Below are 72,089 nucleotides of genomic sequence, written 5' to 3'. Positions count from 1 at the left end.
TTTGTTCTATGTATTGTACTTTGTTTCAAGTCAGTAAAAAGTTTTAAAATATTGACAATAATCCTTCTTTTTCCTATTTGTTAATTGCAAACCACCTTGAAAGAGACCAAAGATAAAGACAATGTTTGTTATATAAATTCACAATTCCATTTTTATACCACTTCCAATAGATTTTTTTCAGTGATCACTTTTTTGTTGTTTAACGATGATATTTTATTTTTATTATGTGGCTGCCAACCATTTTCAAAGATTGCCATGAAACTCTGGATAATAAACTATGTATCCTCCTCTATGTTTGTACAAAGAGGAGGTTGATTTGTCTTTCTAAACTTCAGTTCAGTATTTGAATAAACAGATTTCATAAAATCCCTCCAGTGAGACTTCTTTGTTGTTGCTTGAGCTTAGCATTCTCTTTAGTCCTTCCCTTGCACTGCAGGTAAACCAGATTGTTTGTGTGCAAGCTTGGCTTTCAGGGATAAGCTTGTTGGAATTTTTTACTGCCAGGCTTCTGACTTTTGATCCCCCCTCATGGTTGTATCCAATAACGTTTGCTGTGTGTGTAATTCTTGTTGGCGCTTTAAACAAGATACTTCTCTCATTGTTCTTTATCATCAGTCTCACTGACTTCTCTCACATCAACACAGCTTATCTTAGCTGTATCTTAAAGTGTGACTCCAATGAGAGATGTAGTGACAAAACCAACAAAAGTTGTTTTTTTCAACTGCTACCTTCTGCAGGGAACACCGCAACACGTACAGCACGCACATCAACACTGACCACCAAGCTATCGCAGCTCCCACATAACCAGCAGAAATATCTCACAGTAAAAGTATTAGACCATTTTTTTGATCTTTCACTGATGGTTAATGTTTAGCATGTGTTTAATTGCACCTTGGTTCTACAAAGCATGTTACAATGTAATTTACGATCAGACACATAAATGCTCATACAGGAAGCATTGTATGTGTGTTTTCCCTTCTGTAATTACAAACAGTAAGCACACTGGGAGCAATGGTGAGGTAATATTTGCCAAAAACACATTGATAAATTGAAAATCAGGTGAATGAACCACCAATCAATCAATTTTAAGATAATCATATCTGTGAGCTGCAGCTGCACCGTTTTGAAGCAGAGGTATTTGTGAAACAGGAAGTTCATGTGGTACATTCATTTCTAATGCTCGTTTTCTCTTCATGTATAAACGCTCTGGTATAAATGCACATTTGTTTAGTTAGTTTTTGCTCTGCTGCAAACCAATAAATAATTAAAACTTAAAAAGGTACATATAGCGCAAGGGATAAAAAGCATTGTGTCTGAACATGGAAAATAGCAACATTTTATTTCCTAGAAACTGGGCTGCTTTGGAGCCTATAGAGCAGATAAATAATCACAGCTCAAATCAGTGCACTTTGTTCATGTAATGCCTATTCACCACAACAACAAAAAAACTGTCAGGATTCAGTACTAGGCAAAAAATAGCATGTATGATTGTGTGGAGTAGCATCGGAGAAAAGCATTAGAAAATAAAAGTGAGCTGGCTGGCTGGCTGGCTGGCTGGCTGGCTGGCTGGCTGGCTGGCTGGCTGGCTGGCTGGCTGGATGGATGGATGGACGGATGGATGGATGGATGGATGGATGGATGGATGGATGGATGGATGGATGGATGGATGGATGGATGGATGGATATTGCCTGCTGACTTGCATGCCAAAGTTTTAAACAAAGATTTTGTGTGATCTGTTATCACCCAGACTGCATGTCGGAGATGACGCTCGGCTACTACCACATAAAAATGTAGCATATTATCTGTAAGATTGTCTAAATGACAGTCAGGTTTGCTGTTCTTGAGGTCTTCTAGCTGTGGTGACCATCTTGAAAGAGGTCAGCTCCAAAACTTCCTCCATGGTAGATGTACAGTACATTCATCGATTGCTTAGCTGAAGTCAAATGTTTAACATAAATTAGGGCTGTCAATGTTAACACATTAACGCATGCGATTAATCTAAAAAGATTAGTGCGTTGATATTAATGCAGATTAATCGTATTACCTATTTTGACCTATAAAGGCCTCTATCCTGTGCAGGGTTACCTGTTTTTTTCTCGAGATCCCACTTCCAGTCTAGTGGGGGCAGTAATTCCTTAAATTAGTTTGCCAACCACCAATAAAATCAAAAGAAGAAGAAGGGTTACATGTTTTGATCGCATAAATGACACTTAATGAGACATTTGAGTTAACATTTATAAATTAATGTTTGAAACTAAATGACTTCTGTAAACATTGCCGAGTATGAAAACCTGGAAAACTGTTTGGTTTGAGACAATAAAAAACTTTTTTTTTCAACATTTTATGAAAACCTGCATATTTACATTTCAAGCTTACACACGTAAGCATAGTGATTAATCGTGATTAATCACATCCCCAGAGTGTGATTGATCTGATTATTTTTTTCATCTATTGACAGCACTAATATAAACTAAACTGACAGAATTGTTGAATCAATCTTGTACCAAAGCTACAATATTTACAAAATGAGGGCACAGAAAAAGTCCTAAAATCTTGTTTGTTAGTTCTTAATCTAACAATTATATCTTTCCATCCTCACATGTTGTACAGCTAACAAATCAAGATTTCCAGGGCTGGAAATTCTGCACAGAAAGCAGTGTGATGTATTTTACTACCTGTAGTGAATGCTTAGTAACATGAACAGTAAACTGCAGGGGTCCGGATGTAAAAAAAAAAAAAAAAGTGGAGCTAAGACAGGTGTGCCAAAGCAATTCAAGCATCTGTGAGAACAGAAGGTGAAGCAGACCAAGGCAGTGTTGTGACAGCAAACAGCACTGAACAAGCAAAGTCAATGTCTTATTGTATATGTAGTGGTACAAGCCGGTGAAGCATATGTTTCTTGAAAATTTGTCAGAACTCCCATTTTTAGATTTAGATCCTCTCATACCGTTTGTTAAATGATGTATCAGTGGCGATAAACTGTTATATTCAATAAGAAAACTCAGCAGCGAATACAATGAAAGTGACTGAAAACAGCCTGCATAGTCCATCTCATTCCAAAAACGTTTGAAAATTCTAATTTAAAATTGGTTGTTTTTTTTGTTGGTTGGTTGGTTGGTTGGTTGGTTGGTTGGTTGGTTGGTTGGTTCATTTGTTGGTTCATTGGTTTGTTGGTTGGTTTGTGTGTTTGTTTATGTGTTGGCTGGTTGGTTGGTAAGTTAAGTATAGTTAAGTTAGTTAGTTTAGTTAGTTTAGTTAGTTAAATTAGTTTAAGTTAGTTAAATTAGATAACATAGTTAAGATAAGTCAAATAAAATTAAGTTTAGTTAAGGTAAGTCAAATTAAGGTAAGTCAAATTAAGGTAAGTCAAATTAAGTTAAGTTTAGTTAAGTTTTGTTAAGTTAAGTTGAGTTAACTTATGCTTAGTTAATTAGTTAAATTATTTAAGTTAGTTAAGTTAGTTAGTTACGCTAGTTAAATTAGTTTAAGTTAGTTAAATTAGTTAACTTAAATATGGTAAGTCAAATAAAGTTCAGTTTAGTTGAGTTAAATTACATTTAGTTAGTTAGTTAAATTAGTTAAGTTAGTTAAGTTAGTTTGTGTAATGTTGCAAAGGTCGGTGGTTTCATTGCTGACAGTTATAAATATTTTATATTTTGTTTCTGTCAGTTTTTCCAAGTCCAAGACTTTATTACCAAGAACAAAATGTCTTCTAAAGCAGTACATGAACATTCTCAACATGTATCTAAGTTGTTTGTTATGGTAATAAACACAGTTTGCCACCATTGGTGTATGAGTCCAAACTAACAAAATTGTCTCAACATCAAAAGTTGTCAGAACAGAAGACACAATTTTAGAGAGTAGGAGCGATCTGTAGATTCTGATTGGGTAGACTGATCATATGTGCAGCTACAGCGTGCACTCTCAGGACATTATTACCTGCAGTGTTCCCTCACTGCGGACTGAACTAGGCAAAAGGACCTTCTACTACTCTGCTCCTGTTTCATGGGACACCTTGCAAAAAGATCTGAAGCTCTCGACCTTGACATCTCTCTGAAGTGCCTTCAGACATCTGTTAAGTTCCTGGCAAAAAACAACTCAGACATGTTCCAGTTTTTAGTATTTTATATTGCTTTATAATGTAGCTGTTTTTGCTTGTTTGTTTTTTTGCATAATTTTTTCCATTTATTTTTTCAATTTACATACTTTATTTTATGATTGTCTACTGTTATCATTCTTTGTTTAAAACAGGTCTCACTTGTAAAGGAGTTATCGAGGCTCAGTGAGACTAATCTGTATACATAAAGGTTGAATTGAAAAAAATAAATGCTTGAATAAAGCTTGGGGGGGGGGAATCCGGCACCCCCTACCCCCTGAATGAAGATTGTTTCCCAACAAATAAATCGTCTGAGGAAACTTTACCATTAAGGAATGTAAAGAAAGGGAAGCATATCCACCATTTATATAGGAAAAATTATGCATTTATGCTTTTGAAAATTTATGCAATTATTCAGTGACTACAGAATGAATCCAAGAAAAAAAAATGTCTTATAGATGGTTCTAAACAATCTTTAGGCTCAGGAAAACTACACCCATATTTGATGTACATTGACATTTTCTCACATAGATTTGCCCTGCAAAGTTACACATTGAAAATCTTTAATGGGACAGCAACTGAGTTTTTGTTCACGTTTCCATGACAACATTGAAACTCTACAAAAGCCCTGTTCTCAATGTGAACATGATTATTTTTTCCTTTTGAATTTCATTATTTTGTATGGATGCATGTCAGATGTTTGACATCACAATATGTCAGTCTGTTCTTGGAGTTGATATGGTTTTATATTTTTGTAAAAAGAATAATAAGCTCATGCTGTAAGTCACATGAAGTGAAGTGAGTCAAGCGATCCAGAAAGACTAAAAAATAGAGAGTGTCTTGGCCCCTGAAGAGGGAACGACTGAAAGACAACGGAGAATGGAAAAAGATGTTTGGCGCTGCTGTCAGTTTAGTTTCTGCAACTTGTTTACCTGTCGAACACGGTAATGGATGTTTAATTTTATTTTACAACAGTGCAATTGACTGTATCTTAAAAGAACCCATTTTGTCAGTTCCAACAGAAAAACTAAACTAAATATAAAATGTGTATAGTTAGACAGATGTTTGCAGTGTATTAAAGATGTGAATTGTTAACATTTGAATATCACTGCAAATTGTTGTTTTACAGTGTGTAAGCTAAAACCAACAAATCAAAATTCTAACATTCAGTCTTTATGTTTAAAATGGTTTCTTTTCTCTTGTGTTCCTGTTGGTTTCTTCTTTTTTGCATATATGTGGTTTGTGGTGTGACACTCCTCTCTTCCTGACTAACAGCCTACACACTAAGCTGCAGCACTTAAGCTTTGTTTTTTATCCATTCTGTGATCTTGACTGTTTGGCAATTCACTGATATTGCACTGATGCAGAAGTAATTTTTTTTTTTTTTTTAATCATTGGAAATAAGAACTTAATAAACTAGACATTGACCAGAACTTCACTGGTGGTGCAGATATTAGAAAAGGTGAGCCTGTGATTGGAAGGTCTCTGATTCAATTCCAACGGACTGACAACATCAAAATGTGAGTAGGAAAGGTGAAACACGCCTGCCTCCGCTTTCATTTGCCCCACCCTTGGCCCTTGAGCAAGGCCCTTAACCCCCACCATCTGCTCCCCTGGGTGTCACTAATAGAATCACTGATCTGAAATGTAAAATCATGATACTGACTTTAAACAGTACCAATAAAAATGTTGTGGGTTTTATCTTATTCATGTTAGAAAACAATGTGTGTTAGATTTAAAAAATAGTCAAAAAGATCACAAAACCTACCATTAACTAAAACCAACATCATTGTCTAACAAAAGATAAAGATTTGATACATGAATCTTTTTTATAATATAATTTACTATATAAAATATTGTTTCAGTATTGGGCTTACTAATTCAGTAAGGTAAAAAAAAATACAATAGAAAAAATAAAATAATACAGTTTCTCACATATGCAGCCTCATCCTACTGTTGCTAGAGGAAACTGTGGGATGGAATTATGTTTTGATGTGAATATATTATTGAAGATACCTAATGGTGTAGAGCATACAGTACGTGTCAAACTCAAGGCCCGGGGGCCAAATGTGGCCCTTGTTGATTTCTTATTTGGCCCCCAAGATCCATCCATCCATTATCTTTACCCGTCTATTCCATTTTGGGTCACGGGGGTCGCTGGTGCCCATGTCCAGCAACACTGTGCGAGGGGCGGGGTACACCCTGGACGGGTCGCAAGTCCATCACAGGGCCACATAGAGACAAACGAGACAAACAACCATTCACTCTCTCACTCACACCTAGGGACAATTTAGAGTTACCAATCAGCCTAACATGCATGTTTTTGGTCTGTGGGAGGAAACCGGAGTACCCGGAGAAAACCCACGCATGCACGGAGAGAACATGCAAACTCCACCCAGAAGGCACCTGGACCGGGGTTCGAACCAGGGACCTGTTCGCTGAGAGGCAGCAGCTCTACCAGTTGCGCCACCGTGCTGCCGGCCCCCAAGATGTTATTTTAAATGTAAAACACTTTTATCACTTTATTTTTTTTCATCAGCCTTTGACTATGATGTCAAAAGTGCAACAGAGAACATCAAATGAGACCAAACTCTTATTAAGGAACCTCCAACCAAAAAAAGATGTCAGGAATTTAACTTGAGTTAATGTAGATTCTGAAACCGGCCCTTAGTTTTAATTTTGGCCCCTTTTCGTAACTGGGTTTGACACCCCTGGTGTAGAGGTAGGGCAGCTGACTTGGGACCAGAAAGTCACAGGTTCAACTCCCCAAATATGCCTACATGTTGTGGTGCCCTCGAGCAAGACATCCAATCCCTAACTGCTCCCCGGGCTCCTAGATAGCTGCCCGCTGCTCCATCTGGGTGTATCTCACATGTGATGGGTTAAATGCAGAGAACTAATAACGTCATTGTATAGAAACGTACAATGATGACAACACATGGCACTTTGTTTAAGCACAAAACTTATCATTTAGTAAGTTCAGACTGCTCATGTTATGACTTACACATATATACTTACAAATTTTTAAAAGTTAAGTCAGGTTCTCTGGACGTTCAAAAAACCAAAACAAAAAAACAAATGTAGAAACGTTTCGGCTTTCATCCGAAAGACTTTAGACGAAACGTTTCTTCATTTGTTTTTTTGTTTCGTTTTTTTGAACGTCCAGAGGACCTGACTTAACTTTTTTAGATTTTTCTACCTGGATTATTGAGCATGCATCAGGATATACTTACAAATTATTTTGCTAATCTGAAAACTTCCAAAGCAAGGAGGATATTTTTCCATTTTTGCCTGAGGGGTTAGTTCTGTATCTTCATGTGGTCCAGACTGCCTCCTCATCACCCTGCCTTGATCTTCTCTCCCGAGTTCAGCTTCCTTTGCTGTGAGCTCGGCTCACCTGATCTGCCACATTCACCCTAATGTCTGCTTCCATGCTCAGTTCACTCATCAGCAGCGTGCTCAGCTTCCATTTACTGCCCCGCTCCACTTTCAGGCTCCTCTTCAGCAGACATCAGTTACCAGACCTTCATCCTCTCAAGTGATTCAAACTGTAAAACCATTCTCAGCCATGCCACATTGTGTTCTACTTTTAAGCTGAACCGGATTATTATTTGCAAATTTCCACTCTCTGTATGGTACAACATACAAGGTGCATTGTTTTTCTACTGTATTAATTAAAATCCCAATAAAAGGGACACGTTGTGTGATTATTTATCCACTGGTGTGTGTGTTTTTTTTATAACTAGAGCAAAAGAAAAGTATGCCTCATTAATCGTAAAAGTATTTTTTCTTGTATCCTTTTGGGTGTATGTTTTGGGTAAATATTCTGCTGAAAGCCCCCACAACTACTAATAAGACTGTTGTGTGGCATTAGTCTTTTCATCTCTTTACAGAAATGTCCTTTTAATGCAATTCCACTGTGCCTGAGACACACTTAAGGCATTTTGTAAGACCAGAAAAGCAGTGAAATAACATAATGGACCCATCTCTGCACATTAATGTTGGCCTATTTTTCAAAAGCTTGATTTTTGTTCCCTTCTGTGGACATGGAGCTACTGCTACTCATCAATAAGACATTTGCCTGAATCAAAATATTCTAAAAAATGACCAATTATATAATCTGCATTCGGTTTTCACCATGTTGTTTAGTCCCTTGCAGCTAAAAGCCCTCAATGCATCAGTCCTGTTCGTCTCTTTCTTGTGGTTTCTGACAGTGTCGATCATTTGTTGTCTTGTATCTTTAGATTCTCTCTCATGTGCCTTCTACCTTCAGTCAAACTCTACCATGTTTACCCCATCCTGCTCACTGACGGTCCCTGACTTTTAAGAAAAAGATGGCCCACTCTTTGCAGCCTTTCCAAGCTCAACTTCCCACCTGCACACCTGCTGGTTCCCTCACTCCCTGTTGTTTAGTGGGCTCAGCTTACCTCAAGCTTCTGCTTCTACTCCTCAGGCGCACTTGCTCTACATTTATCTTCAGATACTTCAAATTTTCAGTAGCCCGCTTTGAATATTTCCATTCATCATATTTTCTCATGACTGTGTTGTACGAATAGCTCTGTTGAGGTTACATTTTTCGTTATAGAATAGGTAATTATCCTGTAGGGCCACACTACCTATACTGGAGATGTAGCTGGCGAACATGTTCTAGAAATGCACCACTCGGCTGCATGTTGGAGCAGCTCTGTTACTTTCATTCTGGGATGTTGCTTTTGAAAACTTAAATTCCACTTTTTCTGGTTGAAAATTGGATTATTTCCTCTATCAGATGCTGTGCAGCTTGAAGGATTTTTACTGAAACATTTTTGCTTTTGGACATTTCTTATGATGTGTAACCATGACAACAAGGTGGTTTTAACAGTTGGGAGCAGTTGATTAACATCTCAAAAAACTCAAATAACACCTCAGCTACAGCCCCAAATCACAAAAGAGTTAAAAAGGAGGTGCCATGGACGCATCTCCGTCTACCTGGCAGAGGTGCTTTAGTACCTGACCGCCAGGATATTGGAGCTGATGGGAAATACGGCTCGTGACAACAAGAAGACCAGGATCATTCCCTGACACCTGAAGATGGCTGTCCGCAATGACAAGAAGCTCAACAAGCTGCTGGGAAGAGTACCCATTGCTCAGGGTGGAGTTCTGCCCAAGATTCAGGTGGTTCTGCTGCCCAAGTAGACCGAGAAACCCACCAAGTCCAAGTAGACGACAAATATCTATAACCAGTTTCTTCAGATATGATCTTATACGGACTGCTACAAGAGATGCTTCCTGCCCACAGCCATGAGCATCTATAACAACTCTAATGAAACCAGGATGAGGAGCTAGAACATTTAATTTCTCTTTGGGATTGATAAAGAATTTTTGACTTGAATTGAATTGACTTGAACGTTTATCTTAATATTGTATTTAATCGGATCTCGATAGACTTTTTCATTTTTTTTTTGTTTGTTTTCCAGGCCAAACAAGCAGCAAAGTACCATATCATGCCATGATCTCTGTCTTTACCTCCCATTTTAAATGATGATGTCATGCATGTATGCTATGAAATGTGGTAATATGTGTATGTAGTAATGAAGTAATAACATGTTCCATGCCCACAGGTCATGGTGTTCCTGAGCAAGACACCTAATCCTTAATTGCTCCCCGGGTGCTTACAAAGCTGCCCACTGCTCCACCTGGGTGTATCTCAGGTGTGATGGGTTAATACAGAAAACTAATTTTGTCATTTGTATGGGAAGTTGGAGGGAAGTTTGACATTCTTTGTGTGCTCAGAGGGACACGAAGTCTTTTGCAGGTTCCACAATGATAGATTGTGCTCACCTTTCTTTTGCCACCCACTATCCACCATCCTGCAGAGCGTATAGTTCCTTCAGTAAACAGGCGACCTTGAAGATGGACTTGATCGTGGTATGAGAAGAATTGCAACATGGTGGCCTGGAACTATAAGTGGGTTCTTCTCACCTTGGGTCAAATTTGAGTTGGTGATGCGTTCACCTACTCTAAGGTGTCCATTTTCATCCAGATAAGGGTCCATGTTCTTGAGAGGACTGGTTTTGGGTAGCTTATCATTTTTTTTGTACACACTTGATCTCTTCAGAATACACATCCTGTTGTACTGCTTGAATCACAATGTTTTGAACTTGTTTAAACTCATCCACAGTGAGTCATGTCTCACAGTAATGCCAACCATGACAGCAACTGTTCATGCTTGGCGGTGATTTAAAGTTGTGGATAACATGCACTAGTCTAGAAAGAGCATGTGTGAGTGATTTCCAAGTGGAAAACTTATTGAATCTATCAGAACCAAGTTGTCTGGTAGAGGCTGTAGCTTTGAGAGTAGTTACATGAGGTCTAACATCTGAGTCAATGCTAGGGTCTACAAGATCGTAAGAGTCATTTGGGAACCTTTGGTTGGGATCTGCAGCAGCCAAGGCAAGAGCAAAGGCTGAGGTGGCCAAAGCCCGTCTTAGCTTTGCAGCTAAAGAAATGAATTAAAAAAAATAAAAAGCCCAAATTGAAGTAGAAAAAGCCAAAATTGAGGCATCTATTGAATTTTTACAACAAGAAAAGGATGTAGCCTCAGCCATTGCTGAAGTAGAGGCATCAGAAGCAGCTGTTGCCTGACAGATGGAAGCACGCAGCAACCCATGTCCTTCTGTAACAGCTGAGCGTACTGAATAATATGTCATCAATCAAGGTAAATTTGTGAAAGGAGGAAAATGCTGCTCTTCAGCAATCGCAAGTTGAAAACGCACATCAAAATAAACAGGAGCCCACCAGCAAAATGAGTCATTAGACTGTAAAAAAGATGATCCACAGCAAACATAACTTAGAGATCCAGAGATGCAGAGATGCAGAAGACAGCAGTCCTAACCCAACATTTTTCAGTCAGGTCATCTGGACAGTTTCTTTTTTTTTTTTGTGCTGAAACATTTCGCCTTCGATCTAGAAGGCTTTATCAGTCAAGGAAACACACAGCAAAACTGATTCTTCCCCCAACAGCTTACTCCAAAGTGGAACAAACCAGTTCTGCTTGTGATAAGATGGTCTCTTTGGTACGCCCCCTCCTCCATTGCCGGCCGTCTTCCTTGTTGACAGTCTTGTCAAACTGGTTGAAAACATCAAAGTCCATGCTCAATAATCCAGGTATACAATCCAACATTTTTCAGTCGGGTCATCTGGACAGTTTCTTTTTTTTTGTGCTGAAACGTTTCAGCAAAAGGAAAACAAAATGACCACCATTGTCAATGTCTGTTCAGAATATATATATATAATAGATTTTCATATTTCTTTAAGTAATTGTTTTTACAGTTGGATATTAGACTTTGCAGCACAAACATTGCCATGCTTAATATCCACATCTGAAAGTCTGGAGAGCAGTTGCACATTATTCGTAGTAAGGTAGTTTGCCCTGAGCATCAATAATGTAAACTGAGCAATGTTATATTCATGCACTAACCCTCCCAGAGTGCAAGATGCTAGAACACCTTGCTGCATGTTGTAAAATTATCTTTTTGAGAGTATACCTAATTACAAGTTTAACAAAGTGATAGTGACTTGTGAGTTTGTTTATTTTGTGGTTGACTACAGTAAAATGGCATGTATGGGAAATGTAAAATATTCAAAATGTTATTTAAAATGAAAAAAATATTTAATTAGTCTCCAATTTATGCAGATTTTAGCTAAATCATTTAATAACAATTTCTAGTAATACTAAACTGGAGAAAAACATATTTTGATTTGAAAAATGTATAATTAAAAAAGCATCCTCTGGAAGTAAACAAAAGAAAGAAGGGATATGAAAAGTTTTACTTTTTTTTTTTTTTTTTGCTTTTTTTTTGGTAATAAATACAATTAACTCAGGGGGTAGTGGTGTTGCATAGGTTAGAGAAGGTGGGCCTGCGATTGGAAGGTCATCTGTTCAACTCCCCAGACCTACAACATCAAAATGAAGGTGGGAAAGGTGAAGCACCCACATCTGCCAGCAGCTCCCTGCTCCACACAGAGGGCTAGATGGTCTGTGGTTGCATCTGGAAGGACGTAAAAACAAATACCAAGTCTTCATGGGAATCAGTTTGCTGTGACGACTCCTGAAGAAGGGAGCAGCCGAAAGAAGAAGAAAAAAATTTACTCAGTAACTTACTCAACAATGAGCCAAAGTATTTCTAATTCCAAAGAAGAATGTCACATTGATATTTTACTTCAAGGAATTATTCATCATATAGTTATCCTTTATTATAAAAATAAAATATAGACAATCACAAGCACATCAACTGATTCCAAAGTCCACAACTGTCCAAAGTTGGACAGTTTTTTTTTAATTGTTTAATTATTATTTTAGGGCTTATTCTCTTTCATTAATTTTATTATCCAAATTATTTTTAAACACCAATATTAAGACATTTTGCATGAGTAACCTGCCAAGAGGTCAGTAGCACACTTAAAAAAAAACATGTAACAAAATATGATTTAAAAAATATATTTTCTCCTAGTCAATTCGCTAGTGCAGCTACAGCGTACGCTCCCAGGACATTATTACCTGCAGTGTGCCCTCAGTGCAGACTGAATTCTGCAAAAGGGCCTGTAAGGAGTGGTGGCGCAGAGGTTAGAGAGGTGGGCTTGTGACCGAAGATCGCCGGTTCACGCCCCGGCCCCGACAACATCAAAAATTGTAGGTGAAACACCCACACTTGCCCCCACCCTCATTCGCCCCACCCTGGGCCCATGAGCAAGGCCCTTAACCCCCACCATGTGCTCCCTAAACAGGTCTCTCTTGAAAATGAGTTCTCGTGGCTCAATGAGACTAACCTGGATAAATAAAGGCTAAATGAAAAAAAAAAAAAAAAAAAAAGTAACCTGGAACACCTTGCAAAAAGATCTGAAGCTTTCGACCTTGGCCTCTGGGTTTTTAAACTGTTACGTTCAATGCAAAAATCAATGCAGACATGTTCCTTTTTTTTAGTGTCTCACACCGTTTTATAATGTAGCATGTTATTTTATTTCATATCACTTCTTTAATATACTTTTCATTTTATGTGCTTTCATGTGATTGTTTGTTGTTGTTGTGTGCACCTCATTTATGATTTTTGTTTAAAACAGGTCTCTTGTAAATGAGTCCTCATGACTCACTGAGACTAAATAATCAAATGTTGAATGAAAAAAAGTATTTGCATGTTGTTTAATTTTAACTTTATTATATGTATTATCAATTTTTTTTGTTGTTGTTGTTTTTAGTTCATCAATTTTTGTTGACATGATGATGCAACAATCAATAAACGAACACAATCCGTGCCTTAGCTTCTTGTTGGTCTTGTCAATAAATCTAATAAAGGTGAAGTCAGGTATTTGGCAGTGAAGTGGACAGGTAGGGTGAATCCAGAGCACCAGATGTGTCATCCTTTAAGTATTGCAACAGAGCTCCGAGGAGCCGGGTGCGTGCAGACCATCAGGTTGTGCATTCTTTAAGCCGAGGACTAATTTCCAGTCCACCACTTGGCTGTGTGTAAACAGCACCGCCCCGACGCTTGTTTGTTTGAAGTGTGGAACGATCCATCGCGCAGCGCCGGGCTCGATTGACACTGTCTGCTGATCTGCTGCTGCGGATTGCTCCGAATAACAAGGCTGCTCGCTAATTCCCGTCGATCGGGGCTTTCGGCGAAACACCGAGGAGAGTCTAAAAAAAAAAAAACAACCTAAACTGGGCAGGCAAGAACGCCGCCCCACGGTTGTCCGCACCCCAGAATGGCTTCAGGAGACCTTTACGAGGTAGGATTTCAACCTGTCTGCTCTGTAATATTGACGAATAATGGAATTAGGAAGTAAACGGAAGGGCGTCGCGTATGTTAAAAAGCGGCGTCCTGAGCCCTTTAACAGGCGAAACTAACCCGTGTCGGGCTTTACGAGCTACACGGGTTCATTTCTGCTCGTAGTTGAAGTCGCTTGTGGTATACTTAGACATATTTCCTGTCGGTGGTGGTAAATAAGATGTGAGGAGGGGGGGGGGGCTGTTGAAAGTCGTGGTAAAGTGACAGCGGACGGGCTGATGGACTGAAGGTGCGCAAGAGATCATTTCTCTTATGAAGACACCAGTTTGTTGTTATTGAGCTTTGAACAAGTGCTTTGTGAGTCTTTTTTTTTTTATTGTGACTCCCTTAGGAGCGTTTTAGGTGTAAAAAAAAGTTGCCCCCAATTTGGGGGCTGCGGTCACCCTCGTGCGTGTCGCTCTGAAACTGCCAGGAAGAAAAAAAAAAAAAAAGCACAACGTCTCGTCCATCCATCAACCTGATGGAATCAGCCACTTACTGTCAATGAGCTCTTGTTGTGCTGTTATGGCGTCTTATGTTTCAGTTTAAAGAGAAAGGAGGGATTTGAGTTTCTGATTGCACCCACATGCACACATTAAAAAACAGAGAGTCAACCTGAAAACATGAGGTTCTCCTGAATGTTCAGGTTGATAACACTATCAGCTCACTGCACTGACAAAAACAGTAGATTAAACATGACAGTGGTTATTTCTTTAAAGTTATACCTTCAGACTGTTATTATTATTTTATACCCCCAAATATGAAAAATTTGGGATGTTGTGTAAAAAGTAAATCTCATAAGCCCTTATATTATTCACAATGGATGACATTAAACATGTGCAATTTTTAAGCTAAGACTTTTTATCTTTTTTTTTATTATTATTATTTATGTTTTTTTGTTTGTTTGTTTGTTTTTTTGTCTTGTTTTGGTTATTTTTGGAGGGAGGGGGACAAAGCCATGTTTGTCTGTATGAAGCATCTCCTCTTCTTTTAAAAAGTCAAAGTTTCTTTTCATATGTGGTGGAATGAAATTGTGTGCACAGGGTCCCAGTTACTTCCAACAAAAGTATAAATTGTAAAGTTTGTAAATGTTTAGCAACTGAGAAAACCAGCTGATGGGGGAGTGTTGTCCCATTCTTGTTTCTGGCTGTTCTAAATGTTTGTGGGTGCATTCACACCAGCCCTGTTTAGTCCACTTTAATCGTCCGTTTGCCAAGAAAGTCCGGTTCTTTTGGGGAGGTGTGAATGTGCAATCGAACTCTGATGCGGACCAAAAAAAATGAACTCTGGTCCACCTAAAAACCTAGGTCTCGGTTTGGTTGAAGTGAACTCTAGCGCGGTTCAAATGCATTGTGAATGCAAGCAGACCGGAGACCGCTCCAAAAGCAGGAAGTGGACTACAGCGCAGGGCATTCTGGGTAAATGGGACAGGTTGGCTCGGTTGACTCAGTGCAGTGAATGTGAATTGCACCAGCTGAAAATGGAAACAAACGTTCTGAATTTTGGTCCCCAATCGAACAGAGTCTACCGGACTATCAGGTGTGAAAACGACATGAGTTTTTTTACTGAATAGGATTTTTTTATTTTACTTTAATTTTCTCCATTCATGGTGCCTTTCCATGATGTGCAAGCTAGTCATGCCATAGACTAATGCACCCCATTACCATCAGAGAGGCAGGATTTTAAGTCTCTCATCTCTTTCTTTTTCATTCAACCTTTATTTATACAGGTTAATCCCATTGATTCATTGTTTGTCATTCCCCTTACAGGTTAATCCCATATTTAAGAGTCTTATTAGAATAATTTCTACCATGGAGTGGTGGCGCAGAGGTTAGAGAAGGTGGGCCTGTGATTGGAAGATCACCGGTTCAACTCCTGGTACCATCAACATTAAAATGTGGGTGGGATGTGTGAAGAACACACACCTGCCTCCACCCTCATTTGCCCCACTCAGGGCCTTTGAGCAAAGCCCCTAACTCCCAGCATCTGCTCCCCCGGGTGCCCTAGATAGCAGCTCTCTGCTCCACACAGAGGGCTGTGGTAGCTCGGTGGTCTGTGTTTGTGTCAGGAAGGACATCCGGCATAAAAACAATTTCCAAGTCTTTGTGCGACCTAGTTCACTGTGGCGACCCCTGAAGAACGGAGCAGCTGAAAGAATAAGACAAAAAATGTTAGAATTTCTACCACAGCTCCTACCCGTTTTTATGTGTACCCTTGAAAAATGGAAGAAAAAAAAAAAAAGGGGGATTTCCTTTCGCAATAACAAAAAATATGTTTTTAAAAGTTTGAGGTTGGAATAACATGAGATTAAACAAGACAGCATAATTTACAATAATTACCCCCTAAAATCAATATTTACCTATACTTTTTTAGAATTGGGGATAGTAAAAGCAATCTAATTCAGGATTTTTTTCTGGATTTCATTCCTTTTTTGTATCAGTTTACTATCACTTGAATAGTGTTCTGAGGTGGGGTTTTTTCCCCACGTCACAAAACTGTATAAGTATAGTTACCTGTGGAACTACATTTTTTTAAAATCATTTTTAAATTGGTAACCAACATTTAAATGGCTGCCTGTATCATTACCTGTACACTGATGAAACAATTATTTTTTTCTATAACCAAAAATATTAATGAATCCCTGTTAAATGATTACAAAACTTAATGAGAGAGTGCAAGTCATGACTCGATCACAAGGCTTTAACAGAGTAACATCAATAATTCAATCTGTACAGAGCTTTACGTCAGTCTGGTGCTTTTGGGTCGTTTAACTTAGGTGAAGATCAGTAAAACAACATGTTTAAGACATTAAAAAAAAATGCTATTCATGCAAGAAGAATACTGTTTTTTTTTGCAATGAACACAGTCCAAACTCTTAATTCAATTAAATTTTTTGTTTATCGTTTTATTGATTACAGTAGCCTTTTGTTTTTGACTCAACTGCAGGAAATGCAGGAGCATTAAGTGTAGAGCTACTAGACTGAGGAACAGCTTCTACTCTGAAGCTGTTTGAATCTCTAACCAGAACAATCACTGAAGAATAAAAAAAAAAAAAAAAAAAAAAAATCACATCATGCTGATGATTTATCTCATGCTGCTGTGTTCAGTCGTGCTCATCTGCTCACACAGACTCATGTTCGTGCTGCTGTTCGGCGTATTGTTTTTGTACTACTAGTGCTTAGCATATTTTTAGTAAAACGTTTTTCTTAGTGTTCATATCTTAGATCTTATTACTGTTTTTCTTTTGCGTTTTATACTTTTGTTGGATGTAACTGGGACCCTGTGTACACAATTTCGTTCCACCACATCACATGTGATGCGTATGACAAATAAAGAAATGCCGACTCTCTGAAAGAAGTGTAGAACGCAGATCTGCAATAATGTATTCTGACAGACCTTTTAACCAACAAATTAAAACGTCCATCAATTGGTTTTTAGCAGTTATAATTTTTTACTATTTGTCCTATCTTATTAGATTTAGAATGATTTTACCTTTTTTTTTTTAGAATTAGTTTTTTATTCTCACTGTATATTCACAATTTTAATGAGTACAAGAACTGACAACATCACACCAAATGTCAGTGTGTGTAACACACACAGATATGTTGTGCATGAGGTGGAATGAAATTTTCTATACAGGGTCCCAGTTACACCCAAAAATAGCTAAATATAAAGTATTTAAAGAAACAGTAAATAAGGATCTAAGATATACACTAAACAAATGTGAAATGGTACGTTAAAAGATCTGAGCACTAATAATGTAAAATAATATGTCGTAGCAAGAGCAGCCAGAACACGAGTATGTGGTGAGCTGATAAGTATGAATGAATACAGCAGCACGAGATCAGCAGCACAGATTAAGTCGCATATCACCAATTAAAGTGGCATTATAGTGATTTTTCTTACAGGGATTATCATGGTTAGGGATTTGTGAGTCTTACAGCTTCAGGGTAGAAGCTGTTCCTCAGTCTAGTGGTTCTACACTCCACAACCTTCTGCCTGAGGGTATCGGGACAAAAAGTGTATGTGCTGGGTGAATGGGGTCCTTCATGATGCAGGTGGCCCTCTTCCTGCATCTAGATAGAGGTGTAGACGTCTGTGATGGTGGGGAGGCTGACTCTGACAGTCTTCTGTGCAGCCTTCACCACTCTCTGCAGAGCTTTCCTTTCTGCAGCTGTGCAGCCTCCATGCCACTCGATGCTGGAGCACAAGAAACTCTTCACTGCACACATGTAGAAAGAAGTGAGGACTGAGCTTCCCAGACCAGCTCACCTCAGTCATCTCAGGAAGTGATGCGCTTTCTTGATCAGGCTAGTAGTGCCGTTGCCCCATCTGAGGTTGTCATTCAGGTGAACACCCAAGTACTTGTGACTGTAGACCAATTCCACCGCGAGTCCTCCTATGTTCAGTTGGGTGGAGCGTGGGATAGGTGTGTTTGCTTTGTCTGAAATCCACAACCATCTCCTTCGTCTTCTTCACATTGATGTGAAGGTTGTTCTTCCTGCACCAGCTTTCCAGGTGTTCCATCTCCTCCTGCCTGTAGCTGGACTCCTCATAGTTTGTGAGTCTGTGCATCCAACCACTGCTGTATCTGCAAACTTTACAATATGACAGCCTGGATGGGTAGGAGCCCAGTCTCACTGATGTCGATGGTTGCTTTTGTTGTGGGCCATGACCAGGCTTTCAAAGCATTTAGCAACTATTTGGGTGAGTGCTACTGGCCGGTAGTCATTCAGACCAGTCACTGCAGAGCTTTTAGGAACTGGGATGATAGTAGCGGTCTTCAGGCAGGTGGGAACAGTTGCCAGAGTTAGGGAAGAGTTAAGATATCGGTCAACACCTCGCAGAGCTGATGACAGTTTTTCAGCACCCTCCCTGGGATGTTGTCTGGGCCAGTTGCTTTGTGAGATTAATCCTCCTGAAAGTACTCCTTACTTCAGCTGAGTAAGTCCTTTTTTGGTGGTGAGATGAATCTGGTGCTAGGTGGTCTGTTCGGGTCTTCAAAGTGGGCATAGAACCTGTTAAGGGCATCAGGCAGTGTTGGGTCCCTAGGGCATTGTGCACCCCTACTTTTATAGTCTGTGATGCACTTAATGCCTCTCCACAGGCTCCGTGGGTTCTTGTGAGGAGAAAAGTCTCTGGTCAGAGTCGTACAGAGTAGTCCCTCACTATGTCATTGTTCTCTTTTTGTGGCTTCACTGTATTTCAGGGTTTTTTTACACCTGGTTCTTATATTGTGTGTACCGTACATGCTGTGCAGACTTTTGTCTCATTGTCATATTTTTCATCATTGTCACCAAAGTGTTTAAGAGCATATAAAGTGTTTATAAGAGAGTGGGAAAAGTAGAACAGTTGGAAGGAATGCCGATCCTTCGTGGATTTTCACCTATCGTGGGGGTCTCTATAATGTACAGTGCCTTGTGAAAGTATTCAGCCCCCTTTAACTTTTCAACCTTTTGCCACATTTCAGGCCTCAAACATAAAGATATAAAATTTTAATTTTTTGTGAAGAACCAACAACAAGTGGGACACAATCATGAAGTGGAATTAAATTTATTGGATGTCAAACTTTAACAAAAAAAAAACTGAAAAGTGGGGCGTGCAATATTATTCTGCCCCTTTACTTTCAGTGCAGCAAACTCACTCCAGAAGTTCAGTGAGGATCTATGAATGATCCAATGTTGTCCCAAATGACTGATTATGATGATAAATAGAATCCACCTGTGTGTAATCAAGTCTCCGTATAAATGCACCTGCTCTGTGATAGTCTCAGGGTTCTGTTCAAAGCGCAGAGAGCATCATGAAGACCAAGGAACACACCAGGCAGGTCCGAGATACCGTTGTGGAGAAGTTTAAAGCCGGATTTGGATACAAAAAGATTTCCCAAGCTTTAAACATCCCAAGGAGCACTGTGCAAGCAATCATATTGAAATGGAAGGAGTATCAGACCACTGCAAATCTACCAAGACCCGGCCGTCCCTCTAAACTTTCATCTGGAACAAGGAGAAGACTGATCAGACATGCAGCCAAGAGGCCCATGATCACTCTGGATGAACTGCAGAGATCTACAGCTGAGGTGGGAGAGTCTGTCCATAGGACAACAATCAGTCGTACACTGCACAAATCTGGCCTTTATGGAAGAGTGGCAAGAAGAAAGCCATTTCTCAAAGATATCCATAAAAAGTGTTTAAAGTTTGACATAAGCATCTGGGAGACACAAACATGTGGAAGAAGGTGCTCTGGTCAGATGAAACCAAAATCGAACCGTTTAGCCACAATGCAAAACGATATGTTTGGCATAAAAGCAACACAGCTCATCACCCTGAACACACCATCCCCACTGTCAAACATGGCGGTGGCAGCATCATGATTTGGGCATGCTTTTCATCAGCAGGAACAGGGAAGATGGTCAGAATTGATGGGAAGATGGATGGGGCCAAATACAGGACCATTCTGGAAGAAAACCTGTTTGAGTCTGCAAGAGACCCGAGACTGGGACGGAGATTTATCTTCCAACAAGACAATGATCCAAAACATGAAGACACATCTACAATGGAATGGTTCACAAATAAACATATCCAGGTGTTGGAATGGCCAAGTCAAAGTCCAGACCTGAATCCAATCGAGAATCTGTAGAAAGAGCTGAAGACGGCTGTTCACAAACGCTCTCCATCCAACCTCACTGAGCTCGAGCTGTTTTGCAAGAATTTCAGTCTCCCGATATGCCAAAACTGACAGAGACATACCCCAAGAGACTTGCAGCTGGAACTGCAGCAAAAGGCGGCGCTACAAAGTATTAACGCAAGAGGGCCGAATAATATTGCACGCCCCACTTTTCAGTTTTTTTATTTGTTAAAAAAAGTTTGACACATCCAATAAATTTCATTCCACTTCACGATTGTGTCCCACTTGTTGATTCTTCACAAAAAAAAAATAGAATATATATATCTTTATGTTTGAAGCCTGAAATGTTGCAAAAATTTGAAAAGTTCAAGGGGGCCGAATACTTTCGCAAGGCACTGTAACCCCCATGATAGGTGAGGGATCACTCTAGTGTGACTATTACATTTTAACATAAACTATTGAGATTTTCTATCAAATGAAAAAAAACTTATTGAGCCCACGGTTTTGTGGTTCATGCCTTTGACAAGAAAAACCGTCCCACTTCTTAAAACCTCTAAACTAACAAGTGATTTAGTAACGAAGCCATAACGGTCATCAAATGAAAAGGTTAGCCAGCTTTGTAGCTCTTTTATGCCACTACCCAACCATGGAATTTAAAAGCATAAATAACAAAACAGATTAACTAAAGAGTGTCGTAGTTTGCGGTTAGCAGCGAACCCAGAGTGCAGAACAGGGACTCAACTCGGCAGATATACAAAAAATGTTTTAATGGTAAATAAAAGTACAAAATAAACAGGCTGACGGGGCAGCAAAACTTACATGAACAAGGCACGAGGAACTCAGGCGACAAGAGAGACACGGGGAACTCGAGGGACCAGGAAGACTCAGGACAGACAGGACAAGACTCAGGAGACCAAGGGAGAGCACCAACGAAGACGACCCGACAAAGGACAAGACAGAATAGGACTGCTTAAATACTGTGAGGAGACGAGACGCAGGTGGCAACAATGGAAACTAACGAGGAAGCACGAGGGAAAACAGACACAAACCGGGCCACAGAAAAGTACCGTCCTTACAAAGAGAAGATAAATGATGATGTACAGAAACCTTGCAGAATTTGCCCAACTACAAAAGGGATCTATAAATTTTACTAATTTATCTTGTTAGAGGATGTCATGGGGGAGATGTCTGTTCCACATTTAGTGTGTCATGCTACACATCAATTTAGCTAAAATCTGATCCATGCCTCAAGTGGTTCTACAATGCACACTTTAATTTTGAAAAAGTATTTAATGTGAGACATGGCTGGTGCAATTTGACTCAATTTGTAATTTCTGAACAGGCAAAGGCAACTTAAATGGTCTTTGCAGCCATTTGGTTGATTTTTTTTGTGTGAAATTGAATTATTCTTGAGTAAAACAGAAACTATAATAAAACCTTCAAAAAATTGTATTAAATGTGATCAACCAGATTTAAATGCTTGGTAAAAAGACGGTTGCAGTTTTAATATATTTCATGTTGCATAAACCTGATGACTTTTCAAGTCTCACTATTGTACACTGTTTTATTAACATGTTTGTTGGAATATTGCTACATACATTTTAACTCAAAACCACACCTGCCTAAGGACCATGTAGGTCCTTACCCTGTTGGTGTCCCTTGGGAATATTCTAATTAAGTTCCTGATTAAAAGCAGAATCAACCAACAGAAACTATCAGAAAAAAAAGGTATAAGTTTAAAAAAAAAGTCCAACCAAATACTAGGTTTGCAAATTAGCCTGTGGCTAAAAAAAAAAAAAAGCCTTCGCTTGCCTTTTTTTATTTTTATCATGTAACATTATTGTGCTGTCCTTGATGAAATAAACTTGAATGGAGAAAAAATCAAATTTGCTGTCTAACAGGCAAACAAGTATTGATTTAGAAGACTTGCTTTTTCTTCTGTTCTTGGTCTTCTATGACCTTTACGTTTTCTAAGGCACGGCAAAAAGATGAGCAAAAGTGCAATCGGAACATTTCCAGTTCTTTCACATTATCCTGACACTAAAATTTACAACATATCTGCTTCAAAAATAAAAACACTTTGAATTTTCTGAAATTAGGGTCAGCAATGTAGAAATCCGTTTTTTTTTTTTTTTTCAAGAAAGTTGTAATTTTTTAAAAATCTAGCAAAACCTAAAATAAAAAAAAAAAAAGCAAATTAATTTAATTCTTTTTTAAGTAAGGTCAGTAAAATGTGTCACTGTCAGCGTTTTCACTGACTACATCTGATTTTATCCTCTATTAGAAGCAAACAAAAAATAGCTTTTGTTGATTTGTTGAAGAGAAATTTTCCACAAGGACGTTTTATAATCAAAGAGAAACCCATTTTTCGATGCAGGAAGCTACTCCCCCTGCAGCACGCCATCGTGGGATGGCGACCGAAATGACTGCATGGCATGGAAATCAGTTTAATTTGTGTTTGCACAACACCATGATAATCACATAAGAAGAATGCTTTTCATATTAAATATTTTGGTTAGTTTATAGCTGTGGTCTAATTTAGCTAATCTCATGGCTTTCGTGTTTTATTAACCATTTGAACAAAGTCGACTTGCAAGTAAGCGGAAAAGAGTCAGTCCGGCTGTCACAGTGGCATGTCGGTCACTTCCAGCTGTCTCTGGGGAAACTTCACAACCAAGTGAAAGATTAGACGAGGGTTGTCAGTGATCCTCACCTCTCTGTCACTGTGACTTTGCACAAAATCAATCCACTCCATGTCTACTGACCTAATTACTCTCGTTGCTCCTGTGATTATCGTTCTCTATAGGAGAGTATTTCTCTAACCGCCACGATGCCGTATTGGATTTTCACATATGTTTTACACATTGTCTTCACGAAGTCTGGACACAAATCATCCTCACTAACCCAGACAAGAGATGATTTAGCCTCTCGGATCTTCCAGTAATTAGGATTTCCAATGCACCCAAAAATGTCCTTTAAAAAAGGAAATTAAAGTCAAGTCAGGGTTTTATTTTACTGATTTATTTTTTTCTACTTCACAATCTAGTTCAACACATTTAATATTTTAAAGCAGTTATTTTGTAACATCAGTGATGCGTTTCCATGCAACCCTCTAAATTAGATCCATCAATTTAACGGCGTTATCTGCTTTTTCTGTCAATTGGTACTTTACAGATGACATACAGTATGTTCTGTTTATTTTTATGTTTTTTTTTTTTTTTTCATTTGCTAAAAGCAGCTGGCTGTTGTAGCCAAATATTTTTTTGTGTGGGTACCATTGAACACAACATTTTTTTGTTTGTTTTTTGCCGAAAGCAGAACAAATCAAACTGAATAAATGTGCATATCCTTCTCTCAGTTATATTAATCTAAACATACGTGTGTGCAGAAAGGGTTAGAAGGTAGCAGTGTAGGATGTAATATATTTTTGCATGACTAAGTTTAAGATATTGCTATATACATTTTATTACCACTACCAGAAACTTAGTTTCAAATGAGTTTAATTAATATGGTGTTAGTTTTTTAGTATATGTGTATCTGTGCCTTGAAGACAGCCAGCAGTAGCAGCATATGGCTATAATGATGTCTAAACTATCTCTGTACACTTATGGAAGAAAGGATAGTTCATGGCATACAAAACTAATTTTGTTCAAAACAAATGGATTTATGGGCATTTAATTATTAAGAGCGAGTTATCTGAATGTAGAAATAGGAGAATATAAGAAAGGCAAATAAATAAAATATAACATTTTTTGCTTCAGGCAAAAAATGAGTCCTGGAATAAATATTTAAATCATACAGATAGTTGTACCTGTCATTTGTGTCAACATAATAGTTTTATAAATCGTTTCTGTTTAACCTTAATCATGTATATTTGTGGCCAAATCAAGTTAAAACTGAGTTCACTGACTAAATATGACTACATATGTTCCACCTATTGACTGCATTGTCTAATCAAAATTTTAAATTAACTTTGGATGGATGGATGGATGTTCTTTCGAGAAAGGAATGTCCTAGTACAAGTGTCAAGTTGATTTTAGTGACAATGCTTTCTAACCAAGTGATGTTCTACCATGCTTTCATATAATTTAGTATTAATGAATGTTGGTCATGGAGGTGGCACAAATAAAAAAAATACTAGCATCTGTTTAAAATGAACAACCTTCAAAAACAGTAAGTATTGTTGAGTTGTATCATGCTGTGAAGAGAGTCAAATCAAACTTTACATTTCCTGAGTTTGAGAATTTGTCTTAGGGATTGGAGGCAGTCCTTTGAATCTGATGAAAATGACATGCAGCTCTTCTGAGAAGTCACTGCAAAAATGACCATTTAATCAAAAAAATGTCAGCAAGATTACAAAGAAAAAATTAATTGCAGTTGATGGAAACATGATAAAGCTTTAGGAAATGTATCAACATTGATTTTTATGGTGACTGTTGGATGATATTTGTGTCCCATATTATCTAACACTTTACAGCTCATACATCTAAGTATCTTGATTTTTTTTAAACCCCTTTGGCTTTTATGCACAATTTACTATGCTGTTATTTAATGTCCTTTTCACTCTGTTGTTCTCCTTCTCTATGTGAGTGTTTGTGCATTAGGTGTGACGTTATCTGGAACCATAGGCAGCATAATCATGTTTCTTTTTTTTTCCTGAAACTCCTGCAGCTTACCCATCAAAGGGTGTTTCTTTTTGTTAATGAATTCAGAATATCTGAGATGATGAGCAGTAATTACCACAGCTATACCGATACCTCAGAAGAAATCTTCCAATCAGGTTTCCTAAGTTGTGTGGTCAAAGCCTTCTTTTTTGGGCTGTTTCTTCTTAAAGGGTCACCACAGCAAGTCATCCTTCTCCATCTCACTCCGTTCTCTGCATCGTCCATCCTCAATCCAACTACCTTCATGTCCTCTCCAACTGAATCCATATACTGCATCTTCTTTTTGGCCTTACTCTTTGTCTTTTTCCTGGCAGCTGCATTTCTAACATATTTCTACTGATATACCCACTGTTCCTCCTCTGGACATGTCCAAACCATCTCAGTCTGGCCTCTCTAACTTTATCTCCCAGTGGTTCAACCTGTGTTGTACCTCTAATGATCTCATTCCTAATCTTTTCCATCCTTGTCACTCCTAAGAAGAACTTCAACATTTTCATTTCTGCCACTTCCAGTCCTGTCTTTTTGTCATCGTCTCTGTCTCCAGACAATACAATATAGCTGGTGTCTCTATTCTCTTGTAAACCTTTCCTTTGACCTTTGTGACCAGTTTTTTTTTTGTCACAAATCACTCCTGAAACTTTTCTCCATTCACTCAACTTGCCTGGACTCTTTGTCACCTCTTTACCATGTTCCTATTTTCCTGAAAGATGACCCTAAGTATTTGAAGCCCTGCACCTTTGTGACCTCTGCTCCTTGTTGCCTCACTTCTTCCACCTTCCTCCCTTACATTCACATATGGTCATGGTCAAAATCATATATCACATAATATTTGTTAATATGAAACTTTAAAATATTTTTGTATCTTTGGTTTCGAAACCAGATGGGAGGAAAAGCAAAAAATGCAGTAAATGTAATTATTATTTCTGTTAGTGTTTGTTACTGTTTTACAATAGAAAACAACTGCATTTTGCTTTTCTAAGCAATATATCCATGTATCCATTTTGGCAAAGAATAGAAGTGCTGGACAGAGAATACAAGAGGTAGTGGAGGATGGTAAAATGACCATAAAATTCCAACACAGCTATTCCTATTTATCAGGATTTTTTAATAAAGCTGAGATCTTTTTATTTTATTCTTAGTTTTCTGTATTTCTTAGTTTACATCTTAGATCCTTATTACCGTTTCTTTACAATTTATATTCTTCCTATTTTTGGATGTAAGTGGGACCCTTTGTACACAATTTGTTCCACCTCAAGTACCACATGTGATGCGAATGACAATAAAGAACCTTGAATCTAAGATTGCATAAAATTTTGTCAACTATTGAGTTTGTGGAAAATAAAAGTCTACATCACTGACTTAAAAAACTTTTTAAAAAGTACTGTAAAATGAATACAACCGCCAGCGCTTGCAAATAAAGGAGATGCTCACAAGTGTTGGAACATGACTGTTATTCAGCCAAAGGGGCTAAACAAGACATTGAATCATTACTTGTTCTTTAGAGCAGATCAGAAGCTTGCACAGTAAGTTTGATTCATTGGAGTGTGAGTGTGTATATCAGTAGATTACAAACACGTTATAAAGTGCTGTCAAGAAACTTTACCAAAGGTACAAGTGCTATTTAAGTTTAACCAACATTTGATCTTGTTCTTAATGTGGAGAACCCTTGTTTCATTAAGTTACAAAATCTGATCATCTTGTTGGCCTAAAAATATAACTTTGAGTTCTATTTCGTATAGGCTTCGCCCTTTAAGGCTATCGCTAGTGGGTTTATCCCTTCGCGCGCAGCACAGCACTGAAAACTTTACTCCGCGCCCACTGGCTGTGTGGGCTCCATCCCCGGTCCATATAAATTACGGTGAGACCGGGCAATTGGCTCCCATTTTTTCTTCAGCCAGCTAGCACTGTCAGAAGAACGAAGAAGGAAAAGATGTCCAGCTTTGACCGGCACAACTTTTGTGAAGGATGCCTGGGTCTCCGCCACGCTAACCTCCTGCCATCCCTGTGAGCTCTTCCTCCCCGAGGAGAAGTAGAGACGAGCAGCCATGTTCAAGATAAGTGCCGAGGAGTGTTTTTCCGTGGCGGGCCGCTACCCGCTGGATGACGCCATCGCCTTTTCTAATGTGTTTTCCTCGCAGTAAATCGGATGATTCCCTCGAAAAAGGCAATCTGGGTAGCAGCTCAGTTGAGTGTTTTTCCGTGGCGGGTGCTATGCACGGGATGACACCACCGCCTTTCTTTGATGCAGAGTTGCACAGTGAATCGAATGATTCCTCCGTGAAAGGCGATGTTGGCAACAGCTTCGCTGCCCCTTCCCTCGTGGAGAGTGTAGTGACGGACACAGAGCGGCCGCGCGAATGCTCAGCCACCCCGGGTCTTCTCACATCGACGACCACACTGCTCCCAGCCATCAGTGCCCTCCTCTCAGAGCTGCCCGACATAATCCAGGAGGCTGCTGACACAAAAGGGACTTTTCGTCCCTCACCTCCCTCCGCCCCGATCGAATGATCTGGCAGAAAGGTTTGGCTCCGCCCCAGCTCGTCGCCCTGACCCCATCTGGCCCCGCTGTGACGTCACACTGGAACGAGGCTGCAGCTGGGCTTGGCAAGATGAAGACACCCGTCTTCACCTTCGCCTCTATTCCCAGAGTGGAGGGTTTTATCGATCTGAGTTTTTTTCCCTCTGTTCCCCCCCTGGAGCCAAGCCTGGCGGAGGCACTTGGGGCAAGAGCTTCCTGGATGGACCAGCAACCTGTCCCTCCAGGGAAGCATGACCAGGTGGTGACAAAGCTCTTCAACCGAGCTCACCAGTGCTCATTCCAGGCGGCCGCGGCAAACAACAATGTCGCCCTGCTGGCCTATAGCATCTCAAAGAGGCTGGAAGAAGCAGACTTGCTGGAGGAGACAAAGAGCTCTCTCTGCAAAGCTGCTGATGTCATCTTAAACATGTGCGCCACTTCTGCGGTCTGCCTGTCTGGCATCGCCGCCTGGTTGACCATGATCCAGAGGATCACCTGGCTCCGCCTCTTGCCATCCTTGTCCAAGAGGCTGCAGAGAGACCTGCTGGAAGGCCCCATCACCCCAGAGGCACTGTTAGGGTGCCTGCTCTCCGAGCGTTACTCAGAGTGGCAAGGAGTGTGTTCCCTGGACAGATGGACGGACTGTCTGATCAGCAGGGGTTACACGCTGCAGTTCGCAGCTCAACCCCCATCGTTCAGAGGGATTGTAGAGATGGTTCTGTATTCTCCAAAACAGAGCTCGTCTCTCCAGTCAGAAGTTATGGAATTCCGGATGTAAAATGTGATTTCCAGAGCTCCCAATGGAGAGGAAAATACTTTTTTTTTTTTCTCTCACTACCTCCTGGTTCTGAAAAAAAATGGAGGGATGAGACCCATTCTCGACCTGTCCATGTTCAACAAATGGATCATGGAGAGAAAATTCCACATGCTGACAATCAAATAGCTGCTGGAGAACTTCACCAGAATGACTAGTTTACCGTCATAGATCTGAAGGGTGCATATTTTCACATTTCCATCATCCTGAAACACAGGAAATTCCTGCGTTTCTCCTCCAGGGGATTCCGTATCAGTAAGACAGGCTACCGTTCGGTTATTCCCTCACCCCACGCACATTCTCAATATGCATGGAGATGGCTCTACGGTCATTACACATGGCAGGAATGAGAATTCTTTTTTTTATCTGGACGATCTGCTTTTATTAGCTCAGTCCAGATAGGAAGCAGTCGCACAGACCAAAACGCTAGCATTACACCTGCTAAACCTGGGGTTTTCTATAAACTGGGAAAAAGTTCCGTTCTCGCATCTCAGATGATTGTTTATCTAGGAGTGGAGCTAAACTCAACCACGAGAGCCCGTTTATCACAGCTGAGATAGCTGAGAGGGATGATGTCAGCGGCCCACGTCGTGGTTCCGCTGGGCTTGCTTTATATGAGACGCCTTCAGAGATGGTTCGCCCGCCTGCGCATAGATCCTGTGCGCCAGAAGAGGCGGATTATCTCTGTGCACACTCCCCCCGTCCAAAGATCCCGAGAACTGATCTGAATCACTGGGGAAACCCCCTCATTCTGTCAGAGGGAGTTCCCATCAACAGGCCTACGTCACACGTCTCAGTTTTCACAGACGCGTGTATGTCCCAGGCAGTGGGAACACAGTGGCTGGACCACATGTCGCTTCACATAAATGTGCTAGAATGTTTCACAGTCTGAAACGTGACTCAGCCTGCCCCCTGCTGCAGGATCTGCATGTTCTGATCCACACAGACAACAAAGTGACGGCAGCTTACATAAACCGTCAGGGAGGCGTGCACTCAACCCAATTGTTACACATCACGAGACAGCTGCTGTGTTGGGCACACAAAAACCTGCTCTCCATCAGAACAGTGTACATTCCCGACGTCCTGAACAGGGGAGCGGACATAATGTCGAGGGGCAGTCCCCGCCACAGAGACTGGAGCCTTCATCCCGAGCTGATCTCTCGTATTTGGAGCAGGTTCGGCCGAGCAGCAGTGGATCGGTCTACCACACAGGAGAATACCCAGTGTCAATTATGGTTCTTACTGAGCCCACGAGACGACCCATCATTAGGAGTGGATGCCTTTGCTCACAGCCCATGGCCAAAAATGCTCCTTTATGCGTTCCCTCCAGTCCTGCTGATATCATGGACCCTGGACCGGGTCCGAGAGGAAGAACTTTTAGTCATCCTCGTAACTCCCGAGCACATATGCGCTTCATGGTTCCCGAATCTGCAGTGACTGATATTGGGTCAGCCGTGGAGGGAGGACGTTTTCCTGCAGACGGGAAGAGTGATCAGGAATTACCCAGAAATAGGTCAGAACCTTTGGGTCTGGCCGCTGAACGGATCCGTTTAGGAAAGATGGGCTTCCCACAGGATGTGGTGCGTACGATTCAGGGCACACGAGCCGCTTCCACCACAGCACTGTACACATCAAGTGGACAGTTTTTCCAGCACTGGTGCGCAGAGAAAGGCGTGGAGGCCATCTCATGTCCACTAGGTGGCGTGCTGTCATTTCTATAGCAACTGATGGACAGAAATTTAGCGTTCAGTACAATTAAAACTTATGCTGCAGCTATTTCTTCTTGTCATAATGTTTTTCGGTGACAGAACAGTTTTTAACCACCCGCTGATGAAGCGTTTTTCGGAAAGGTGTACGGAGACACAGACCTGTGTCACGTCCACTAACTCCACAGTGGGACTTAATGATGGTCCTGCACGCTTTGATCAAAGTTCCTTTTGAGCCTTTAGATCAGGTTTCATTTAATTTCTGTCACTTAAAACAGCCCTGCTGTTAGCTCTGACGTCGGCAAAGAGAATGAGTGATTTATCTGCTCTGTTGCTCCCTCATGTCTCAGAATTCAAGCTGACGGCAGTTCAGCTGTACTGCATCTTAAGCCTGCTCTGAAAAACCATCAAACTCATTCAGATCAAGAGTGATAACGGATGGGTTTTATCCTCCTCCTCATAATTCTGAGGAGGAAGCAACATCTCACCTCCTCTGTTCCGTGTGCGAGTTTTCGTGTTACGTGGCACGCATGGCCGCACTGCACTGCTCTCAGCGTCTGTGCGTGCATTACAGGGACACCTCTTCAGGACGCCCTCTATGTACCCAGTGCCTCTCACACTGGTTGTGAGAGGCTATTTCTGAAGCTTACAGTTCACCTGGACTGGATCCTCCAGAGAATCTCAGGGCACATTCCTCCAGAGGGTTGTCATCCTCTATGGCTCTGCATGGAGGGATAACGGTGGAGGATATTTGTATGGCGGCTGCCTGGTCATCGCCGTGCTCAATTATTTGTTTTTCTCTACGTGATGTTTCTACTTTCTCCATGACCCTTTCTGTTCTCAGGGTTCTGACAAAATGAATATTATTTGTTTCATGGAGCCTCACTTTTGAGCTCATACCTGCCTACATGCAGTTGCAGTGTGAGATATTTATTATCAGTCACAAGTTCATGACTGCTGATTTTATTATTAATCAGTTCATCCTGAGGAGCTGTTGGCCTGCCCTGTTCATCGTTACACTGTTACAATTCGTAATCTTCATTGTTCCTATTCACAGCAGCAGGTCTGTTATCTCAGCCTTTCCTCACCAGAGATCTTTTCTCCGGTGCGCTCCTGCGCATGGAGTGTGTAATTCCGCACACAGAAGGCTGAGTGATGAAATGTTTTTTGTGCAAGCAGGTGCTTCATTTTGTGTCTGAATGGACCCAGTGAGGCATAGACTACATCCTGCTTCGCCTTTAACCCACTAGCGATAGCCTTAAAGGGCAAAGCCTACACGAAATAGAACGTTGGTTATGTACTGTAACCCCAGATTCTATGAGTATAGGTGCAGCCCTTTAAACTCTGGACCTCACTGGTTCCTAAATGGCTTAAGAAAAAAAGCTATTTGGGTGCCGATTGCCCCGTCTCGCCGTAATTTATATGGACCGGGGGTGGGGCCCACACAGCCCGTGGGCATGGACTAGGAATAAACCCTGTAGAGATAGCCTTAAAGGGCTGCACCTATACTCATAGAATCTGGGGTTACAGTACGTAATCAACGTTTGTCATCTTTGCAATGAACACATTAAAATTGTACCCTTATTTAATGCACACTTTATTTAGGTGATAGCCACGCATATTGAGCCAAGATAGTCATATTTACAGTTAAAAAAAATTTATGGATTTAGACTATTTTATCTAAGCTGAACTTTTTAAATGCATTATTTTGTAGTAAACAAACAGCATACATGTAGATAGATCGATCAATACACACACACACACACACACACACACACACACACACACACACACACATTCTTAAATTAAGCTTTGTTTGTACTTATTTTTCTGTATGTGTGTGTGTAATTGTTTCAGAAAAAAATTACTTTATTTTGAATTTATTTAGCTTAGTAAATAATTAGCAAATAATTATATTTATTCATTTATATGTATATAATAAAGTGCTTATGTTAAATTGTTTTCCACTGTTCTAAGGTTTGTGCTGGTCTTATATAATCATAAAATGCTTTTTTACTTTTGGTTTGACTTTAGAGTGCTTGTCTAGGAGTCTTTTTTTTATGAAGGTGGCCTTCATCTCGTCTTTGCTCCACTCTGGTCACTTATCTATCTTGGAACAGTTGGACCTTATCTTGAACTTGACAGATGCTGTAAAATGCATATTGTAAGATTTTGTCATTCTCTGCAATGACTCAAACACAGTGTAAGAATGTGGGCATAAATCGAATGGTTTTGTTTTAGAAATTCTTTGTTTTAATTTATCTCTGTCAAATAAGACAAGGAAATAGCTGAAAACAGTGTTATATTTTACCCCGACTTGAGGACTTGCTTGACATAAGCATCGCTATACAGTACTCAAATGTCAGTAGTCACTTCAGACAGAGCAACAGATGCATTGAGCTCAAACTTTGGCTTTCTTAGTTTTGTTGCATCAACAACTGTTACATGAAATCATTCCTGCCCATTATGAAAGCCTTACAAAATTTACAATAACTATTCGTTCTTTTTTTTGGTAGGTTTTTTTTTTGTGTTTCGGTAACTGTTTTTTTTCTCTATTAGAAAAAAAAAAAACAATATAATATTATCAGACAGTTATTTGAGTGTATTTAATAATAACTGTAATAATCATTAAACTCTCAAGAGTGACTGACTTACAATTTGTCACATATTGGGAAAAAAAATACATATGTGGATTTTCTTTTTATCACACTGCACCGTTTTGCATATCAAAAAACAAAAAAATGTTTCAGTCACACAGGGAGAACCAGCATTTTGTGTCTTCAGTTGATCATATAAGTGCACTATTCTAATCCATTATTTTTTACCCACTGCTTCCTTTTTGGGTCGCAGGGGTCACTGGTGCCCATGTCCAGCCATCACTGTGCAAGAGAGAGTGAACTATTCTAATATAAATTATAAATCTGAGACAGAATATTGTATCTCAAAAAGTGACTCAGTTTTTTCTCTGTTGTTTTCCTCTGTTTGTGACCCTCAGGTGGAGCGGATTGTGGACAAGAGGCGGAACAAAAAGGGTAAGTGGGAGTACCTGATCAGATGGAAAGGTTATGGAAGTAAAGAGGACACCTGGGAACCAGCGTACCACCTGCTGCACTGTGAGGAATTCATTGACCAGTTCAACAGCTCAAAACAACATTCACACAAACGACCTAAAGTCCAAAAACATCACGGGGAGCCTCTCAGTGTCAACCAACCTTCTGTGACAGAAGACTCTAGGCCTCGATCTGAGGCCCGAAAGAAGAAAAGGACTAGTGGCCCACCTGTGGGGGTGAGAGTAGGATCTGTTTTAGGGATTGGAGGGTCAATGCATACACAGAAACAAAAGAAAGTGGGTGTTGGAGCTGGGAAACATGTTTTAGGGGACAGACTGAGCAAAACTATGACTTATAAGGCTCATCCAGCAAGTGGACCTCACTTTGTTCCCCCATTGAGGGTTCCTCATAACGGACTCCAGAATGGAGAGATGGAGCCTGTCATATACAGCGCAGCAGCAAGGTCACCTAGACTGCCTTCAGATAGAGTGGAAGCAGAAGTAGGACACAAAGAGACCACTGGACCACAGTTCACCCCTGAACTAGGTAAGGTGTTCAGAAATGAATACAAATTATGAACAAATATAATGTAATGCTGTATTTAAAAAAAAACATTATGTTAAAACAGGATAACTAACACAAATAAGAGTTTAGAAACAAAAACAAATATTTGTACATATACCAGTAGACAATGTTTATAATACAATGGAAATACATAATTCAAAAATAAGGAAAATGCCTTAAACTAAAAAAGTTTGATTTATTATTAGTTTCAAATTTACGTATCTTGACTGGGTTTTTTTATCTGACTTTTATATACTCCATTCTTATAGGTTTGTCATTTTTATTTTTTTTACAATTTCCAAATTCTACTTTTGAATACAAACAAGACTAAGGTTTTTGGACCTGAGCATCTTAAGAATATTTTTTTTAGTCTTTCACCCTCCTTGGATGGCATTAATCTGGCCTTCTGCTCCAGTGTTAAATATCTTGGTGTCATTTTTGATGAGGACGTCTTTTAACCCCCACGTTAAAAACCTTACTAGAACCGCCTTCCTCCACTTAGGTAATATCGCTAAAATTAGAAACCTCATCTAAAAATGAGTCAGAAAAACTGGTTCTTGCATTTTTCATGTCTAGACTGGTCTATTGCAATGGTTTGTTATCTGGGTCCAAAAAAAATCTTTAAAAAGTATTATGTTAATTAAAAACGCTGCTGCCAGAGTCTTAACTGGAGTTAGTGGGAGAGATCATATCTCTCCAGTTTTAGCTTCTTTCCACTGGCTCCCTGTCAAAGCCAGAATTTAATTCAAAATCTTACTTCTAACCTACAAATCTCTCAACAACCTAGCTCCATCTTATATTACAAATCTTATTGTTCCATATTTTCCTAACAGAGCACTTCACTCTCAAACTGCAGGTTTACTTGCAGTTCCTAGAGTTTCCAAAAGCAGAATGGGAGGAAGATCTTTCAGTTATCAGGCTCCTCTCTTGTGGAACCAACTTCCAGTTTCTGTCTGTGAGGCTGACACATTGTCCAGTTTTAAGACTGGGCTTAAGACTTCCCTTTGTGATAAATTATTTAGATAGGGTTGGCTTGTTATGCTGCCATAGGCTTATACAATTGGAGGACAAATTGACCTCAGTTCCTTAAAAGATTTGCTAAAATTGAATGGTTTTAATTTGATATTATTTCTTTCTTGTGATTGTCATTGACATGTGATTCTTGATCTGCCATTGTGTATCTGTTCCTCCTTCCTGTTCCTCTCAAACCCAGCCGGTCGAAGCAGATGGCCACTTGTCCTAAGGCCTGGTTCTGTTAAAGGTTTCTCTTGAAAGAGTTTTCCTTTCCGCTGTTGCCTTCCTGCTAGCGCAAGATGAGTTCTGCAATGGCGTTAAATTCAAAATAGTTTGCTCCTCGGATAAATAGTGTTAACTTACTTTTATACATTTGAAAGTTTTTGTTCAGTGCCCTGAGATGACTACGTTGTGACTTGGCACTATATAAACAAACTAAAATGAATTGAATGTAATATGATAAACTATTTCACCAAAAAAAAAAAAAAAAAAAAAAAAAAATTATACTTTTGTCTGATTTTTGCCTGTATTTACCTTACAGAGTAATCACTTATACTACAAACTAGAATGCAATTCGTTGTAATTTACAATCTAGTAAATCACCAATACCTAATTAAAAAAAAAACCGTTATTTTCATAAATTTCTTGATCAGCTTTTATGAGTGGCAACAGTGAGAATAATTCTGGATACATTCCTCCAATCTTGTTTCATATGTGTCACTGTTTATAGGATGTGCATTTCAAGTCAAACTACAGCACTTTAGGTCAAAACTTAACATGTTAGATCCATGTTTTTTCTTTTTAATTTCTTCTTTTTCAAGTATCTGTTTACAAACTATATTCCTCAGTAAAATGTCTTAAGCATGTCTTCAAAATGTCTTAATTTTGAATATTTCTTACACAACTAAAAAAAAAAGCAAAGGAGCCTTCATCTTTAATTTACACTTACTGTGTTTCACAGTTGGGATCTGATTTTAATGTTGATCTGGAATGCCATGTTCCTTCAAATGTAAGATTGTAAAATTTCTAAAAGTTTCCAACTCTTGGATCATGTCTTAATGGAATAAATCAGTAATTTATAGGGGCTTACAATGTTTGTCCCCCGCCCCCCCTTCCCCTAATGGTGATAGTTTTAAAGTGACCGTTATTTTAGGCTCCCTTCACTCTAGAGATAACAACCCCGCTATGAAAAAAATAAAAAGCTAGATCATGGAGGGACTTTGCAGGGTCTTGGCAAGAGTTTCAGGCATGTATTAAAAATGCAGTGGGCTCCTCATTATGTGTGACAGATAAGTTCACAATGGTAGTGAGTGTGTAAAAAGCATCCAAAGCAAAGCTGTGGTGGTGTATCACCATAGTATCACCATGCTTTGGCAGCATATCCAGTGTTTGCTCACACTGGCATGGCTTGGTTGTCAAAATGTAAGGCCATGCCAGCTTCTTGCCTAGGCTATAACCATGATCGTGACAAGGTCATTGAAGCAACCTAATGCAGAAATAATATCTGAAGCTGCCACCTGAGAGTCATGCCAGGATGGACATGTAAAATAATGTATTCTAAATTTCCCATGAACCAGCCACACACAAGTTGGAACATAAGGAAATTGTCATCTAGGTTGAAGGGGCCGTCATCTCTCTTTTAAAGGTATAAATTATATATCTGACAAGGTTGAGTCAAGTCCCCTGGACAGATTTTTCTTTGTTAAAATCTTTATTATTATCATCATTATTATTATTATTATTGCTGGTGGTGACAGCCAAAACAGTCTCCTCAGACTGAAGAAGTCTTTTGGATAAAAGATGAAATATTTCAACAAATAAGAATCTGTCCAGAAAACTTGACTCAATCTTGTTAGATTTATCTACCTGGATTATTGATCAGGCATCAGGATATAAATTATAGTTTTAGTGTATTAGTAATGAAATGCAGTCTATTTTAGCACTTTTACATTTATATTATGGAGAGGTGTGGTGTGACAATGTAGCTTGTAAAATCTCTAATGGATGATCTTTTCAAGAGAACTGATAATCACATTCAAATGTCACTCTTGGGTCACAGTCCAGAGTATGAACCAAAATGATTAATCATTACCTTTGTTATGAACAAGTCATCTTGAAATTATTATTAGAAAACATTAAGTGGCTGCCTTTTTGATAATTTAAATGCAACTTGTGTTGGATTATGGCAGTGTAGTGATGGTCCATTTTTCTATCAAGAATGCCAGTTCTCTTTTTCCTGGGTGCTAAGTTTTACAATTGCCACATTTTATAATATATGGAATATTGAATTATGTTGAGAGAATGCACAGATAATTGTATTTCTTTTTTTTTCTGTATTTTTCAAAGGGTTTAAGAGAGAAGTAGGGCCCACTGCATACCAAAACAGCCTTGGTACATTTTGACATGGCATGATGAAGCAGCATTCATCCAAGAAATAATCCCCTATTTCCTGTTAGATTTGGATGAGGGGGTTTGTCTGACAAATCAATTAATTTGGGTTGTGAATGGCACTTATCATACAAAAAATGCTCTATTGTTTTGTGTCCAATCAAAAGTGAATTGTCTGTGAATAAACTATGCCCATTAGAAATACTTTACAGTTAGATAAGTGTTAACTCAAAACAGCCCTCCTTTGATCAGTAACCTGTCTCTCCAAACAGAGGGTCTATGGCTGTACAATTACAGAAGAGCCAATTCCTGCAAAACACACACACGGTGCAATATTATTATATATACCTATATAAACTTATATGCAACCACACAAGAGGTGGGTTGCATCAAGGATCGGCTCTGAGCCCCTTCTTGTTTGCTCTGGTGATGGACCGACTAACAGATGAGGTCAGGCAAGAATCCCCATGGACGATGATGTTTGCAGATGACATTGTGATCTGTGGTGAGAACAGGGAACAGGTGGAAGAGAACTTGGAGATGTGGAGGTGTGCACCTGAAAGAAGAGGAATGAAAGTCAGCCGTAGTAAGACTGAGTACGTGTGTAAATGAGGGGGAGGCTGGTGGAACAGTGAGGCTACAAGGAGCAGAGGTCAAAAAGGTGCAGGACTTCAAGTACTTGGGGTCCACTGTCCAGGAAAATGGGGAATGTGGTAAAGAAGTGAAAAAGATAATCCATGCAGGATTGAGTGGATGGAGAAGTTTCAGGAGTGATTTGTGACAAAAGGGTGTCAGCAAAGTTCAAAGGAAAAGTTTACAAGACAGTGGTGAGACCAGCTATATTGTATGGTCTGTTGACAAAAATACAAGAGAAAGAACTGGAAGTGGCAGAAATGAAGATGCTAAGGTTCTCTTTAGGAGTGACGAGGATGGATAAGATTAGGAGTGAGATAATCAGAAGTACAGCACAGGTTCAACAACTGGGAGATAAAGTTAGGGAGGCCAGACTGAGATGGTTTGGACATGTCAAGAGGAGGGACCGTGGGTATATTGGTAGAAGGATGTTAGAAATGCAGCTGCCAATAAAAAGACAAAGAGGAAGGCTAAAGAGAAGATATATGGATGCAGTTAGAGGATATGAAGGTAGTTGGAGTGAGAACAGAGGCTGCAGAGGATGACTCGCTGTGGCGATCCCTGAAGAGGGAAAAGCCGAAAGGAGTAGTTGTTTTTATAACTGAAGTAATTGATTATCTAATAAGATCTATTGTTCAAGAGAACATTTTGAGATTTGCTACTGCTAACAAGCTAGCATTGGCCTACTCGCCTGCATCTCATCCTCAAGTTACACATGACTGTGCGCTCTCTCGCACACTGCCATGTACTCTTCTTCTCGTTGTTGCCTTGCAGCAGTTGAGTAATCAGAGGAAGTCGAAACAAAAATGTTTCTCACTTAAAGAAACTGGTCCAGATGACACAATTTAACATTTTTTGTTAACGTTTACAAGTCTTTAACAGGTATGTGAACAATAATGTCCCTTTGTTGCCGATTTCATAATTCGCCACAACTCTGAATTACACTTTTGTGATCATCCCCGCCCCCGTTTTTCTAAATGTAAACTTGGACCCATTCCTGTTAAAATGTTTAAACATTTAGTCTGTCACCTGTTCAATCATGTAGCACTATAACTTGGCTGGTGAAGGTTTGAGCCAGTCTAATAGTGATTACTCTGGCAGCGATTATGAATCCTAATCTAATCCTAAAAGGCCTACTCCACTCAGCTCACACAGCAACTTCAGCTTGACTCAAAGCTTTCTGCAGCAGGTGATCAGTATCATATTGTAAATATTTGGTTGGCGTTTATTAACAAGAATGTGTCAAATCTTATTCAGCATTCTCTTGCATTATTTAACCTCTACACCACTGCTCTGGACATTCAGTATCATGTTAAAGAGTCAAATATTGGACCATATGTCCAACAACTAAAACTTGGCCAAAACTGGATCATGCGGCAGTATGATGATTCCAAATACGGGAGCAAATCTACAACACAATGTCTAAAAGGGTGTTGAAATGGTCCAGTCATAGTCCATACCTCATCCCAGCTTAAATGCTGTGATGAAACCTGCAAAGAGTTGTGCATAAACGCATGTCTGCAAAGCTTAATGAACTGTAGCAACGTTGAAACAAGTGGAACAAAACCCCTCACACATTAATGTGAGCGACTGTTAAAGTCATGCAGAGGATGACTACTTCAAGTTATTGCAACTAAAAGAGGTTCTAAAGCTTTTGAACCATGTTGTCATAAGGCGGTGGTTTTTGGAGACAAAACCCAATGATGCAGGCAGGACTCAGTGACCCAGAGACTAAAATAAGAACCACATTAATTAAACACAAAATAGACAAGCTGATGTGGCAACAAAACTCACTCAGATCCAGGAACCATGAAGAAGCACTAGGAACACGTAGGAAAACACCAGGGACTCAGAAGGGATTACCAGACGATGTCCAGACAACAAATAGCACACAGACACAGACTTATACACAGACTAATGAGTCAACCCCACTCACCTGGACAGGACACACAGGTGGATCAGATCAGGGTAATTAACAGGGAGAGAGACTGGGGAGTGCAGATGCAGGGTGATCACAGAAAGCACCAATCTTACACATGTGGTGTACTCAGGTTTTCACAAACTGCTTCTTTACTTTGGCTATGTTTTGAGTTTAATATACAATGACATGGTGGAGTCTATCAGCTGTATGAGTAAGATTGGACTCATTCTTGACCCTCTAAAGCAGTAACAACAGTGATGTTGGCCTTTTGTTTTTAGAAACATGGTTTCTATTAGGATAGTATTTCAGGACAGTTCTTATCTCTCCCTGTCTGACATCAGTGTTACATCTTTTTCTTTTCTAATAGTTAGTTTTAATTTTTATTTTTTACTATTTACAAGCTCAAATTAATATTTGCATGCAATACATCAAGGAAACACTGCAGAATTCAAATTAATCTAATGTCCATTAAAAATCTAATTTGATTGAAATTTAATTTCATCCTTCAGTGTACTGACTGTAAAAGCATCAAAGCACAGGTTGTGCTCAGAAAACTGTGGTTTCTTTGAGTAATAGCACCCACAGTGTGTCAAGATGTTCTCGAATAAGAACGACTTGCCCGTTGTATAACTTCTTTTTATTCCATTTTTTCCTCTCATGTAATAAAAGTCCACAGCCGAGGTTGCGCTTTGAGAGAAATCATTTATCGGTAATTAATGCAAATAAAATTAACTGAATTAAATAAGATATTAAATCAATTCAACATAAACACCATATGAATAAATAGTAGTTAATACAGTTTTCGAATTTGAAACCTGACATAGCGAGGTAATTCAGCTATGGTGTGTTAAATCTTCTCAAGGTCTGAATATTAATGCAATCAAGTTGAAATTCACTCAGCCTCACGTCACAGCGAAAGCTCAAATATCCAGCAGAGAAAATGCCCTCAGATGATGCACATGCACTGTGCTTTGTGTTCAGAAATTATTCAGAACACTCCGTGTTGGACATCATGTTCGGTTTAAGTCTCATCCCTCAGCCCTGAAAGGCAGAAATTACTAAATTTCACAACTATAGTAAGGGTAATATTTGATACTGACAAGCATGAGCCTGATTATTTAGTTGATGTTGCTTGTAGAGTAAGCACCAAGCACTTGGTAGAAAAAGACGGAATTATTTTGTCTTTTAAAAAAAAAAAAACTGAGAGGAATTTCAAGAAATTCAAAGTATGTCTGAAAAGAAGTTGAATATAAGATAAGAGGATTTTGTTTAACATTAGATGTTTTGCTTGGATGAACGCAAAATTGATCTAATAGTTCAAGTTTCTGACAGCACAGAAATGTTTTATCACAAAAAAAGCAGCTTTTTTTTTGTCTGATGGTCTGTGACACTGTACACTCTAAAATCTAATATCCTGATTCCATAAATCAATACACATTCATTACTTTGTAGAGGCATAAAAACAAGTCAGTCAGGTTGTATAGTTATTAAAAACATGCATGTCACTGCTCGTTTTGATAATAATTTTGCAAACTAAGTGAAAATGGTAAATGGACTGCACTTATCACTTTTCTATCTTATCAAGATACTTAAAGTGCTTTACACTACAATCTGTGCCCTCATTTACCCAGTCATACAGTACTCTACTAGATCTAATAATAATCAGTGCTTTATCACATTCATACACTGATGGAACACACATTGGAGGCAATGAGGAGTTCAGTGTTTTGCCCAGGGACACTTTGGCATGTGACTGCTGGTGGAATTGAACCCCCAACTCTTGCATTTGAGGACGACTGCTCTAACCACTCAGCCACAGCTACCCCCAAATGTGGGTTAAAGCTACAAAACTACTTCCTGTTTCACCCTCGATGTGCATTCTTTTTTCTTTTAACTATCCTACATAGACTATTTTAAGAAGAAAATTGTTGTTTGTAAAATAAAGTTCTTATTATAGTGTTTTGATCAAATGAGTTTTTTTTTTTTTTTTTTAAATTTTTTTATATTACTAATCATAGTTTCCAATGCAAAATCAGGCCAAGTTGCAATAGAAATGAACGTGTACGAAATATTTCCGAAATAAATTGGGAGATTTTCATTTTTTCTGTCAGGCTTTATGCACGTTTTACCAGTTGTCAGTCGTTTGTAATTATCTTAAAGAAAATTTTAAACAAATAATAGTTGACATGCTGTTCTGTCGCCCCTCATTTCTGTCAGGCTCCCCGCTAGCCAATGGCAAGATGCATCTTCACAGCTCGGTAAAGAGGAAGCTGGCTGAGGAGAAGTGCTATGTGTTTGACAAGCGGCTCAGGTACAACGTGCGACAGAACGAGAGCAACTGTCGATTCAGAGACATCGTGGTCCGAAAGGAAGAGGGCTTTACGCACGTCCTGCTTTCCAGCCAAACCACAGACAACAACGCTCTCACACCAGAGGTGAGAGTAACAAAAAAACCTACAAACACCATTTTTCTTCGTTTCTTCAAGTTTGCTTGGCTGTTTTTGTTTAGTGGTGAATAAGAATGTCTCAGGGGTCCCATGCTAAATGACGTTTCATCACGTTGCCATGTAGATTCATTTGGATAAAATGAATCAAATTTCACCAATTACTGCTGTAGAGAGACGAGAGCCATTCAGTAACTGCTCCAAATGAGTCTTTCAGGAGCCTGTGTGGAAAAAGCTGTAGTTTTATGTGGCAGCTGCCGAAAATGACACTGTCAGCTGCATGGAAGTAAAAAGGGGGGGGACTCCTGAAAAAGTAACAATTTCTCACAAACAAAAGCCAGTCTTGTTTAACATCAAGAATAAGGTCAGTTGAATCCAGTGCAAAGATGATGCTGAACATTTGTAGAGACTAAATTATGATTGCCTTTCGAGAGAACTGCAAACCTTAGAGATGATGTTCAACGATTTCACTTGTGTAATGCAAAAACTGCTGCTTAAGATGGCAGCACTTCCAAGAAGCTCTCTGTGACCAATAAGATTTGCGCTATACTTTGTCTTTTTACGTTTTATCCCCTTTCATAATACAATTTAACCTGCAAAATGGGAACATCCAAGCAAATTCTTAGGATCAATTATGCAACCTGTACTTTTATAGCATCAGAGTCGTTTTCATACAAAATTTCTTTTAAAAAAATTTAAGTGACACCCTACACAATCAAAAGTTTTTGATAAATATTTAATATATTGCACATTGAACAGGGTTTCATTATTTTTAGAAGCACTTCTGATTAGGTCTGGTCTCCCAGCTGTGTCCTCTCTACAGTCAATTAGGATGCAAAATCTGTGCCAAGCTGTGTTCTCTGGCTTTCACTGTGTATTTCCTACTCTCCTCTGCAATTTGTAGACCACCTGCTGACTCTCCATCAGATGTATTCCTTTTATGAAAATTTGTATCTTGCAGCAAATTAAATCCCAGAAATGACTCTTTAACTATAAATGACATTAACTCAAAAAAAGAAACCGTGTATTCTGAATTATGCTGGACGAATTTCTTTTTAATGCTACAGCGTGCGCTTTTATAAAAGCAATTGTTAAATTAGTTGTAAAACAACATGTAGAGCTGGATGCCACGACAGATCTCTCTGCTCAGCTGTTCATGAATGGGGCTGGTTTCCTTGTTGAACTGTCTTCCTATAGAAGTCTGTGACTGGATGTTTATTTCCACAAACCAATCAGCACCAAACCCATCCAGCTCAATTTCTTGTTTCTGCATTATATAACGTGCTTCCTTTGACTGCATTATTGCAAGTTTTCACTTAGTTCAATTCAACAATTGTTCTAAATGGTTATGCATAATTTGGGTATGAATATAAATCTATAGCTATTCAAATCATCGAAGATTTGAGACATGTTTTAACCGGCTCCATATAGTATGTTTATTACTAGAATCCTGGGCTGGCCACTTACAGCAGCATGATCACAGTCACCCGCCTCTGGCTCAGAACTATAAGCAAACAGGATTTTCTGCTGCTCACATGTTAGGCTGAGCCTCAGATCTTCCACAGAGGCTGTTCTGCCTTTGATACAGCGTCGTGGGCAAGACAGCCTGTACCTCACAAGAGCTCAAGTGGCCTAAACTGTGTGTACACGTGTGTGTACTTTCATGTGTGACAGTAAGCCTGAAAGATGTGGGCTTATCAAACAGCTTGGATACCTCCTTTTGTGTCTCTCAGGCTTTGAAGCTGCAGAAACAAGAGTCCACGGTACGGATGGGCTTACTGAACGACTGCAGCTAAGAACATCTTAAAAAAATTATTCCACTGCATTTTTTTTCCAAATACTATTTGCTTTAATTCTACTTCTCTGTACTGCTGTTTAATATAACTAACCTTGTTTTGTCATAGTTTGTATTTTTCTCTATAAAATGCTGATAATCTAACTCTTCCGTCCATATGCTCTTTGTGGACTTCACATCCGCCTTCAACACCATGATCCCCCAAACCCTGATGGACAAACTATCCACACTAGGACTAAGCCCCTCCATTTGCAACTGGGTACTAGACTTAACAAACAGACCACAGTTAGTGAGGATCCGCAACTTCTCCTCCACCATAACCCTCAGCACTGGCTCTCCTCACGGATGTGTGTTGAGCCCCCTCCTGTTTGCTCTGCTCACATATGATTGTGCAGCTACCCATCCAGGCTGTCACAATGTAAAATTTGCAGATGATACAGCGGTGGTGGGATGCATCACAAACAGTGATGAGTCCAGCTACAGGCAAGAGGTGGAACACCTGGAGAGCTGGTGCAAAGAGAATAACCTTCACATCAATGTGAAGAAAAAAAAGGAGATGATTGTGGATTTCAGAAGGAACAAACACACCTACACCCCCCTGAACATAAGAGGATCTGCAGTGGAAGTGGTCTCCAGCTACAAGTACTTGGGTGTACACATGAATGACAACCTCAGCTGGAGCAACAACACCACCAGCCTGATCAAGAAAGCTCATCAGAGACTCTACTTCCTCAGACAGCTGAGACGAGCTGGTCTGGGAAGCTCAGTCCTCACCTCCTTCTACAGGTGTGCAGTGGAGAGCATCCTGTGCTCCAGCATCAATGTGTGGCATGGAGGCTGCACAGCTGCAGAAAGAAAAGCTTTGCAGCGAGTGGTGAAGGCTGCACAGAAGTCTGTCGGAGTCAGCCTCCCCACCATCACAGTCATCTACACCTCTAGATGCAGGAAGAGGGCCACCTGCATCATGAAGGACCCCACTCACCCAGCACACACACTTTTTGCCCCACTCCCCTCAGGAAGAAGGTTGAGGAGCATTAAGTGTAGAACCACTAGACTGAGGAACAGCTTCTACCCTGAGGCTGTTAGACTCATGGATCTCTAACTAGAATAATCACTGTGATAAATCACATCATGTTGCTGCTGATCTGTTTCATGTTGCTGCTGATCTGTTTCAATGTTGATGTGTTCATGCATGCTCATCTGCTCACACAGACTCATGTTCATGTTTGTGCTGATGTTCAATGTTTTTATGTTATGAGTGCTTAGTGTATATTTAGTTGATGTTTTCCTTAGTTCATATCTTAGATGTTATTACTGTTTTTCCTATACATTTTATTGTTGGATGTAACTGGAACCCTGTGTACATAATTTCGCTCCACCACATGTACCACATGAGGTGCGAATGACAATAAAGAAACTCTGACTCTGACTCTGATAATCGTAATATATTTGGGGGGGAAGCTTATTTTTAGAAAGAATGATCAAAACCATGTTAGGATTCAAAGATTTTAAAACTATCCCTAAGAAAATGATATTTTCCACTGAGCCCGCTAGAAAATATTTTATTGCATGGCCACATAATCCCAAGATGTTAAAACGAGATGGTTTTTTTTTTCTGTGGCGCCAGGTTAAAATTTAGGAATGAAATAAACAAGTCATAGCAACAGGTGAATATTGCATGGCAAAGTAATAAATAATCTGTATATTGTGAGCCCACAAGATACAGAATGTGTTTTTCTCTGTGGTTCAGGACAAGAATAGCAGACTTCTTGCCTCACTCATTAGAAAAGCTCAACTAGGACTTCAGAGCTCTGGCTCGTACAGAAAATATCAAACCAAATTTTATCTCAATATCTGTAAAATTGACTGTGTTTGAGAGTTAGAGCCAGTTTTGTGCTAGTTGATGTTGATTTGCTATCGTCATTTGAATCAAATTGATTCCAAAAGTTGTAAATTTACATCCAGTGATGACTCTATAAGGGTTTCATTTAAATCAATTCAGTGCATCATTAAATATTTTGCTAAAAGACAGACAGTGTCAGAAAGTTTTGGACAAAAACTGTGTAATCAGACTATCAGCTACTATCTCCTCAAATATTAGCTTAATACTTGATAAATTGATTGTGTTGTAGTATTTAACTCATTGATAAAGTCTATTAGCTGTGGTGGCCATTTTGAATCGGATTGACTCCAAAAGTTAATAAGCTATAGATTTACTTCCAGTGATTGCTTTTTGTGGGTTTCATTAGAATTTACTGAATGGTTCATGAGATATTTTGCTAACAGACAGACAAGCACACAAGTAATTATACAGTCATTCACCTTTTCTGATAGTGTACAGTAAATCTGGGCATAGAGTCTGGGGCCATTTTAATGTTATGCTTTTGCCTTAGCATTGATTATAAATGAACATTTTCTGGACTACATCCACCACAGTTAAATAATACACTTTTATACATTTTCAGTTCCAGTGTAATCAACCTAAATTACTGTTTCATTCAGAGCCCAAAGAATTTCTAGCTACTTTGGAACTACACAGTAAACGCCTGATTTTTGTCCTTTTTAAGTCCCTCGGTTAGTGGAAGCTCAGATATTCCACCTAATCACTTTGAAAAGCTTATTGATTGCTTTGGCAACGGTTGCTAACAATTTGGCCGCATCCTGCTTGGAAGCTTGCTAAAACACGATAAAGCTGTCCCAGTCATCAACAACAGCTTCTTCTTATTCTAGAGGGTTCTTCACTGTTTTCTAGTTTTGATGTCCTCCCTGGGGCCACACACAGCTGCCCTTTTGAAGCACTATAATTTGGGCTTAAGAGGATAAATAGGTTTTATCACTCATTTCTTCCAAAATATATTTGTTTAAAACTTTAGGTTATCCCAATGTTTCCATTTCATATGGAATGTTTAAGATTCAAGGTTCAAGGTGACTTTATTGTCATTCGCATCACATGTGGTAAATGAGGTGGAACAAAATTGTGTGTTCAAGGTCCCAGTCACACCCAAAAATAGAAGAAATGTAAAGTATAAAAATGAAATGGTACACAAGGATCTAAGATATATGCTAAGCAATAATAATGTAATATAATAACAGCAGCCTGAACATGAGTCTCTTGTGAGAAGATGGGTATGAATACAGCATCTTAAGGTAAGAAATCAGCAGCATGGATAATCAGCAGCACAGATAAAGTGATAAATCTCCAATTAATGTGGCATTACAGTGATTTTTCTGATTAGGGATTTATGAGTCTAACAGCCTCAGGGTAGAAGCTGTTCCTCAGTCTAATGGTTCTAAATTTAATGCTCCACAACCTCCTGCTTGAGGGGAGCGGGCCAAAAAGTGTGTGTGCTGGGTGTGTGGGGTCCTTCATGATGCAGGTGGCCCTCTTCCTGCATATGGAGGTGTAGATGTCTGTGATGGTGGGGAGACTGACTCCAACAGACTTCTGTGCAGCCTTCACCACTCTCTGCAAAGCTTTTCTTTCTGCAGCTGTGCAGCCTCCATACCACACGTTGATGCTGGAGCACAGGATGCTCTCCACTGCACACCTGTAGAAGGAGGTGAGGACTGAGCTTCCCAGACCAGCTCGTCTCAGCCGCCTGAGGAAGTAGAGTCTCTGATGAGCTTTCTTGATCAGGCTGGTGGTGTTGCCCCAGCTGAGGTTGTCATTCACACCCAAGAATTTGTAGCTGGAGACCACTTCCACCACATATCCTCCTATGTTGTTGTTTTTGTTTTTTGTTTTATTTTATTTATTTATTTATTTATTTATTTATTTATTTTTTTTTGGGGGGGGGGGGTTGCTTCTTCTGAAATCCATGACTATCTCCTTCATCTTCTTCACATTGATGTGAAGGTTGTTCTTCCTGCACCAGCTCTCCAGGTGTTCCACCTCCTGCCTGTAGCTGGACTCATTGTTATTTGTGATGCATCCCACCACCGCTGTATCATCTACAAACTTTGCAATGTGACAGCCTGGATGGGTAGCTGCACATTCATACGGGAGCAGAGTGAACAGGAGAGGGCTCAGCACACAGCCCTGAGAGGAGCCAGTGCTGAGGGTTATGGTGGAGGAGGATACGTTATAGATCCTCACAGACTGCCGATCTGTTTGTTAAGAAGTCTAGGACCCAGTTGCAAATGGAGGGGCTTTTAGTTCTAGTGTGAGTAGTTTGTCCATCAGGGTCTGGGGGATCAGGGTGTTGAAGGCGGATGTGAAGTCCACAAAGAGCATACGGACATAGGAGTCCTTCTGCTCCAGGTGGGTAAGAGCAGTGTGGACCACGGAGGAGATGGAGTCCTCTGATCGATTCTTGTGGTATGCATACTGGTGAGGGTCCTCGCTGGTGTCGATGGTAGCTTTGATGCGGGCCATGACCAGTCTTTCAAAGTATTTAGCGACTATAGGGGTGAAGGCTACTAGTTGGTAGTCATTCAGACCAGTTGCTGCAGAGCTCTTAGGAACTGAGATGATGGTGTCAGTCTTCAAGCAGGTGGGAACAGTTGCCAGGGTGAAGGAGGAGTTAAAGATATCGGATAGCACCTCGCTGAGCTGATCAGCACAGTCACTCAGCACCCTCCCCGGGACGTGAATGTGACGAAGCACAGAACATAAAGGGACCAAAAGGTAGTGGTACAGAAATGAGAGAGATCCTTGACTTGTCTTTTTTGCTGAGCTGCTGCTCTTTTAGTTTCCTTGTTGATACTATGTTTGTTTGTTTGTTTGTTTTTGCAACATCCTCAAAATGTCTCCTGGCTGCACACGAGTGTCACTTTGACAGCAGCTCTCTTCTGTCTTTCACACAGGGTTGAACCAGCATCTGTTTGTCTTTGCTTTGGGTTTGTGAGCAGGATTTAAATTTTTCTCGCTGAACTAACATTGTTTTGTCATAAAACACATGTGCACAGCTGTTCTGCCCTCACTCCAGAAGGCATACCACTGAGTCAAACTTACTTTTTGAAGCCTTAAAGATTATAGCAACATCTAAAACCTCAACATTCTCTTATGACCCTTCAGTTGTGTATCTATTTTGAAAAAGTTTTTTTTTCTTTTGGCCCTGTACGAGGCAGGCATGTTGCTGCATTAAGTTTGTATAAATTATATGAAAAATAAACAAAAGCCCACACGGATGGCACGTTCAGTCAAAATGGGGAGCACATTATGTGCTTGGTGAGACATGGAGAATTAATTCACTTTGAGGTCAGATGCTTAATATGGGTCAGAGGTGATAATGTGATTAAAATGCAGTGTGCTGATTGATTGTGAACAGTGATGTAGCGGTGTGGATGGGGGCTTATTGTTTGTTTGTTTGTTTTTTGTTTGTAACTGTTTGAATCAAACAAAACATTCAAATTTGAACCTGATTTCTGGTTCCCACTTTTAAAATGCCTTAAATTGCACATTGAAATGTTGTTTTCATTCAACCGTTATTTATACAGGTTAGTCTCATTGAGCCTCGTGGACTCATTTACAAGAGAGACCTGTTTTAAACAAAGAACACAGATGAGGTTTGTTTTTACCAATTTCATCTCAGAGACAATGACACATGTTTGATCTTTCTTTTTGTTTTTACTAAATACGGTATTTCTTAAGGGCAACAAAATGTATGATTTTTTAGTCATTTTATTTCATTTAGAAAATGTAAGCACCCCAGCTTGGATAAGTAGTGCTGTCAGCATGCTTGAGTCATTTGCTGCTCTTTGCTACACTTTGAAGAAAACAAGATGCTCAGTGACAAGATGTAATTATTTCATTCACACTCTACTTTTGCTCAGAGAAGAAATTTAATCAGCTAAATTTCCACCTGTTTTCCACCTTTTACACGATGAAGACCCCCAGTTTCCCTCTTCAGAAGGATCAAAGTCAAAGTTTCTTTATTTGTTGTTCACACCATATGTGGTACATGTGGTGGAACCAAAATTGTGTATATACAGTGCCTTGCGAAAGTATTCGGCCCCCTTGAACTTTTCGACCTTTTGCCACATTTCAGGCTTCAAACACAAAGATATAAAATTTAAAAAATTTTGTGAAGAATCAACAACAAGTGGGACACAATCGAGAAGTAGAATTAAATTTATTGGATGTGTCAAACTTTTTTAACAAATAAAAAATTGAAAAGTGGGGCGTGCAATATTATTCGGCCCCTTTACTTTCAGTGCAGCAAACTCACTCCAGAAGTTCAGTGAGGATCTATGAATGATCCAATGTTGTCCCAAATGACTGATGATGATAAGTAGAATCCACCTGTGTGTAATCAAGTCAAAAAACAGAAATACCAACGAATGCAACAAAAGTACAAAGCAAAGCATCAAAAAGTGAAAAAGAAATACATCTACAAGGTCCAAAAGAAATATAGTAAATAGTGTAGTAAAATACAACGATGCAAGTAGGATGATTCAGTACAAACGCGTACCCCACAGGCAGTAAGACTGCACACGATACATATTACAACATACACCACACAGGTTGTGTGACAGGCCACTGCACAGGCAGTGAACAATATTGAGATGAACTGAACCACGATGGCAAGGCAGCGACACACATGATACAGCCACATCGTGCAGCAGTAACAAACATATTAGGTGTCACAGATGTGACTCAGTTCTGTGGAGCCAGTAGACAGAGAAGTTATCCAGAGCCACGGCACAGTCGGAGATGGACTGCTCCAGCCATGTTTCCATAAAGGCAAAGACACAACAGCTCCTCGTGTCCCGCTCGTAATAAATTTTTCATTTACCCTTTATTTATCCAGGTAGTCTCCATGCGCACAGATCATCCAGTCTATTCCTCAGAGACTGAATGCCCAAAAGCAGGACCAAGGGGAGAGTGGGGTTTGCTGCGTCTCTGGCGGGACCTGCACAAAACATTGACTCGCTGCTTCCCTCTCCGTGGCTTCCCTCTCCGTGTTTTCCTCTTATGGCACCCAAGTGATCCAAGGATCCAGGGAAAAATGCCCACTATGGAGTCCCCAAAAGTCAGCCCAAAATCCCCACTCACTGATGATCGCAACTCCAAAGTGCGTCACGGTCATACATGTAGTGTGCAGTGCAGTGTGGCGCAGGCGCAAAAAGCCAAAGCAAAACCAACAATGAACAAAAAATTTGTGACTCAAAACAGAGCTCTCATCAGTGCTGCCATGCTGCAGCACACATTGATGTAGGGACCTTAAATATTTCCTTTTGTTTTCTGTTCTAAATGAGTTAAACTTATTTAAACTATTTCCAAAAAACGTTCAATACACAAACAACTGGACTTTATTTGTAACAGAAGATGTTTCGCTAATCTTCCAAGGAGCTTTTTCAATTCAAAGAGCAGTGAGTGAGGGAGTCAGGTTATAAGGCTGAGTGAGATAAGAAGAGAAAGAGAATTGAGAAAATTGAAAATTGAGAAAGCTCCTCGGATGAGGAGCGAAACGTCTTCTGTTACAAATAAAGTCCAGTTGTTTTTGTATTGAACGCTTTTTGGATTTATCATGTTCTGGATGATTGAGAATCTCCATCAGCATATTTAAACTATTCTGTCTTATTTCCCTTTAAAGGTTTTAAAAGTTGTTGTCAAGCTTGTGGTCGTGCAGCCACTAATGGTCATGATTGAATAATAGCTTAACTTTTATCTTGGAAACTAGTTTCCAAAAAAACAAACCAAAAAACAATAAAAAAATTCTTCCTATTGAACTTGTAGATATTAAGTCAATGTAGCAGACATTAAGTTCACTTACATTTGTCTGACTTGGCTTTAACATTATTTTTATACTCTGCAACAAAATCCATTAGTACAGTAGTCCCTCGCTACTTGGCGGTTCGTTTATAGCGGACTTGCTCTATCACATTTTTTCAAAATAAGATTGGACGCTACACATAATGGCTGATTGATGGATGAGCTGCACGATCGGCATGGAATTTTTATTTAAAATAAATTATTTTAAATTATTTAGCACCTGCTGCATCTTTGTGCAGCCCATACTGCAGGATGAGCTTCCTGTTGCAGCTGATCAGCTGTTCTCCATGCAGAGCGAAAAAGTGGGCGTGGCCAAGAACACTTGCAGGTAGAGTTGCATGCGGACCCAAAAAGTCAGACCTGACCCAGCCCCAGCCCCAGCCCCAGCCCGTAGCCATCATTTCCGAACCCCACCTGACCCAATGAATTAACAGTAATTACAGGTCCAAGCCGCCCACCCACCCCCCAAAAAAAACATTTTTTTATTAAGCTTTGACTGCTTATATAGTTAACGGTTGGCGGATGCATGCAGCTAAGGGGGCAGAAGATCAGAGCTGAAGGGGTGTTTGTTCTTTCATGACCATCAAAATGCATTAAAATCCCTGCTTCTGCCTGCATTCTGCATTATTCAGACATGGACCCTGCTCTGCTCCTGCATACATTTCAAATGGATATTTTGTGATCTCACCTGTGTGGGTCGTCGGCTGCGTGCATCCTCTGAGTGCAGCGGCTGAATGAACGCCCATTTGGGGTGATGGATCGATGGCAGTAGTCCATCTGAAGCTTAACTGAACTTTTATTTACCTCTTTGAAGGCCGGTCAGCGCACGGTCACATGGCCACATGCAGCTGGTGACTGTATAGCAAGCCATGTTGCCATATAATTGGATCATCAGTCGCGCGCATCCGCTGACGCATTCAAAAGCCCGACACCGACCAGGTCTGCACCTTAGTATGGTCCGGCCTGGTTCGAATCCTGGTCAGGCCGGGCTCCAGGTTTGGCTTAGAAATTACAACTTTACTTGTAGGTGGCTGAATGCAGCTGAGACACAGCTGAAATCATGACATTCTGTGCTCTTTTAGAGCATTTAGTTCATAAACATTGTTTTATTTAAATCTTGCAAGAGTGTGGCAAGGGTTTAAAACACCTTTATATATATATATATATATATATATACTAAAGTAAACAACTACTTACTACTTGTACTACTATTCCTACTTCGTGGTTTTTCACTTATCGTGGGGTTTCAGGGTACGGATCCCCTGCGATAAACGAGGGACTACTGTAATTGCTGTTGATCATCAAACCAATCAGGAATGTTGTGAACTTGAAGAAATAAAGTTAGTATCCTCCTGTCCTTTTCATGTCATGCAGTAACAGACATTTTCTCTCTTTATTCCCAGATCATGAAGGAAGTTTGTCGAGCTTTGGGTAATGCAGCTGCAGATGATAGCAAGTTATTACTGCTCAGCTCTGTGGGGACTGTTTTCTGCAGTGGTCTGGAGCCGTCCTACCTTATAGGCCGTCTGTCCACTGACCGCAGAAAAGAAAGCAGCCGCATCGCGGATGTTGTACGGTAAGAAATAACATCCTTCTCATGTAGACTTCAACTATTTTATGACATGACATTATTCTAAGCACAGTTTGTCCTGTCATCCCTTTAGGGACTTTGTGTTGGCATTTATACACTTTAAGAAACCCATCGTGGTGGCAATAAATGGGCCTGCCCTGGGTTTGGGAGCTTCGATCCTCCCGCTGTGTGATGTCGTTTGGGCGAGTGAGAAGGCTTGGTTCCAAACGCCATGTGCAGCACTCCACCTCACCCCCTCTGGATGCTCCTCTTACACCTTCCCACAGATCCTGGGGGTAGCTCTGGTGGGCCAAAAAAAAATTATTTTTTTTCTAGTCTCCGAATCTCATTTGATTGTCCTTGTACTCGTCTGAATAACCCATGTTTACCCAAATCAAGGATTAGAGATTTGTGTCACACTGAAAAACACTTCCTTTTTACTGCAGGCCAATGAGATGCTCTTCTGTGGACGAAAACTAACAGCGCAAGAAGCATGCAGTCGAGGTCTGGTGTCACAGATCTTCTGGCCAACTACATTTAACCAAGAGGTGATGCTGCGTGTGAAGGAAATGGCATCCTGCAGTGCAGTGGTAGGTCATGACCTAATCAACACAGAGGGCAAAACAAATGAGTTGTAACTAAATGAGCTTTGTGTTTGTTTCAAAGGTTTTAGAAGAGTCCAAATGCTTGGTGAGGAGCATCCTCATACCAGTTCTAGAAGATGTGAATCAGAAGGAGTGTCAGATGCTGAAGCAGCTGTGGTGTTCAACCAAAGGACTGGAGGCACTCTTCAGTTATTTGCAGAATAAGACCCATGAAAAGTAACAATCCAGGCCCGGGAAGGTGAATGATCATCTGAGGCCTCCTGCAGAGGACCGTCCAATCAGTGCTGTGATTCAATCACTGAGGGCCTCTGTTTTAATGCCAGTTGGGAAGATTCTCTGAAATTCTATCTGATTACGGCTACAAAAACAAAACAGTTTATTTACCAACCTTTTATTTTTTGTTGTAACAAAAGCATTTTATTGAATCCTCACCATCCTAATGTCTATTTTCTGTAGTTAAAGAGCAAAGGGCCAAATGTGTGTTGCTTTAAAACCAGGAGGGACTGAGTGACTCGGCACTATATCAACATGAAATTTGTATAATGTCTGACTGCACAGGATAGAGTTAAAACATATATTAATATATGCATATATTTATTTTAAGGTTAGAAAATGTTATTTTTCTGTATCTGAAATGCATTGTTAGGATTTTCTTTGGGGCATTTGTGTCTTGAGTTAAAGTGGAAACCAAAGTGTTGCATTAGGAGTCTGTTTTCTGCTCTTTCCAAACTGAATACCTAACCACAAATAATGTTCAAACCAAATTAAGAAACAAATTACACATCTTCTTTTATTGTGCAGTTCTTCCTCTCTACAAGTCTTTATTACACAGGTTCTAAATTGACTTTATTGTATTCTTAATCACAAACATTTTTTCAAAACAAAAATTTAAATAAAATCATAAAGCCATGTGACGATTTTTCTGAAAGACAGGAAAAGTTTTTTTTAATCTGAAACTAAAGAGGTAAATATATACAGTTTGATTTTTTTTTTCGAATAATGAAAAATGGTTGTTTATAGACATGAAATATTCTTGAGCCAGTTTTTCTAATTGGAAATGAAACATTTTTTTAAATACAAACAATAACGCTCATGTAAAATCAGGCTTTAAATATCACAATAAAATAATTTATCTGCCTACATCACACACTTTTACACATATTTAGGTGAAACAAATACATTAGCAGCTTTACGTGCATTACTATCATGCTTCATTAGTGTTATTTTGCAGCTATAAGTGAAGGCAGTCCTTGTGTGAAATGTGTACTTGAAGAAATTAAATCACATTTATGATGTTTGACTCATTTTATTGTGAAGTTTAGAGGTTTGTAAATAAGATTTCAAAATATTAAAATCTCAAATGTCAGTAAGAAGAAATGTAGAAAATTAATATGTGTAACTAGTCAATCTTTTTCTGCATGTGATGATTGAAGATTTAAGGAAGCGGTATATTTTTCAATGTATATTATAGATTTGTTTTGTTTTACCAAACTGTACATGTATGTAGTTCTACTTTTTGTAACTAATTGCATGCAACAAAATGTAAAAATGTGTTGCTTGTCTGAATACCTGGTATTTTAGGGTCTGTTTCATACCAGGGTTGTAAGTATTGGCAAGAAATGTTGCGATTTATTTTTGTATTTAATTTATTTTAGCTAATAGTTCATTGTCACATGGCTTCCTTGTGCTTCAGAAGCGCTGCTTTATGTTTTAATAACCCCACCAAAAGATGTTTTCATGGATGTAATTAGTCCAGAAAGAAAAAGCAGATTATATTCTTATTTGAATGTTTACCATATTGTTTTATTATAATTTATCAAAAGCATGTTTCGTATTTATTATTTGTTGTGTTTAATAGGTTTAAATGATGAAATGAGATGTTTTTTTCAAACATGAAAATTTCTTATTGTGCCGTGCTACTTCATGATCAGAGGGATTTATTTCTGTTCATTGACTGTAGGGTTAATGGTTTTAGCATGTTTTTAGTCTAAATAACTAAAAAAAATATATTTTTTTTATTATAACTTGAAAATCACTTTACTTCAATTCACAAAATCTACATGATCATGCTGACAGACTAGTGAATTGATAAACTCTAAATAATTTAAAGATTTTATTTTATTTATATTTTGTCAGGTGAAAGGTCACTTTGGTTTGAATATTTTAACTGAGGTAGACATTTAATTATTTTGGTTTTTATTCCCCTTTTAGACTTTGACAACTTGACAACACAACTTCAAAACTGTATCGGTGGAAGGTGTATCAAAATTGACCAGTTACCATTTTAGCTGGCATTTATTTTAAAACACAGTTTCCCGGAAATGTTTCATTTATTGGGTTTGTGTGTGTTTTAGATTATTTTCCACCTTACATTGTCAAAAAGCACACCTTGATATGCCTTTAAAATATCTGTCAAGAACTACAGTAATCTGTGAGCTGCTAAAATAAAGAAGAATTTTACTACGTGGTACTACATTTTTCTATCCATATTTTCCCATAATTTGAACTTTGGTGTGAGAGTGTGAATGCTTGTTTGTCTCGTTTGTCTCTTATGTGGCCCTGAGATGGACTGGAGATCTGTTCAGGGTGTACTTGCACAGTTACAGCTAGATATGGGCCCCAGCAACACCCGTGACCCAAAAAGGAGACAGCAGGGTAAAGAAAATGGATGGATTAAATTTTCCGCTCTATAGAATCTGTCGGTACACACTAATCTGTCTTAGTGAATCTCCACATCCTTGAAAGTCTGATCATGTTTCTTTCTTTGCCATACTTTAAAAAAAACCCGGTACCAAAACTTATCTGGTGTTTTAGGTACTTTTAGTATTTTTGTTAAGTTCAGACTGTTCCAGCATGTCTCTTACTGGTTACTGTCTGTTTTGTTTTTTACCTACAATTTATTTGACACCAAGTTTCAGAGCCATCATTGAGCAGAGAGCCCTTGTCCCAGCCACTTCCTCGAATTCTTCAGCAGGGACAACGATGCTTTAAAAGGTCAGAGTGCTCCAGCGAGAACAAAATCAGCCCTGAAGCTTTATAGGGGATAGTGTTGCAAGACCAAATACCAAAACCTCAGCTGGTGCATTTCACTCCAGAAAAGCAGCGACTTTGTTCCACAGACTCGTGTCATCTGCAGAAGTATTCAGATGACTCTGCAGTAGTTGGGTGTATCAGAGATGGATGAGAAGCTGAGTACAGGGAACTGGTGGACCACTTTGTGGCATGGTGTAGAAACATCTCATCTTGAATGTGAACAAAACAAAGGAGATGATTGTAGAGTTCAGGAGAAACAGGAACAGGTCCAACACTATTTCCATCATGGGATAAGAAGTGGAGGTGGTGGAGAAGTATAAATACCTTGGGGTTCACCTGGACAACAGACTGTACTGGAAATGCAACAGTGAAGCGTCTAAGAATGGACAGAGCAGACTGTACTTCTTGAGGAAGCTGAAGTCCTTCAGTGTTTTCAGCAAGATGCTGCATATCTTCTATAAGTCTGTTGTAGAGAGTGCTTTCTCTTCTGCCATCATCTGCTGGGGGAGCAGCGCCAGAGCAAGTGACTTAAAAAAGATCAACAAGCTCATAAAGAAGGCTGGCTCCGTTCTGGGGACTCCTCTAGAACCTTTGGAGATGACTGAGATGACTATACAAAGAAGGACTCTTCATAAAATGAAGAACATTATAGACAACCCTCAGCATCCTCTTCATCAGACTCATACAACAACAGTGTCTTCAGTCAGAGGCTTCTTAAGATCTGTTGTAAGACAGACCACTACAAGAGATCCTTCCTGTCCACAGCCATCAGCATCTAGAACAACTCTTTATTAATCCCAGAGGGAAATTAAATGTTGTAACTCATCATCCTGGTTTCATTAAAGTATTTTTGAACTGAATTGAATTTGTTAGGGTTAGCCATAAACTGTGGAGTGTGCTCGAACACCTTTCAGCAAAAACTTATTTAGGCCACTTGTTAACGGTCTCATTTGTTTGGTTCCTTGCACGTTCTTGAGAAATGCATTAGCTGGAAATTCTATACAGCTTTGCTTTTTAACAACTCTGCATCACAACAGAGCAGTACGATGTCGGCACCATCACATCTGGCCTGTTGGTCGCCTGCTCCTTTTACCCTCCGCTCATGAGCAGACGCCAGGATACATACAGCTTCTCCACTTAAGGAGGCAACTCAACAGACTAAAAACTAAGGCCACAGTTTTAGAGCTCAGTTGCTTCTTTATCATGTTGGACAAGTTTGAGTGCCCTCAGGGATCCAGAGATTCTTTTAGGTTGTTCATCAAGGAATACTGGTTGAGGGTCAAAGTACAATTCTGCAACCATGGATTCAGACTCCTGGAGCTCTTGGCATGAGGAAACAGCTTGTTGGTAAGTGGCCCTTTACCAGCAATCCCCTCCACACCTATGGAAGTGGAATACTGTTTTATCGCATGAAGTTACCAGTGGTTCAATCCCTGCTGAAACTGTCAGTACTTCGCTAATTTGGATTTTGAGGTCAAAAGTTCCGCTTAACTTATGCTTTGTTGATACCAGTTTATTCTTCTTTGTCCATCCATCCATTATCTTTTACCCACTTCTTCCATTTTGGGTCATGGGGGTCGCCGGTGCCCATGTTCAGCAATCACTATGCGAGGGGCGGGGGACACCCTGGACAGGTCTCCAGTCCATCACAGGGACACATAGAGACAAACAACCATTCACTCTCTCACTCACACCTAGGGACAATTTAGAATTACCAATCAGCCTAACATGCATGTTTTTGGTCTGTGGGAGGAAATCGGAGTACCCGGAGAAAACCCACGCATGCACGGAGAGAACATGCAAACTCCACCCAGAAAGGCCCCCGGACTGGGATTTGAACCCGGAACCTGCTCGCTGAGAGGTAACAGCTCTACCAGTTGTGCCACCGTGCTGCCCTTCATTTTTGTCTTTTTCGTAAAAACTCTGAAAATCCATTAACAACAAGTTCTGCTGTTTAAGTAGGCTACTTCAAAGAAAAGATGTAAGCTGTCCTACCTTAGAGGTAATTTTTTCTGACTTCATGTAGTCTTGAGATTTAACCATCTTTAGGCTTATGGTTATGATAAATGTTACCAGTCAACAACAGTCCTCGTCCACACCCCACTTAAACTACTCAAATCTAATAACAGACCAGGGGTCTGCAACCTGGGGCTCTGGAGTCACATGTGGGTCTTTGGTCCCTTTTCAAGTTCAAGTTAAATTTACTGTCATTTTCATCACATGGGGTACATGAGGTGGAATGAAATTATGTACACAGGGTTCCAGTTACACCCAAAGATAGCAAAATAAAAAGTATAAAAAGAAACAGTAAATAAGGATCTAAGATATAAGCTAACCAATGACAAACGCTACGCTACAAGATCTGAGATATACGCTAAACACTAGTAATGTAAAACAATACGGCATAACAACAGCAGCCCGAACACGAGTCTGTGTGAGCAAATGGGTATGAATGAATACAGCAGCATGAGATAATCAGCAGCACAGATGTCACACCAATTAAAGTTGCATTACAGTGATTTTTCTTACAGGAATTAACCTGGTTAGGGATTTATGAGTCTAACAGCTTCAGGGTAGAAGCTGTTCCTCAGTCTAGTTTATAGGCAGCACGACGACTCTGTGGTTAGCACTGTAGCAAGAAGGTCCTGGGTTTAATCCCTGGTTGGACCTTGGGTATTTCCGTGTTGAGTTTGCATTTTTCATTCAACCTTTATTTAGACAGGTATGACTGTATGTTCTTCTCATGCTTGTGTGGGTTTTCTCTAGGTACTCAAGTTTCCTCCCACAGACCAAAAACATGCATGTTAGGCCGATTCAGGCCCAGGCCTCCCTTGCAAAAGAGATCTGTGATCTCAGTGGGATTTGCCTGGTTAAATAAAGGTTAATAATAGTGGTTCTACACTTAATGCTCTGCAACTTCCTTCCTGAGGGAAGCGGGGCAAAATGTATGTGTGCTGGGTGAGTGGGGTCCTTCATGATGCAGGTGGCTCTCTTCCTGCATCTGGAGGTGTAGATGTCTGTGATGGTGGGGAGGCTGACTCCAACATTCAGCTGCTCTTTCAAGCTTTGACCAAAGCTGACATAAAACTAAATGTAATTGGTTATACAAACAACAAAAAATGATAAGTTTAAACAGTTTTCCTGTTTCGTTTTCAAATATGTGAACACTGGAGTACAAGGAGTAAAACATACTCACTTTAACTTGACGCTTTATTTCTTTATATAAAGAACTGTCACAAAGTTTGTCTATAGATTTTTTTAATTTAAAAAAAAAAAGGTTTAAAAAAATTCCCCCCTTTTCCAAGAATCTGGTCTTTTTCTTTAATAAATTTTAAAAATCATTAGATATTTTTTGCTTTATGTCACCCTTATTGACCACAAAAGCTTCATCCAGCAAACCTAAAGTGGCTCATGGGCCACCAGTTGATAACCACCGTTGTAGCAAGATGCTATGGCTCTGGACACGTTACAGTGAACAAAGGTGTAAAAATGGCCCATTTTATCATAAAGGTTGTGGACCTCTGTATTAGACACTGCTGTTACTCGTCAACACCATTATATGCAAGTCTAGTGATGTGCAAAATCCCCATTTTCACACTTACTTCTGATGTCACTTTAGTCAAATCACACATCCTTCATGCAACCACTGAAGAGAATATTACAAAGCTTAACCTCATGTGAAACAGCCGACCTGTCAAACTAAATATTCCTGATGTGGATAACAATCCCTCTGACACCTTTTCAGTTGTGTAGAAATTTAGTCTGTCTTGTCCAATCCTATTCCTCAGGCCACACTCTCATGCATACTTTAGATGTGGGGTGGTTCCACTATACTTGATTTAAAGCACTTCATTATCTCAGCAGCTTGTTATTGGGGGTTTGCAGAGGGCTCCTAATGACTGATCAGCTGAAGAAGAGAAGGGTCATACGCAGTCTCAAATGTTAAAATGCCAGGTTTCATAAAGGCAATTCTTACTTAAATACTAAAAAACTCGCTTTCTTAAATTTGGTTTAATAGTAAAGGAGTAACTAAAATAAAAGCAATAAAGTAATAAATGCAAAAAGCATGCTTTGACCCCAAAAGAATAACTACAAAAAACAATAACTGTGTCTGAAAATGAGAATTTAATTTGATTTCAAATCAGTACGAGTCTTGAATCAATGTGATTCCACATTCAAAGCAAACGTTCAATAATCTACCATGTTCACAGCAGTTTTTATTATTATTAAAAATTAATCTGTTCTCAGGACAGGTTTATGACTTCTAAAATACTGCTGAGGGATTCTGCCAGAAGGCACTGTGATCTGATGAAAGGATTATGCCCACATCTTAATTAATCTCTTTGGGGTAGTGGCTGAAAACTGCTAATAAAGCCTTTTTTTTACATACAGTTAGGTGTTTTATGTTGACCTAAATGTTATGGTAATGCTGCTCTTTTCTTTAACGGTGTCGATGAAAAATAAAATGAAATGTGCCTAAGAAACAATAATAACCTTATTATTACTGCTGGTGTTTGCGTGATTAAAAAAAAAAAACATCATCTACTGAAATCAGTGCTGCCAAGTCAAAGAGTCAACATGTAAATATGCAGCAGAAAACAAATATTTTAATATCATTGAAAGAAGAAACTAATTAAATCCACACTAAAACGTTATAGTTTATTTTGCAGCAATTCTTCAGTGGGTCTTAAGAAACTGGCCTGGTGGTTTTTGTGTTGTTTGCAGACTGAAAATCATCAAATGGGAACAAAATAACCTCTACCTTCTTATGGAGGAGGTACCGGTACTTTTAAAACTCTAATTGAACCACACAACTACTTTACAACGAGGCATAGTTCCAAAACCTCCCCAGGAGTGACAGAAAAGTCTCATGGGAAAGTTATGAACCAGTATCTGAATAGATTCAACTTGCAGAGCCAGTAAGTTACAATATTTTCTTCAGAATTCATTCTTGAGTCCTTCTTTCAACTTCTGTTTCATCGCCAGAGCATGCTGCTTGCTGCGCTCCCGCTTTTCCAATCTCTGTTGAATGGCAAGGACAGACAAACAAAAACAGATAACTACAATGAAATAAAAGTATGCGCTTATATTTAGTTCACAAAGGGCAAAGAAAAGTAGCTGACGAACCTCTTTCTTGAGGCAGTTACGCATGGCGCGGTCCATGTCATTACATTTGCCAAAAAACTTCAGGAAACTGTTCTAAAGGAAACATGAAAGAGAGTTACATTTTGTTCTGTCAGGCATGTCAAACATATGGTAATTAACAAATATAGAAACAGACATACCTCCTTGTGGCACTGCTTCAGAAGGCTTATTAGTTCATTGCACTCATCTGTGTGCAGGTGAGGGGATAGATCGGAATGCATTATGAGTTGAGGCTTACTGAACCTAAGCAGTTGCACTGAAAAGCCACAAAGAAGAGGAGGAACACTAAGAGTATGTACACACAGAAAATTCAACACCTTCACATGATGTAAAAGTCCATAACATCTAACGACATCAATTGGGATAAATCCACATTTTCCTCATGTTCTCTTTTGTTTCACTATAAACTAAACCTGGGGGTGGGCATTAAAGCTAGCAAGTCTGTTGGACTAGCCAAATATACTATTAGCATTCATGAATATCCGACACTTGAAAAATAAAAGCCCATGATTTATTGCAGTTTAAACTTTACTTTTCAATATTGATATTTTGCTCACATGTATATTGTTTGCAATAAATTTGTGAAACATTGTGCAGTCCTACTTTTTATATTTAATTTACAGTAAGCAAACATTGATCCAGGTCTTCTAAAACAGTGATTCCCAAACATGGGGTTGGGACAGCCTAAGAGTTTTAAAATAAAGCTACAAAACTTCTTTTCTCGTTAGTCCGAGATGTTTTGCTCCTCATCTGCGGAGCTTCACAGTTCAAAGAAAAGTGTTGTTTGTATCCTTTAAACTCCGTAGCGTCACTGCACTTTTGCAAGCTGAGATCAGATGTTAACTATTCTCCTCCACTCCCTTCTGAGGGTCATTCTGATATTTGCTGTTTGTCCCTTTGTAAGTCATGTAATGACAAATGAGGGTTCTTTGATCATCTCCAGAAAATAAATTAATTTTAAAAATTGCTAATGGACATATTTCCCATTATTAGATACAAAAATAAAAACTGTAAAGTGACAAATTGATCGTATTGTTTGTGTAATCATGTTATTTATTAGGGTAAATAATGCTTGCACATAATCAGCAATGATCAGTCACACTGATATTTAGAGGGTTTATATAAATTTGGGAACCACTCAAAGGATACTAACTCCTCCCCAGCCCTCTCATTTCTGTTCTGTCATTCTGATGATTAATTTTCCAGTAGTCACTTACCTGTTGACAGAGAGGAGTAAACAACAAAAATATTATTTGTGGCATTTTGCCAACCTTAAACTGTGTAACGCCTCAGAACTCAAAACCATGATGAGTTATAGACTCTACCGATAGATTTCTTTTTGCCTATTACTAACGCTTTACAGAACGGACTGAAATGTTACTTACCAGTGAGAAAACTTTGTCATCTGAGAAGTTTTCCTGCACACCGGTGATGTCACCTTAGCTAACTGCTAGGCCTCGGCTAACGTAGCATGTAAACACCTGAATCCCAAATGAATCCCAACCACAAGAAAAGCTAGTTTTTTTTCTGTGCGATAACTTTTTTTGTCTGTTTGTTTTCTTCACTTGCCTCTTCAATTATGACAGTCTTCTGATTTAATATCTAGTCTCATTCAACATCCACTGAAGGCTTAGAGGACGAGACGAGCTTCCGTAACAGATTCGCTAAACTGACGTCACATGTTGAGTGACAGTACATGTTAGCGAATCAGCGTCAGCATTTACTTCACAGAACCAATCATTTGCTGGCTTTCTAAAAAAAAAAGAAAAAAGGGCGGGACATAGGCTAGCGGAAGTTTAAAGGAAACACAAGATAATTACCATAGATATAAACACTAGATACAGCATTGACCGCTATCGCCTATTGGCACTGACGAGCTGTATGGCCGCCATCTTGGAACGGTCGACCGCTCCACTCTGACTGATTGAACTCTGCGCGTTTAATCAGTCATAGCTGAATACTAAACTCATTCTCACGATTTCCCCCTCTGTAAATCTTAGACGTACAGCCATTAAAGCTGAACACATGGTTCATTGTATCCATTGATACATGATCCTGATACATGCTCAGTGTTTTTAAATATTCTTGGTGGGGTTAACATTAACACTAATAAAATATACTTATGACAATATACTGATGCATGCTCAATAATCCAGGTAGAAAAATCCAAAAAAGTTCAATCTGGTCCTCTGGACATTCAAAAAAACAAACAAAAAACAAAACAAAGCAAAAAAATATAGAAGCGTTTCGTCTCTCATCCAAGAGACTTCCTCAGTCTGAGTTGCTGTTTTCAGCCCAGTCTCTTACTCTGTTTGTGCCGGGGGACTGGATCTTTGGGATGAACCAGTCTTTGCCGTAATGTATTTTGGGGTTTAAAAGCCACTGGGACGTTATGTTTAGAAAATAAACGTCTCAGTTTCTCTGATGGGCCTGTGATTGGAAAGTCGCAGGTTCAACTCCCGGTACCGTCAACATCAAAATGTGCGTGGAAAAGGTGAAACACCCACACCTGCCTCCACCCTCAATGGCTCCACCCTGGTCCCCTGAGCAAGGCCCTTAACCCCCACCATCTGCTCCTAAACAGGTCTCTCTAGAAAATGAGTTCTCGTGACTCAATGAGACTACCTGTATAAAAAAAAGGCTAAATGAAAAAATAAAGTTTAAAATAGAAATACTCACATCATTAGGCCAAGGTTGTGTGTAAGACGTGCACATTCCTGAGAGTGTGTGTGTGTGACGTGCACGTTCCTGAGAGGCCACAGACAGAGCAGCTCCAGCTTTTGTTGAGTTCCTGTAGTCCTGCAGTTTTCAAGGTGAAATGAAAAAACATAATGAATATGAACTTTACAGTCTATAGTTATCTGTACATATAAACACATGGAGGTGTCTCACCTTGTGACTGACAATAAAATATGTAAATTTATGAACATTAATGAACTTATAATGATGCACCTACTCTTTGAAGGTGAACTGATAATATGTTCACATAACAATAATATGTTCATCTTATTTGTGAAAAGTTATCCCCCGAGACCTGATGTCAACAGTCCGTCGATTAGAACAGAAATAAGCTGCGAAGTGCTGAGATATCTTCTGCTTTGACCAAATAAGGACGACCGCTCCAAGATGGCGGCCGAAATTCCTGCGCCGCAGCAGCCAATGAGGGATCTAGTGTTTATATCTATAATTACCATCTTTACACGTCCGTCTTTGCCTCAGTTAGGCATGCATCACAAATATGTAAATAGATTAATAATTTCTCTAGGTTAACTTTAAAAATGTCAAAACAGAACTGACAAAGAAAAACAGCACCTTTAACTAACACACTAGGCACATTTGTAACACTACTGGTTGAATTTGCGTTCATATTAGTAAATTAATCAAATTAAACTAAGAAGGTTTTTTTTTTGGTTTTGCTGAGAAAACACTGCTGCCTAAATAATTTCGTTGAAGTGGCAGACAGAAACTTTCTAATCAGCAGATGAGAATACGTTTACTCTATTTTTAATGCTTGCATAACACCAACAACGTTGTGTCTCTGGACGTTTTGAATACAGTAACTGGTTCCCAGTTGTACATTTTATACACATTTAATTTTTATTGTGTGTGCTTTTGTGTTTCCTCCTATCGTGAAAATAATATTTTTAATAAGTTAGTTTTGATTCTTTTGCGAGCATATTTTTACGAACATCTTTATTTTATCCGTCCAGGTTTGTTACATTTATTTTGTACATTAAAATAAACGTCATCAGGGAATGCTGTGTTGTAGTACCACTCCAAGCCAGCAGAGGGCGCAACAGGAAGACGGGGGATATTTTTGTCAACATGTGATTGGTTGATTCATTTCTTCGCGTTGCAGGCGGTTTGTTTAACTGGTGTCTTTTTTTAATTTAGTTCAGGGAACCTGTTGTATTATATTTACATATTTCATATTTACATATTTCCTTATACAACATCATATAGATTTTAAAACTCGAAACAAAACATGGACGAGTCCGCAACACGTTTATTGCAGCGAATCGTTCGACGGATTCCGACTCGGATGCTAAAAGCAACGTTGGAAAAGTGGGACCGACTGACGGCGCAGCAGCGACTGTCCGTGGATTTTACTGAACCAAAATGGGAGCTGGTGCAAAAACTAGTCTCTATATGTGAGGTGAGTTTTATACATACGCTATCTTATAAGTTTATATTTTAAACGGTGTGTGCTAAAATGTCAAACATCTGCTCATAGTTCGAGATAAATCAGTAAAACTACGTTGTTGTTGTGGACGTTTCAGTGAAATGTGTGTATTTTTCTTTTCCTCTCTCAGGAAAATAGATTTACAATGAAACACATCACAGAACTCGAAATGATATGTAAGTATAAATGTTGGAGTGGTCATTGTTTATGATGGCATTAACAGATGAAAGTACTTCCGGTCAATGGCACAGATCTTTACTGTCTTTTACTAACAATATAAAGCTCCAAAGTTTGTATAACTTGCAATTATTTATAATTAAAGAGAAAAGAGTAGTACTGTAAATGCATATCCAAGTGTCTCGTTTTGCTTTGTTCATCTTAGATGTCATTGAGAACCCAGACCAGGGAATGTGGAACACTTTCCAGCTTTTAGACCCTGAAGGTATGTTAAAAAAAAAAAAAAAATCAAGAGTATTTTGTATTCGAGCACATCGTTAGGCTGCATTGGTTTTATATTTTATTAAATCCTAATTTGTAGAACAGCCCTTTGTGTTTATTTATGTCACAGTGTGTTGCGCTGTAATCTATGTACTGTGTCAGTTTAATATTTTCCACTCCTAGAGGATGCTCATTCAGTGGAGCTGATGCGATTCAGGGAGCAATTTAAATCCCACCTCCGTGAGCTGATGATGAACGTAAGTCTGACGATCCTTTATGTTTAGGTCGCCGCTTCTTTAAAGGACGTTGAGAGCAAATTTGCGTTTGACGCGACGCATTTAATGACAGTTGTGCATTTTATGGTGCATCTAAGGTGTCGGTGAAAATCAAGAGGCACACAGATGAAGCTGTGTGGATTCGGATCGCGTGCGGCGGGGACAGCTTTTCTCGGCCCAACCACCTGAAACCGACGTATGTTGTTCATCATCTTCAGTCGCCTTATGTGTTCGTGAGCAGTCTGACCTCAAAGCTGAAGCCGCTGCTGTTACAGGTGAGGAAAACTTAGTGAATTCTGTAATATTTTGTAAATATGGAAGGTATCTGTTTTGTGTGTTGTCTTTCTAAAAGAGTTGTGTTTTTGTTGCAGGCATTGACTCTTTCCACTAGACATCAAGCGATTAAGGATGCTAACCTGAGTGGGCGGAAGCTGACTGCCATCAGGGACCTGCTGATGAGGGAATATCAACACGTAAGTCTCTACTAGTTGCAAACTGATTTTTATTGCTCACGCTTTATCACTTTTTCTTTACAAAATCCGTTTCACTTTCACATGTATGCCTTTGATAAACATTACAAGGATCAACTGCTTTAAATGTTCAGACTGAAAGTTTTGAGTTACTTGGATTTTGCTTCGTTTGTTTTTCATTTAGGTGTTTCCCACAAAGTATCCTAGTCCTCTGGTGGAGAACGGTCAAACCCTTTCAAGTATGTTCTGTTAATTACTTGATGTTTTTTAAGTGCGTTATGTCAGTTCTGGTTTATGACTGTTTCCTCTTTTTTTTTTTTACTGCAGACCGGCACATAGACAAAGAACAAGCTGATGCTTCAACAAACAGACGTCAGATGGCAGGTGAAGCCTTCGGCGACGGGCCGTTACCTGAGCTACAGTCTGCAGTCTATAAGGTAGCTGTCAAAGTTGCTCTCTTACTGTTACGATGCAGAATGTGACCCGTCCAGTTCATCTGGATTATGTTTCATTTTATTCCTTCTTCAGCTGGAAACCAAGTTTAAAGACCCCACCAATAAGACTATGACGGAACGGGAGGAACCGTTCAGATGTTCCGTTAAATTTTCCAGCACCAACCTCTTGGAGTCGCTGAAACACTGCGCTTCTTCAGGTACTAAGAATTTATTAGTTACACTCATTAGCAGACACGGTACCTTGAAGCCCAACGACCACCATTATAGTCCCAATGGGTAATCGTAGTAGAATATGATGGTTGTATGTTTTTTCACATTCGGGCCAGGCGAGTGTAAGGAAAAGATAAAATAACCTCCCAGTTAAACACCCGAGCACATGGCCGATGATTGCCGAAGGCTGGTGACGTCAAGACAGTAACGAGCCACAGGCAGGAGAGTGTTTTCATGTTGGAGGAGGATGTGAGTGCGGATGATTTAAGTGGAGAGAGTTGCAGCGATTTAGAGGATATCTTTGATGATTCATCTGCACGCGATGAAGAACGAAGTAGAACTGTTAGGAGTAAGTACGTAAGTAATCAAAGCCTAAAATGTTCATGCTCAATAATCCAGGTATACAAGTAAGTAAGTAAGCAAAGTTTATTTATAGAGCGCTTTTCACAGACATAAAATCACAATGCACTCAATAAAAAAAAAATCAACGTTAAATTATACAAAGAATTAAACAAGCTTAAGAAGCCCAATAAAATCATGACGTAAAAGCCTGGGAGAATTAAAGTGTTTTCAGTTGCTTTTTAAAAAAAACTCCACAGAGTCAGCAGAACAAAGCTGCAGGGGCAAACCGTTCCACAGCCTGGGGGCCACTGACTGAAAGGGCCTGTCCCCCACGTCCAAGAGGTTCTGTGTCTGGGAGCGAAGGCCACGAGCAGCAGAGCATTTAGTTAAAAGCTGACAAAGACACACAGGAGCCTGGCCATTTAAAGCTCTGTACGTCAATACAAGAACTTTGAAAAGGATTCTAGACTTCACTGGGAGCCAGTGCAGTGAATATAGAACCAGAGTGATGTGACAGTATTTGCTGGGTTTGATGAGAAGTCTGGCAGCTGCGTTCTGTATCACTTGTAGACGTGAAACAGAAGACGTGTCCAGGCAGGTAAAAAGGTCATTTCAGTAGTCCAGATGCGATGACACAATAATTTTCTCTAGGTCAGTTCTGGAGACCATAGGTCGTATTTTACAAATGTTTCTTAAATGAAAGAAAGAAGAACAGGAAATGGCCCTAATGTGAGACTCAAAGCCTAATGATGAGTCAAATGTGACTCCTAGATTTTTTACTTTTGATGTGGCTACTGGGCAAAAAGAGGCGATGACTGATTTTTGGATGTTGTTGACTGGGAGCTGTAATCAAAGTCTCCGTCTTACTAATGTTTAAAACCCAAAGGTTACTGGTGAGCCAGTCACTACTACAGGACAAACATTGAACAAGGATGGCCAACAACCAGCTGGTGTGGTCTAAACGAAAAATACAACTGAATGTCATCAGCATAAATGTGATGGGGAATATCAGAACAGGACTGAATAATGCCAGCAAATGGGATAATATAAAAGGAAAACAAAAGTGGACCCAGAACTGAGCCTTGCGGCTCCTCACAAGAGTGAAGTTATTGCTCAGCAAGGAGGGCCTTCTCTGTACATGTACAAGCCAACACGAAGGCAAGAAGACGCAGCTCCGCCAGAAGATTCATCAGTCCTGGACAGACCAACCCGGCCTGAAAACACAATTTTTACAATAAATTAATAATTTTGTGTAAAATAATTTGATTGTAAGGACCATTTGCTACTAAACCCTCTGGAATCGATGGACGAACCGGCATCTTTCAAATCATGAGTGATTTCAGTTAATTTAGTAATAAACACGCAGCCGCTCTGAGACGGACTTTGTCAAAAGTAAAGACTTAAACTATTAATCAGTTTTTAAATTGTGCTGATAGGGCGAGTACAGCCAAAGTTATGATAAGCAATTCATGCTACATCTTTTATCTGAAAGTCAGTGTCATCTTTGAAGCGGGTGGCTGCAGCAAAAAAAAGTACTTCCATCCGTTCTCGGCTATAACTCCCCACTTCTATCGAATAAACAAACATCCCCCTCACCTTCTTTCTGAGCGAGGCCCCAAGTTATTTGTCAAGTATCTAAAAAACTGCAGTGCATCGATTCGGCATTTTGTTCCTGTGATGAGTAGTCTGTCCAGAACTGAGGAAGAGACGAATGGTGTCTCGTCTGGTCCAGATCCTTTCAGCCCATGTATGGAGGTGAAGGGTTGTTTCCAAAGCGCCAGATTGAAAACTCAAAAACTCCTTTTTAAAAACAAGTTTAGTTAGTTTTCAATATTTGCCACAGAACATATTATGTCTCATATTTTGCTGGACATGGAATATGAACAAATGGTGGGTGTTGGACTTTAAGGAGGAAATTATTTTTTTATTCTCTTTGTTCCATAATTGTCCACAAGAGGGCGCACTCGCACCATCCATCTTTTATCCTTAGTGAATTATTCATTTATTCTGTAGCTGTTTTATGCCCAGAAGTGCATTTTAATAAATGTTATTTAATCAGTGTACATTTCATGAAAAATATCTGCATTTTTTTTTTTTTTTTTTGTTTTGTTTTAAATGGCAGTCAGCTACACTTTCACAAATAAAGAACATATATTTTTGCACGAAAGTGAGACGTTCAGTTGGGTTGTGTTTTTATTGGCTCATCAGTTCCCCTGCTCGCTCTGATTGTACTCTAACACTTAGTTTAACTGGTTTATGCGTTTCTTCTGTGTTTTAGGAATTGCCTCCACCCCTGTTACCCCCCTGCTGTCATCTATTCCTTTAAAAGGAAGGAATTATTTTGTGATCACGGACAACGCTCCTGGTCCGTCCTCACAAACTCGACAAGCGCAGAAATGATTGACGTCTGGCCTCTGACTCCACTGATTCGTTTCAAATCAACTATAGTTTATTTTACCAATTATCCTGTTACTGATGAGAAAAGTTATACTAATCTTTTTGAAGGTTTTATTCAGTCATATTAATATTATTTATATAAATAGGTTTGCTTTAGTGTTAATTTGTTTAGTAGCCAAATGCTCTTTGGGCACATAAACAAGCCCAAAGTTTGCATGAACGTGCATTTAACGTAAATTTACTTTTGTTTTCTGCAGGTTCTTGATTACTTTAAATAAAGATTAAAGTCGTTTACAGTTTAAATAAAATCATTTTAAATTTGGATTTGCAAGAATTTTATTCCTGATGGGTTGTAAAGTGTGTAATGTTTCTGGGGTAATCTGGGTTTGTACGTTTTTATTAATGTCATCTTTTCGGGCTGCTGCTGTTAACACTGTACTTTGCATTATTAGTGTTTAGAGTATATCTTAGATCCTTATATACTGTTTCTTTTTACACTTTCTATCTTTGCTATTGGGTGTAACTGGGACCCTGAGTACACAGTTTCGTTCCAGCTCATGTACCATATGATGAAATGACAATAAATCTACTTGAACTTGAACTTTCTGCCACATTTTTTATGAAAATATACAATAATATGTGATAAATTTATTCACAAAGCACTGTAAAAACCAACACTGGTGTAACATAATAAATTCAACTGAAACAGTAAAAATAATGAATGGTTAAAATCATAAAAACAACACGCAATATAATTAAAATATTAAAACCCAACATCTCAAGCTGCGTGAAAAGATTTAAACCGACCTGAGAGAGTGAGGAACAGCTGGAGCAAGTGGGACAGATGCTGTAGGGCGAGACCATGAAGACGTTTAAAAACAAACGAGACCCTTAAAATTAATTCGTGATCCAACTGGGAGCCACTAGTGATTCTAAAATGAGGGACGCGCTCTCGTTTTCTGGTACCAGTTAAAAAGCGAGCGGCAGCTTTCTGAACCAGCTGAGTACCGTTATCCATTTCATCTGTAATAAATCCATATCAGCTATAACTGCAATGTTTTTATTCAAGGTCTAATGAAAATACTTTTACTTTTGGATTGACATTTCTGTTGCAAGCGTTTTGGTAAAAGTGGAAAATACTTTTGGTTGACGGTTATTTAGCAAGATTATATTTGAATGAATTAAAACTTAATAAACCAGCTCTCTGCTTAAAT

At 39.4% G+C, this 72,089-nt stretch overlaps 3 protein-coding genes across 3 annotated transcripts; 2 read left to right on the top strand and 1 right to left on the bottom strand.

Annotated features, from left to right (window-relative positions):
• The first annotated feature begins 13,615 nt into the window (after positions 1 to 13,615).
• LOC119429937 (chromodomain Y-like protein 2) lies at positions 13,616 to 54,337 on the top strand. The gene is made up of 7 exons (XM_037697431.1): positions 13,616 to 13,862; positions 33,222 to 33,822; positions 42,014 to 42,231; positions 53,156 to 53,328; positions 53,417 to 53,627; positions 53,769 to 53,912; positions 53,989 to 54,337. The coding sequence occupies exons 1-7, from the start codon at positions 13,839 to 13,841 to the stop codon at positions 54,145 to 54,147; spliced, it is 1,530 nt and encodes a 509-aa protein (XP_037553359.1). The 5' UTR covers positions 13,616 to 13,838; the 3' UTR covers positions 54,148 to 54,337.
• A 6,769-nt stretch (positions 54,338 to 61,106) lies between these two features.
• Positions 61,107 to 63,780, bottom strand: cmc2 (C-x(9)-C motif containing 2). The gene is made up of 4 exons (XM_037697425.1): positions 63,491 to 63,780; positions 62,246 to 62,361; positions 62,088 to 62,159; positions 61,107 to 61,982 (listed from the first exon to the last, which is right to left on the bottom strand). Exons 2-4 carry the CDS (start codon positions 62,324 to 62,326, stop codon positions 61,899 to 61,901), a joined length of 237 nt encoding a protein of 78 aa, XP_037553353.1. The 5' UTR covers positions 62,327 to 62,361; positions 63,491 to 63,780; the 3' UTR covers positions 61,107 to 61,898.
• Positions 63,781 to 66,003: 2,223 nt separating this feature from the next.
• cenpn (centromere protein N) lies at positions 66,004 to 70,878 on the top strand. The gene is made up of 10 exons (XM_037693406.1): positions 66,004 to 66,261; positions 66,419 to 66,464; positions 66,671 to 66,730; positions 66,910 to 66,983; positions 67,100 to 67,276; positions 67,373 to 67,474; positions 67,656 to 67,710; positions 67,799 to 67,908; positions 68,000 to 68,123; positions 70,757 to 70,878. The coding sequence occupies exons 1-10, from the start codon at positions 66,091 to 66,093 to the stop codon at positions 70,876 to 70,878; spliced, it is 1,041 nt and encodes a 346-aa protein (XP_037549334.1). The 5' UTR covers positions 66,004 to 66,090.
• The last annotated feature ends 1,211 nt before the right edge of the window (positions 70,879 to 72,089 follow it).

This window comes from Nematolebias whitei, chromosome 2 (genome assembly GCF_014905685.2).
Source record: "Nematolebias whitei isolate Nwh7 chromosome 2, NemWhi1, whole genome shotgun sequence".
Lineage (NCBI taxonomy): Eukaryota > Metazoa > Chordata > Actinopteri > Cyprinodontiformes > Rivulidae > Nematolebias > Nematolebias whitei.
This window is presented reverse-complemented; position numbering and strand designations above follow the sequence as displayed.

Coding starts and splice junctions, on each gene's coding strand:
- LOC119429937 (XM_037697431.1), top strand. CDS start 13,839: ATGGCTTCAGGAGACCTTTACGAG. Junction 33,823..42,013: donor ACAGTTCACCCCTGAACTAG/GTAAGGTGTTCA, acceptor CATTTCTGTCAG/GCTCCCCGCTAGCCAATGGC. Junction 53,913..53,988: donor TGGCATCCTGCAGTGCAGTG/GTAGGTCATGAC, acceptor TTTGTTTCAAAG/GTTTTAGAAGAGTCCAAATG.
- cenpn (XM_037693406.1), top strand. CDS start 66,091: ATGGACGAGTCCGCAACACGTTTATTGCAGCGAATCGTTCGACGGATT. Junction 67,711..67,798: donor GAACGGTCAAACCCTTTCAA/GTATGTTCTGTT, acceptor TTTTTACTGCAG/ACCGGCACATAGACAAAGAA. Junction 67,909..67,999: donor TACAGTCTGCAGTCTATAAG/GTAGCTGTCAAA, acceptor TTCCTTCTTCAG/CTGGAAACCAAGTTTAAAGA.
- cmc2 (XM_037697425.1), bottom strand. CDS start 62,326: ATGCATTCCGATCTATCCCCTCACCTGCACACAGATGAGTGCAATGAA. Junction 62,160..62,245: donor TGAAGCAGTGCCACAAGGAG/GTATGTCTGTTT, acceptor TGTTTCCTTTAG/AACAGTTTCCTGAAGTTTTT. Junction 61,983..62,087: donor GTAACTGCCTCAAGAAAGAG/GTTCGTCAGCTA, acceptor GCCATTCAACAG/AGATTGGAAAAGCGGGAGCG.